General features: G+C 39.8%; 1 protein-coding gene across 1 annotated transcript; it reads left to right on the forward strand.

The window, feature by feature from the left end:
- The first annotated feature begins 4,399 nt into the window (after positions 1-4,399).
- Positions 4,400-29,443, forward strand: midn (midnolin). Its single transcript, XM_015391587.1, has 8 exons — positions 4,400-4,703; positions 6,648-6,876; positions 8,055-8,142; positions 8,273-8,335; positions 17,248-17,799; positions 18,418-18,541; positions 18,642-18,956; positions 25,975-29,443. Exons 1-8 carry the CDS (start codon positions 4,628-4,630, stop codon positions 26,235-26,237), a joined length of 1,710 nt encoding a protein of 569 aa, XP_015247073.1. The 5' UTR covers positions 4,400-4,627; the 3' UTR covers positions 26,238-29,443.
- Positions 29,444-72,089: the final 42,646 nt, after the last annotated feature.

The raw sequence follows: 72,089 nt of genomic DNA on the forward strand, positions 1-72,089 counted from the left end.
TGACTGTGCAAACTTTTTAAAACAGTCATAGTCTCTTGAACGCCTGTTTACTCATAGTAAAACCTGTAAATGCAGCAAATACAAGATCTTCACCTATTGTTTTTTTTTTCTTTTTTTTCTCTCGAAAGGATTAAAGAGTTGGAGTCTTTCCAAATAAACATTCCAAAGCCTGATCGCACATTTTAGGTACGGTAACAAATATTTCAAATGTTTTATTGTAATATGCGAGAGTTAGCAGAAAGGGCTATTTTTCATCTGTTGTTAATGACCAGGTATCATCCTAAAACAGAACACATAAATCAACAACTACACAAAAAAATAAAACATAATTCTGCTCCATCACGAACACAAAATACAGCCATTGCTGCACCATCATACAATAGATAAGAATCTACATTCTGATGAGGTCATTTGTCCGATTAAAAGCAACTTCTGAAAATAACAACCTTTAACCAGGTATTAAACATGATACCACCTTAATGATAGGTTGTAGTTTTTAAAGATGACTATTTTATTAAAATATAATATTCTTTACACAAAAATATGTAAAAACATTTTACTCTATTTGTACAAGGGAAATTGATTTTCATGTTTTCTTTCTCTTTTTAATGAGCAAAATACGCATTTGTTTCTCATTAATTTATCCGTCAGAGACAGACACACCTTGTATGAGCCATTTGAACACTGGGTCTGCATCAACATGCACGATATGCAGGCATCCTCACTATTTGTGTCAGAACCCTGTGGCTCTGTTGTGAGTTAGCGAGGTGCGGCTGTCCCACTCACAACCACTCAGGGTGAATCAGGAGGAAATGGTGGCAGGCATAATAGGACAGCAACGGCCTGAGTAGCACCAGGCTTGGTTCATTTTTCTCCCCGGGCACTGGGCGGCCCATTGCTGACTTTGATGGATAGGAATGCTGCTCACCCACACACACTCACACGCCCACACATGTCCCATACACTCACTCAGCAAGGCTCAGATGCACAAACTTGCAAACAGATACACAATCTCCACACACACACACACACACACGGCACGGGCCGAGTAGATCTGACATTCTGCGTGAAATGTTTACGACCCGCCCACCCAGCCTTCCTCCTCTGTCAATAAACTTCTTCCCAGAAGTATGTGTGATGCATGATCATGTAGATGGCTGCTTGTGGGGGTTGCGCCTGTGTTCTTCATCACGGGCTTGACCATGTGCATCCTGGTGCAACATGCAGCACATGGTCAAACCCATTTAGCTTTAAGGTTTCATGATGACAAATCTGAACATTAACTTTGTTTTTCACCTCACTTTGTCACATTAGCAGCGACAGACCCAGAAAACATAGTGTGCCTGTGATGTATACTGAAATAAATGACACAACGAAAGCAGATGTCTCTTCACAATCCAAGAAACACTGAACCCTTACTTAACTGAAGGCTGAAAAATCGACAAGAAGAGCAAAGATATAGATTACGTGGGTTGAGAGCTGTGCCTTTGTCAGAGGACAAGTGAGGTTTTCACCTCAACTACAAGGTCTAATCATAGCTAAACAGGTCAGAGTGTTCCTTATGACCCGAGCCAAGCCTGCTGAGAAGTAAAGTCAAACACTGTCTCATCTGAAAGGAGAAACTAACTCTCCAGCCCCCGCAGTGACAAACTTCAGAACCAATTAGCTCCCTCTGAACTAGAGTCTTGCAAACCAACATGACCAGCCTTGAGACAAGCTATAATTTGCAGCATTCGACTCAAAGATAGGGGTTAGGTTTCAGGTGGGAGCTTGACCAACTCCTTTCACTTTTCTTTCTCTGAGTCAGCATCTTCCAGGGAGGAGGAAAGAGATTGAGGCAGATAAGAAGCGAGAGGGAGCCGGCTGGGCTACGAGAAGACAGTCACCTTTGTCTGCTTGTGAAGCATCTGTGAGATAACTGCAGTGTTTTCTTTTCAACATGGCCTGCATTTTCTGCCTCTTTCTCTCTCTTATACACACACAGATGCACAAAGGGATGATTCAGTTCTTAGGCAGTGTGATAACATGCCGATGGGGCACAGTGTCCCCTGCAAAGTGGGGAGGAGTGTATCTCCGTGTTATCAGACAGACAGTCTGTGCTGCTCCTGAGCCTGAGGCAGCGAGTAGGGACAGTTCTAGTCAAGTCCTTTTTTTAACTAAAGCACATTGAACAACATGTTTCTTGTGTCTCAGATGTGAACTAAATCATGAGAACTATCACAAGTTTGAAATAATAGGAAGTAATCGCTGCGCAGGAAGCGACTGTTATCTACATTAAATTGCACAGAGGTCAACACTTATTTTTTAAACACATGCATCATCTACAATGTAAAGATGCACATATATAAGCAATATGTGTCATTAATTAAGACCAAAAGTCTGCTTTAACAGCTTTCACATTTAAATTTTCTCAGCTGTCAAGCAGACTTTAAATTCTGTAAGGTAAATTCCATCATCTGCATCAGTCAGCCTAAAGATACTTCCCTTAGACCTCAAATGAAACCAACATATTAAGGAAAATAAGGGTGTCTGGTTTTCAGACATGCATCTGCTCATTTCCCAATTTGCATAATTTATCTTTCTGAAACCACAAGGATTCAGGAAGCATCTAACTTTTCTGATGAATAAATACCAACTTAGTATTTTTTTTATCTGATAAGTTCTTTCCTTCTTCTTCTGCTGAACAGACTAGTGTATCATCACCCCCTATAAGCACTGTAGTGTAAACTTTATATCTCAGAATATTCTGCTGTGGTTGAAAGAAAAAGAAAATTCCTATTAAAAGAGATGCATGGAGATATACCGTATGTTTTTGCAAAATAAAATCCTGTTTTAACTTATGAGTGAGAGCATCACTAAAACTGCTTATCACAGATTAGCTTGATGTAAAATTTAAATATTATCATGCAGCACAGTGCATTTATTCTGTGGAAAAGAACACATTAACGACGCTTCTTATCTCAACTGTAAAAGTTATAACTATGCAAAAGAGAAGAAAACAATAAAACATCCGTATTTTGCTGATGTGGAAATACAAATTCATTTTTTTTTATTATTACACTGAATCAAAAATTAAAGTAGGAATCTCACAAGTGTTGTTCTAATGTTCCAACACATTCACATCGATGTTTGTCGGCTCACTTGATAGCTATAAAACAATTTTATTTAAAATTAGAATAAAAAAAGAGAGGTAAGCATACCTTCTTAAATTGCCTTATGATTATTTTTTAATGCTTAGATGTCCATATTAGGCGCTAGCAGTGGTAGAGTGACGGTTCTGTATAGGAACCCTGATTGTTCTGCTGCAGTTGCAGACCCCACAGGCTTCCCTTCATGCATCAATGACATTTTGCCACCAATGACCTCGCTGCTGGTTCTTAACGTCTCCACCAGCTTTCACAGACAAATGCTTCTGCAGACCAGGATCGCACAGGAGCAGAAGGTTTGGAGGTGTTAAGAACTATGACAACGTCTCCCTTGTTAAACTTGTTTATATTCTCATGCCATGCTTGCTTGTTTAATGTTTGTTTGTCTAATACGTCAGCTGTTTCAGGAAACAGTGTTCATTTTATCTCTTATGTACCCCACTCAAAAGCAGATAGCATCACAATGAGTTAGTCACTGCTACCTGTCAGAGGTCATAACATCCTAGTACCCGAATCATATAAACCATCAACATAAATTTTAAATTTCTATTAACTGTTTTATTCTATAGTGCCAATTCACAACAAATGCCATATCACACTTTACAACAATACATAGATTCAATTAAAATCCAGAAATACATCATTTCAAAACAATCCATTAATCTATAGATTCAAATTAAACTGTTCATATTCCAATTCGATCCTTGTTCATTTATTGTAAAATACCATATTTTACTTGTCTGGGTTTAATGAATCGTTGCGAGCCATATGTTTGTTTTGTTTATGCTCATGAGGTGCTGACAGCGCGTTTATTATTTCCTTAAACAGAGCAGTGAACCCTGCCAGTACATTTTTTTTTTGTTTACCTGTGACCAGGGCTAGTATCCAGGGGGGGAGGTTGTTTACCTGCTCTGTTGCCCAGCGACGCGTTGACGTCGTCAGAGGTTGGCAACGCCCCCTGAAATACGGGCTTCGATTCATTGACGCTCTTTTAAGGTCGTAGGCAATAAAATGAAGAGTTGAATTTCTCTGCAAGTATCTAATTCGGTTAAGGAGCCAAGGCATTTAACGCAGTTGGATATTGAGTATCACCACCTGCTTTTGCTTTGCCTAGAGGCTTCACCCCCACCACTCCGAGGCTGTTGTAGCGTGAGGGTGAAATTCCACCTTAAATGATATGTCGACTGAGCAAGAACGCTACTCTCCTCCCATATCCGTGCGGAGCCACTTTAAAGAGGAGTCTCACCTTCCCGGTTCCGCTGTCATCACCGAGAAACACACCGGCGTACTGAGAAGAGCCGGACACCTTGGGACATATCCGCTGCTATTGGTCAGGACTCTCCGGGCTGCTATTAAAGCACGTGAAGCGGCGCGCGCCGTGCGACACACCGAAGCGCATCTACGGAGAAGCCAAGAGAAACAAGTCTGGTGGATGATACTTTAAATCGCTTGGATTTATCAGAAAGTTTGCTTTACTTTTCATGCCAAAGCTGGGGGAACAGACTGCAAAACAGCCCAATTCCCAGCGAAGCTTTAAAGTTTTCGCCACTATTATTGGTAAGTACGCCTTTACTGAATTTTAGTGAGTTCACTTAGTTTTTGGCTTTTTTTTTTAAGTTTGATATGGGCTTTTGTTCTGTAGGTGGGGGGTCAATTTTGTTCGTAATTCTCAGCTTAAGTCCTAGAAACGCTATTAATGTATTTAGTATTTTACAATTGGAAGCAAACGTCGCTTTTAAGTATATTGATATAAATTCTAATTTCTGCTCGGTTGCATTCTTGAGTCATTATGTTGTAAAAACGACATTATAGTTACTACTAGTGTTTGCTACTCTTCACTTGTATGACTTCTAACAGTCTAACTTTACAATTATATTTGAAAATTTACAAAAATCCTATTATTAGTGGAGAATGAATGGTTGGACTGCAGGTTATTAATGCAGAGGCGTGTTCGTTCTAAGACCACTAGAGGGCGACATAGTATCTTGTTTTAGGCTCTGAGATTTCCCTCTTCTCTCCTTCTCTTTATTAAAATATCCTCAAGTTTTATCTGATTTTCGCTCCTTCTCTTCTCTTTTATTATATTTTTTATTTATTTTAGGCTGTAATACCCCTCAAACAAATCGCAGCACTGCATATTTTTTCTTTCAGGGGCACAGGCCTATTTGAAATAGCAGTCAAATCCTTTTTTTTTTTTTTTGAGCCAGAAAAAGTTGATAAATAAAAAGGAAAAAAAAACTTCCTGGTATTCTTCTTCCTTATGGGAATGTTGAAAGTTTACAATGTTGACATTTGCATAACATTCTCGATCGCTTTAATGAGGTTTGCAACCCTGCATGCTTATGTGCTAGTGATGATGAGGGGAGATCTATGAATGTTATTAAAATACATCTGATCAAAGATTTCCGGGAAAAAATAAAAATCAGATATTTACCGCATCCAGTGGATATTTAAAGTAGATTATGGGCCGAATAACAGAACATTTATAATTTTTCATATTGGAAATGTCCCATCATGATGTATCCTAATAGTAGCCTGTAGTTATTTTAAAGAGTTTTGAGTTTCTTAATCTAAAACAACCCTCTTAGAGATAAATCCTGACATAAATACGAGAGTTTGAAGACGCAAAAATATATTTAAAACATCTTAGTTATCGTTTGTTATGTTGATGATCACTATGAAAAGCTATTATTTCAATCCGCCTTTTGCCATAGTGAATTTAAAGGCTTCTGCGGTGTGGGCACATACTTTGTTCTATGCTGTAATTTATTATGAATGGCCTAAACCCGTCTGCCCTCCACGTGGGTGTGGATCTCACATTCTAATTGGCTGACATCAGCGGCGTCCTGAAAGAGCTCGGTCGTGATTGGTTGATTCTCTCCGAGGGCTGTGGGCGTTTTTTTTTTTCATCGCTGGTGGAAGTGGGATACCTTGTGACAATGTTCATTGTCGGTCCATCCACCGGGGCTGCTGTGGGTCTGAGAGCCGAACAGGGCGCTGCAGCTCCGCTCCTTTGATGCTTGCAGCAACCTCACCTAACATCCATACGGAGCTTGGTTCCATTTTTTTTTTTAATGAGATCTCCCATTTTTAAAGTTTACAGCATTTTTTTTTCTTTTTGCTGACAGTATAATTTCGTTTCTGTCTGGTTTTTGCCTAATGTAGCATTTCGGAAGACTTGCTTGCAACTTGGGGGGGAAAAAAGGCTGCAAAGAGATTTAAAGAAGATCAAACAAAGAGAAAATATATATTTTTTGCAGTATAGTTGATTTCCTGTGGGGATATTCTCATGAAATCGGCCGGACTTGGTTTCATTCTGACTGTAGGAAGGACGCACCAAAGGTTTCGTAGAGAGAAAGCCCTGAATGCTGCCTTCGCAGGGACGGTAGTCGAAGCGACGGATTCCGCTCCCTCCTTCTAACCCGGCTCCTGCTCGCCCTGTCCTCCTCCCTCCCTGCCTCCCTCCTTCCCGTCCCTTCCCCCCGCCGTCTCTGCGCACAGGTTATCGAATGGACCAGCATCCGAGCGCCCGGAGCTGCACCAGTCGCGGGACTTCGTCCTGCGAAGCCGTCCCGGCTGAACCCTCCATGAATCTTTACATCCAGTCCACCACCGGCACACGCTTCGAGCTCTCTCTGCCCCAGGAGGAGACCGTGGAGGGACTGAAGAGAAGGCTCTCACAAAGACTTAAAGTACCCAAAGAGAGACTCGCTCTTCTGCACAAAGAAACGTGAGTAAACCTTACTAAGTAGATAATGTGCATGCACTGACATCACTTGCTTTAACTGGGATCTGCAGTTCAAATGGTTACATCTGTTGCATTAATAGATGATGTCTTTCGGCCCACACTGGGAAAAAAAAGGAAGGCGGTGTTCATGCATAATATTCAAAACCCAAAATGATGCAGTTTGCAGAATTGAATTGACTCAAATGCAGAAGCATGGCTCTATAGATCTGCAGTGTGGATTACACCATAATGCATATGTAAGGAAAGATGATTCACCTTGATGCTACCTTTTTATAATGGTGGTTTCACAGCATATTATTTTGTAGTCAGCTTGCCGGTTTCTCCAGTAATCAGGGCCCACTGCTTTAATAGCATTAATGCATGGCTGCATGGGTTAACTCCTATTGTTATTTAAGGCTCTCAAATGCTCTACCACTCAAACAAGACATTGGTAATGCAGGTGGCGTTATTAAAAGAAAAACCTGAGAAGGGGTGTTTTCTTTACATGCAAACAGTCTGCATTGTTTTTCAATCAGCTTCACCTCCCAGCCTTTGTAATCACCTTATAAATCACATCATCCCTTTAAACCCTGAATACCCCCTTTTTTTTTTTAAGCTCCCCTTGTGTCTCGAAATGCAGACCTATTGCAAAGTCGGCACTGCTGGTCTTTGTTCAGCTGCAAAGGGTGAGATTTGGGTCATGCATGTGCAGGAGGCTGTCCCATGGATACTTTGTCTAACCTTAGGGAAGGAAAAGAGACTGAGAAGAGAAGACAAGAAATCTGTTTCTCTATGTTGGGTTATCTGAAATATAATCTGTTATACCACCAAATTTCAAACAGAGCCATATAGCTATTTGTTTCTTTTTGCAGCTTTTGCTTCTTGTTCGCACAGCCAGTAGAAAGTACTTACCTCCACTTAGGCAAGTGGCAGCAGCGCCAAATATCCACTGCATGCACTTGTCAAGCTGCACTATAGTTGAAATTGAAAAATGACACCCCAATCAATACATCTCTTTCATGGAGCTTTTTACCCACGGCTCTTTTCCAAACTAGTTTTGAAGTCTGCCTAGCTCCCCCTATATCCCCCAAACCCTCCTTGCTGGGGGCTGTTTGTAAGCCTATAGAGGGAGAAGATACTGTCAGCACAGTCTAATTATCTCCTTCTGTGCAACCCTGCAGGCGACTAAGTTCAGGCAAACTCCAGGATCTAGGCATCTCTGATGGGAGCAAGTTAACACTTGTACCAACAGTCGAAGCAGGATTAATGGTAAGGCTTGTCTTGTTATTTTGTTTTGAATCTACGTACAGATAGAGAATGGAGTTTATTTCCACTATACAAAATGCATTTTTTTTAAAATTCAGGATTCCTAAAGTTAATGTCTTGTGTTTATTTGCAGTCTCAAGCATCAAGACCAGAACAGTCAGTAATGCAAGCCTTGGAGAGTCTAACGGAAACTCAGGTAAGGAAGTAGTTTTATTAAAGAAACATAGTGTCCTTATGTTGGATGCATCTGTACGTCAAACAAAACCTGTATGTTTTGTCTCCTTTTGTCAAAAAAAAAATATTTTGAATTGTTTTCAGCTGCTGAACCATGTTAAGCAATAGTTTATTTGTTAGAAGCTGTACATTGCTGCACAAGAATGTTTCAATTGCCTCTTCAACAAGCCAAGCTAGGCATCCTGTGTGTGTTGTCGGGATATAATAAGCAGCAACACCCCCTTGTATCCTAGTAACCTCTGCTGTAGCGTGCGTCTGGGTACGTGCGGGTTAATGTGCACGTATGTCGCTGCAGGGAGCTAAGAAAGAGTAAAATTACATGAGAAAATATCTATTTCTGAGCTCATGAGAGGCCCGGTGCTCACTTTCATGTTTCTATTTCTACGTTTAGCTAAGATCTCTCTCTCTCTTTCTACACCCCTTCTGTATTTCACGCACTAACAGACACACAGATGCACAAACACGCACACACACTGGCTAGTTTCCAGGAAGTGTGCCGATACTGCATGGCAATTAAGTATACTGTAGATCTACTCACTCATAAACAGAATGCTTGATCATCAGATGGTAACCTTCTCACTATGTATTAGCATACGGTTCCTGGAAGCCTTGCATGCATACATGTCCTAAGATGGGCCCACACCCTGCACTTACAGTGAAACAGCTCTTTAGGCCTTACTAAATACAGTATGTATTTGAGTCAGTGTGACATGACTCACTAAAATGATCAATAATGAGAGCGGAGTGAAAAAAAAAAAAAATCTTGTGTTGGCCGCAAAGAGAAACTTAGCGAGAAGAGAGGCAATAAGGCTGAATGCACTTCGACAACACTGTGACGTAGGAAGCTGTGTGCAGCTGACTGACTGACTCACATCCACTTCCCTTTGGTGGTGTTGGGCACCGCTGAGACGTAGGTAACTGCATCAGACTGATGTCAAAGCAGTGCAGGATGGTGAACAGGAGCACTTTAGTGTGTGAGGTTTTGTCCAGCGAGCGTTGCTTTATCAGAGGATGCATGCTGCTTGGAGATAGCAAGCTGTGGTTCTCTATGGTGTCCCTGATCATTTTTTTTGGGTGGAAATCCTGGCCTCGTCCTCCGTGTGTGAACACAGCATGCGCCTCGTAGCGCTGACAGCAGATGACTGCTTGTGTGTAGGTGTGTGGACATGCTGCTCTATGTGTGTGTGTGTTTTTTTTTTTTTTTCAGCGTTAGTGGGCTGAAAGGAAACCTTGCCCATCATGTGGTAAGCCATTGCTGGGCAGCCAAGAGTGACTGCCGTTTATTTTATTTATATATATATATTTTTTTACCCTAGAGGCAGATGATAATTCAACCTCTGACCCAGAATAGCCAATTTCTAACTCTTCCCCTCCCCTTTGTGTTTGTGGTCACAAAACCTTCTTTAAATAAAATTGCATTATTAGTCAGATGCACCTTTTCTCAAAAGTTGCTTACCGTATACATTACTTCCACATCCGTTGATCGTAAACCCGTATGGTGGTACTGTGAGAATAAAAAGCAAAGTATGAATCATAAATTGGGGGAAAGTTAAACAAAAAGGTTTAATGTTTCTTTAGTGTGTGTATCCTGAGGAATTGATTCAATTTATAATTCATGCAGCAAACAGAATGCTATAGATTGTGCGGAGATTAGTGATCTGGGTAAGATTGGAAAATGGGAACACTAAAGCTCTCTCTCATTTCCTTTCTCCCCTCTAACTCGGAGGGGCTATCAAAAATCAATCAATGCACTTAGCTCTTAAAAGTGTTTGAAACGGTAACTGATATGCCCAAACGCCCCAAAATAGCCACCGGCTAATTCCGGGTGGTTTTTGGTAGTCACAGATGAAGTGAGTAGAAGTCCCCGGACCCCATTCTTTCAGCACTTATCTTTCCCAGCGTCTCTCTAAGTTAAGTGAGGTCTTGTTTCAGGATTGAGTTCAGGTTTGAGTGTTTTTCCAGGAAGTAAGCGTTCGTGGAATACGAGGCTGAGTGGATCACCTCGTGTGTTCTCCTTTATCTGGATTAGGTGTCCCTGGCTAGCTGCTATCTATCTAGGAAAGCAGCTTGCTAAAGAACACACCGATTTGGATTGTGAATGGATATACATGTGTGTGTATGTTGTAGGGAAATGTTTTATAAATATCAAAATCTGGAAATTATCTCTAAATCCTCTTTGTTTTTACCAGTATTCCCCCTTTTCTCCTATCTCTCTATTGCTCCTCTTAGCAACACTCCAATGGCACTATAATTTAAATGTGCTGCAGTTTGCAAGTTGTGTTGTAGCTGCCTCTGGTTGGTCATGATGGCTGTCTTCTTTAGCTCCAGTAATGCCTTGTCTGGCCTCCATTAGGGCCTGTTTTTCATGATACCTAAGCTGTGTTAAGCCACTGACTCCTGACAGCCCATCAGGATGTGCATGCATGCACCCCTCCTTCTCCCTGTTAAGAAGACTTTGACTGTAAAGCTTATTTTAACATTCACTCACAGATCTTAAATGAAATGATGTATTTTTGATCTTTTGTAAGTAAACCCAAATCTGCATGACAGACAGTGAAGGAATATGATGGGAATTCAGGTAAAGACATCATTTCCTCTTTCACTGATTGTTGCAGTTGACTAAAACAGATTATTTTGCTTTGCTAGTACACATGAATTATTTGCCCAGTGATGCACGTTATGATAGAATAAAAGCCAACCAGGCGGTTAGCCGTTACCCTCACCATCCCCCTCCAAATGCACTTCCCCCCACTTAGTCATCTCTTTGTTCCTGTCTTAGAGCATCAGCACCAAACTGCCCAGCTCACTACCCATCAATGATTGAGTCAGTCTTAAAACTAAGCTGCAGACCCACAATCTGTGCTTATGTTGCATGCTTGCATTGAGACGAGTAAAGCGAGAGTGGAGCATCCCGATTTCAAAATCAATGCCCTGCCCAGATGGAGCGATGCTCAGCTTGCTGCAAATTGACAAATCTTGCCTTGAATACACATACAGATAGCTGTGGGAGGATGCTGTGTGCTGCCATTCCCTATGTCCCAGTGGAATACACTGTTACATATCTGCTCTACTCTTTTCCCACTGACAGGCACCCTCTAGTCCCCATCCACCCCCCCAAGTTCCTCATCTTTGTCTCACTCTGTGGATGAAGCTCATCTTTCCCATTGTCCCTGCAAACAGATGGATGCAAACTATGAAGACCTAACAATCAGTCTGCAGTCACCTCTGAGTCACCCTTACCTAATTTCCTCTGCTCTTCATCCCTCAGAGAGCAGCAATGCCGACATGACAGGTGGAGGGGGAGAGGTCTGGACGAGTCATTCAGGAATATTGTCCAGCTGTGTTTGCTTATGGTAAATCCTGGTAACTTGGGGATAGTTGATAGCTCAGCTACATATGCCTCTCCGCAACTCAGACCTAAAATACAGAAAGATTTGTGTAACCGTCTGTGTGTCAGTTTGCGACTGTGTGTACAACAGATCAATACACATGGTCAATATGGTTCTCTTTCCAGCTTTCCTACCAGCTCACCCCCTTATCTGCATGCTAGTTAATCAGCTCTATTGACACTACTAGAAATCATTGGAGAGTAATTTTATTGAAGGATTTCTGAGTGCAAAGAATTGAAGAATGACCAATAGGTTGAATGGCCAGTGTGACAACATCCCTTTGTCCTTTTGCCACCTCTTGCGTAACAAAAACAGCAGAGAAAACATTTTTTATGCAAGCAGCTGAAAAGAGGGAGTCTTTGCTCTGTACAATGATGATTTACCTTCTTTGTTCTGTCAATGGAAGCTACAGAAATTAATTTGTTGCTGAATGTCTAAATCAAATTGTGCACGAAAGAAAAGACAATGCTGATCTGAAGGCCCATTCAGTCCCTGCTCATGTAAATCCTGGCCTTGAAAATTGCATTAATAAGCTGATCAGTGTTTTTTGCACCTGTGTAATCCCCTTTGTGTTGCTTAAGCGCACAGTGGAAAGGAGATGCTGGAATGGGCTCAGGGAATCAAGGTGTGTTGTGGCGCAATCAAGAGAGAGGTGGATTTTGCTGCAGATTTCATTGTCCTATTGTGTACATACATCTGGTCGCAATGGGCTTATGTGGGCGTTCACATGTGCCAACATTCATTTTTAATGTCTTTATCGTTGAGTGTTCTCTCCTTGAGCGGCCAGGGAAGTCTTATTCGCTTATATTTGAGTCGTGACCGTCGTTGTTATAAACTCCCCTGTGACACGGCACCTTCATGATTCGAGTATCAGGCATCGTGACTAGTGTGGCTACTGTGTGGGAGGAAGGAGGCCATGGATATAAGATCTTATAGCCACCACTCACACCTAGACCTTCAAGCCGAAACAGACAGGAAGAGGTCAAAAGCTCTCAGGTTACTAGAAAGAGGAGGTTTAAAGGGAGAACGTCAAAATTCCTCACACATGTGTTATGGACGTTCTGGCATCTTTTCTTCAACCTTTATTCGAAGCACATGTTGTCTATAGATTGTGTAGGTCATTTTGGGAAGGGGAGCACTATTTTCACAAACCTTTTTTTTTTTACTTTGCCTTCCAGATTCTGTGTAAACCAGCTGGTCTTTGCTTATACTTTCCATCTTCCATCACTGCCTGTTTCTTATTAGACTGTGTTTATCTCTCTAATGTGGGCTTTAAGGAAGCCCGAAAATAGCCTCCAAGCCCCCCACCTACCTTTAGGATTTAGGGCATAGTGCAATTCATTGATTGATTTATTTTTTTTCCTTTCTTGTCTCTTTGGAGAGGCTGTTATTGCATCTTTAGTCTGCGTGTGTCTACTCAGAGACTATCAATAGTGTCCTGGTGTGATCAAAACATCTAGGTCGATGGGCAGGTTAATAAGCAGCTTTTTGAAGCTTAACGTTCACCTAGCCGTTTGACAGGTGACCAGCTGCATCGGAACCGAAGCATGGCTGAAGAAGCCGGCTTCCTTCTTTCGTAGCTTACCTCCCTACAACCCTACCCCCACCCCCCCTGCCCCGCCTTCCAATCCTCTGTCCTCTTTTCTCTGACACAAAGCTGCTCAGTTGTTCATGAATGTCAGCTCAGAGCTGCCAGCACGCTCCCTCCCCCACCACCCCCCCTCCCTGCCTCTTTTAGACTCTCAGCCTCGCTCTTCCTCCCTCAGTCCTTATCTCTCTCCCCTACTTCGCTTAGTGTGCAAAGGAAAAACGACTGCAAATGAGTTCCTTGAACCACAGGGACCCCAATAACTAAAACTGTCTGGCAGAGATGTCGAAAAGGAAAAAAAAAGGGTGATGGTAGTGTAAGAGGGGGAGTTGGAGGCACACTCTCGCTGAATATTTCATCACCCACTACCACTCTGACACCCTACCCCCATTGCCAGCATCTTCCATCCCCCCTTCACCATCCTGGTTCCCTCTATCCTTCATGCCACCTTTTCCCTCCTCTCCCCCTCCTCCATCTCGTCTCCACGGCTCATCCCCCCACATTGCCCCTTATATTCATCCCCCTCACAGCATGGTAACTGAATCCTCCTGCTAAACAAAATACCACCTTCTGGCGGTGACGTAGACCGAGGGATTGAAGGGACTGGCACTAGAATCAGCCACTTATTTCTTTGCTTATCACCTTGTCACTATTTGAGAACAATGCAAACGGGTAGAGGTCAAGATCTGAGGAAAGGTAGCGGACAGTCGGAGACTGAAAGCCAGGGCACAACTCTGTTTTGTTTGCCTGTAATTTCTAGAATGCTTTATCTAGTAGATTTAATGTAGGTCCTCATGTCAACAGCGGCCAGCTAGATTAGCTGTCTTGGCTGGGCTCTCGAGAGCAGACAGGCATGTTTGGACTGGAGCTGAGCTGCTAGCCGAGACCACTGGGAATCATTTACTAGCCAAATCTCCAGCGCCAGAGAGCCCAACTCCCTCCCATCTACCATCTCTCTCTCACACACACAGACATATAGACATACTCTGCAACACATTTCCTCCTCTTGTTTCTCTCTTAGTCTCTGTCCGTCTGGAAAAGGCTTGTTGTTACACGATCGCTTGCCAATCTAGCCTCTGGCAGGCAGGCTGCACTGTAACATCCTCCGCCTCCTCCCTTCCCTTAAGAGATAAGAACTATTTCAGGTGTTCTACTCCACAGCTCAGAGCTACACAGACCATTTGCATGTCTCGTCTTCTGTTTTTCTTTTCTGGCGGTTTGAGAATTGTTGGGAAAACTGCATGTTTTGAGGGAAGGAATTTCACACCTGTAGGTTTCTATGCAGCTCTTTGTTTGTCTGCCAAGGGGATGTGAAAAATGACCGCAGAGATATGAGAGCTGCCACGCAGATAGTCGTCGACGTTCCCTGTCTTTCTCCCTTCTAATGAGACGTGGATGTTTATGTGGGTTTGTGGCCTTTTAGTTGCCTGCCTGAAGCCGGGGTTGTGGTGGGTTGCATGTGTGTCTAGAGACCCCAAATGAGTCACATGCAGTGTTGCACACATTTTTAGCTCTTATGTATGTGAGATCTAACACGAGCTGTGCACAGAACTTCTAAATTGACTTCATGACTCAATGGCTGAGACTTGTGAGTGTCAAAAATCGAACGGAGGAGTAAAAAGAAGGAGAAGAAGGAAAAAACTAACGAGGTGTGAGGAAGAAAGCTTGCCTCTCTTGGAGCCTAATTTGAAGCCTGCCATGTGGTGTTGTGAGCTCAGTGGGAGTACATGATTTTCATCTTGGTGGTTTTGAATAATCCACACTAGTTATTATAAGGGTAATCAAGCCTCCTCTTTGTTTCTCCTGCTGTCACTCACTGTCATGTCTTTTTTGTCACTTTCATTTTCTTGCCTTTGCTTCCTCACACTAGCACAGAAAAACAAAGTGGTAAAGCAAATACCACTTGGCACCTCACAGTTTTCCTAAACAGCATGGAAAAGTCTGGAATTTTAATTCGGATAGAAATTCCCGATCTGGGGTGAGTTTAGGAAAATATTTCCTTCCTAAATTACTTTCCAGATTACTTCACTATCCCATTATATAAGTGTTGCATCCATACACTTATTCATCCACCTCTGCATTAGAAGCTTGAGCATGTTCGCTTATATTCAAGTTTTGTATGACTATGTTGTTTTTGTAATTGCTGACGGTAATGTTGTGGCTTAACTTTAGGATCAGTATAAATACTAAATTTCAACTATGAGAGATGTCATAGTCGGCAAAAGCCAATGCTTAGTAAAAAGTCCTTCTCCCAACCCCCCACATGCTTTCAAAATACACAATTTGTGGTCTCTCTTGGGGTCTTTGACTTGCCGTCGGTTGACTGTCTACTCATTCTCCTGACAGCTGTCACTCACTGACTCAGTTGTGCCTTTTCTCTTTTATTTCTCCAACCCCCCCTCGACCTTTGGATTCTCCCTCCCCCCTTAAGTCTCATACATATACACACCTTCTTTCTATCAGGCAACCTTTTGTAGATGGAGTTTCCTCATGCAATACCCTGCCCTGACCTCCTCCTCACTTCACACCACACCTTACGCCTGCTGGGTTTATTGTCTTACCACGCTGCAGTAATCATGGCGGGTGTGGACTGTATCAACAATGTATCAGCGGCTGACTTTACATTGAGAAAAAGAGGAGAGCTCAGTTCTATTCATCCTCGGACCTCCTGTATGCAAATTTATTTGCACTTTATTTGAGCCTTTATGTTGTTAACTTCTACAATCGGATCATCCCAACCCGCTTAGACCTTTTACCTGACTGTTTTCTTGTTTTTAGTCAGCTTTTTTTGTTCACCATGTCAATACCATTGTCTAAAGGTCATCCTGGCAATACAGGAGCAGCAGTCAGTAGATAAATGAATAGGCACAAGAAAATGGGGAGTTATTTTTAAGAACAGCATGGTGTTTTGGGGATAACTGTTGACCAAGATCTTAGGAGCATAGCTGAGAAATGTACATAGTTTGAAGGGAGAGCTAGAAAGAAGGACTCTTCCTTCTCTTCATCTCCTGCAAAAATGTATGCTCTTGTCTCCCCTTAGATTCTTGTTTCCTCTTGGAACCTAAAGTACACATGGAGCATGAGTTGCTGAAAGATTTCTGAACAAAGGTGTCACTTTGTATTTACCAGTGGGGGTGGTTTCTGTTTGCTTCACTTTGGAAGCAGCTTTAGATACAATCATGACTGAGTTTTCAAGGGCCGACAGATATTTTTGACACGTTTAAAGGACACAGATTTTAAAAGACATTCACAAGGTTTGGTATTTAGTTTGAAGCATCCAAGCCAAGTCCTGCAGCTCGGCTACCCTTGGGTTGCGTGCTTCCATCCGGGCCATGACTGGGTCAGTGAAGACCTCGACACTTGGCCCTTGTTAATCGTTGCCAGAGCTCCAAAAATGGGCAGCACTTCCACATCCGCTGCAGATCTGTAGACAATTGACTATTCTGTGCTTGAGAGGCGGGCGGGGTGTATTTCCTGAACGTGGGACAGATTTTTCAGGCGAAGAGCCAGACAGAAGGGTGGTCTTTGTCTCCGAGCGGAATGACACTGCTGACTAAGAGTGGACCCAGAGGCAGATGGAGGACAGCAAAGAGTGGAGTCTGTGTGTTTGTGTGTTTTCTAATAGGTCTCCTTATCCAGAAGTAAATAGTCCACTGTTATGGTTCTGTGAATGATTGGATGGTGGTCTAAGTGTGGTATGTCTGCGTCTCCATGAGAAGAGGGGCTCAAAGCACTGTTTTGTTTAACTCAAATGGTATCCATGGCAAAATAAGAAATATATATTTAACTCGTTTATGAGGCTCTATTCTCTTGGCACTGAAGAAAAAAGGCTTTTATTAGGTATAATAAAGTAGAACCCTTTAAACTAACTATTTTTTGCTGTTTTTCTACATACAGGTCAGTGACTTCTTGTCCGGCCGCTCGCCTCTCACCCTGGCACTGCGTGTAGGGGACCACATGATGTTCGTTCAACTGCAGTTGGCAGCGCAGCAGTCCGGGGGTCCCCAGCTCCAGCATCGACACCTCATCACCCGGGGAAACACAGAGGCCGCAACAGGACAGCCTACAGGGCAACAGCCCCGAGTTCCCCACATTCACCCGCTTTCCCCCCACCACCAACCTCACAATCACCCCAGCCCCCACTTGTCACAGCCCCATCCCTCCCCTCCCTCCTCCTCTTCTTCAGGCTCACATTCCTTTCCATTGCCTACCACACACCACCAGCCACTTCCCCCAATGTACCACCAGTCGCCCTCCTCCACTCACTGTAGCCCTCCTACCCCACCTCCCCACTCCCCTCGCCAAATCCCTGGGGGACTTTTTCGAACTCCATCCCATCATCATCATCACCATCATCACCACCACAACCACTACCATCAGGCCTCCTCCAGTACACCCAGCCACGACATTGGCCAGGTCAGCCCTGTAGCCCCGGTTCTGTGTCCTGAGGTAAGACCACCCACAAACAAAGTATTATTTCTGTTAATATTTTTGTCACTTTGTTTTTAAGCTATGGAATAGCGCTTTATATCTAAACTAAATGAAATGGAGCACCATCTTAGGTATTTAGTAGCCTTATAAAGGAATGATGGAGAGGGATCTGTGGTTTAGTCAAGCCAGTAGAGGGTCAAAGGTAGACTGGGTGATTTAGCAAAGCTTTTTTTGTTGTTGTCATAAGTCAACCATAGTAAACTTTTATTATCTTTTATTTAACTTGGGAAAACTTTAACAGCCAAATTTGCTTTTTGTAATTTCTTGACCTCCTGGAGGTCTTGGCTGTGAAAAGACAAAGGAAAGCTAATGTCTGTTAACTCCAGCATGAACAATCATTAAATCTACAAAGAATTTTTCTTTCTTTCGCTAATTAATCTCATTGGGAATCTTATAAAGTGCAAGATTAGATCAGAGTTTAAAGTAAGCTAATATAAACTTGGTTTCATTAATATAAGATTGAAATATTGAAAAGTGTAAGAAATATGTTATGTTTTTACAAATGAGCTTTTGTTTGTACGAAATGTACTTCGTAGTGATTTACGCTTCCTTCTTCTTGTTGTGTTTTTGATCCAGGCTAACTGCAGCCCCAACAGCTCTAGCAGTGGATCTAGTCCTTCAGGGCGCTCACGTAAACCTGGCGCAATCATTGAGAGCTTTGTCAACCATGCTCCTGGAGTCTTCTCAGGTACCTTTTCAGGTAAGTGGAGGCTGAGCTTAATGCTGGAAAAATTTAAATCCTGTAAAAAATTACAAAACATTTTGTACCACTTTTTTTTATACCCTGCTTCTCTTTTCAGGCACTTTGCACCCTAACTGCCAAGACAGCAACGGCCGTCCAAGACGTGATATCGGTACCATCTTGCAGATCCTCAACGACCTCCTGAGCGCCACTCGGCACTACCAGGGCATGCCCCCCTCCCTCACCCAGCTCCGCTACCAGACTCAGTGTGGCTCGCCCACCTCCCCATCCCCCTCACCGCCTCCTTCACCAGCAGTTGCTGGGATAACGGGCCTCTCTCCCAAAGCTACCTCTGTGCCTGCTGGCAGCCCTCCTCCATCTCTTCACCCACTGGTGCAGTGCCAGAGCCAGATCCGCATGTGCAAACCCCCTGGTGAGTTGGCCTTCTCCTCACACCTTTTACGTCTAAGCATGTCGAGAACAGAAGAACTAACCCACGCCCCACCCAACACACAGTCACACTCTTACACTGAGTCTTTGTTAGTCTCTTGGTGCCCTAATGGCCTCATGAAGCAGGTGTTCTTGCATTTGGCACTGCTTTGAAGGAGTGTGTGTGTGTGTGTACCCATATGCCTGTGTGTATACTTGTGTTAAATGACAATAGAGCCACTCATTTTTGCAAAGCTCTGTTATTGTTTCGCAAACCAATGAAAGATCCATTGTCTCCTTTGTCTTTTTGTTTCTATTCTCATAACACATCATGGTTAGCTCAGTTCTGTTGGGATGATTTTACATCACTTCATCTTCAAGTTCTTATTTTCATCTTTAAAATACTGACAATGCTTTAACAGGAAAATTCAGACTAAAGAACAAAAAACTGAAGCGTATAAGTCTCCTGGGTTTTTAGGGAGATGAAAAGAAGAAGTGAATCAAGGAGACGGGGGTCTCCTCAGCAATGCAACAAAAGCTTCTCTAGGCCTGTTCAGTCAGGTTTCACTCATCAGTCAATGGAGTCGGCTTTGTTTTTCTGCACAAGGGGATAGGTTTACCTCTTCAAGCCTGGGCTAGGCTATGTTTAGATTAGATTAGGCTTTGAGTTACTTAACCATTTTCCTAAAGAAGAGCTGGAGATGGGACATGCATGGGCCAGAAAAACCATGACAGGTTCCATTTCTAGATGGCTTGGCCAGGGAAGTTTTTTTTTTTTCTAAACATCCTTTCTGAGCAGCCTCTCAGGATGTCGAGTGTCTGACAGATGTCCAAAACCGATAACATTCAGGCGAGGTTAGAGCAACTGTGTTTAGAAAAACTGCATTGTCCCCTGATGCTGCCTTATCTTCTGCTTAGGAAACCAAACCACTCTCTGGTGAGACACTGGTAAAGTTGGTGTGCAATTAATAAACACTGTACAATGTCTTTTTTGAGTGGGTATTTAATCAATATGCTTAGTGTTTGATGTTTTTCTTCGACCAAGAAAGAAAAACACACACCTTAGTGACTGAATTTTGTCTGTGTCCCATGTTGTTTGTTCCCTGGTTTAAAGCAACATGAAGACATTCACAGTCATTTTGGCCTCATTGGTATTGTCTACTATTCCACCCTGAGCCCCTCACGTTTTCACTGCATTGTTGGAACAAAACAGCCTTATTTTACACAATTGCATTTACCAAACCAATCCTGTACTGGTGCTAGAGGCTTGCCCCACACCCATTCTTGCCATTTCTTCATCTGCTCTTTCTATCCAAAAACAGCCCCATCTTTAGTTTCCATCTCTGTCCGTCTTCTATTCGCCCCCGTCTCTTTCCATGTCTGCGTTCTGCATCAATACATTGTCTGTGTTCGTTTTGGTCTTTAAAAATAGATTTATTCCAGAATGTTGCCCCAAAAAGCCTTTGCTTTGTGGACCTAGCAGTAGGGAGAGGGGGAGGAGGCCAGTGAAGATGGGGCTATTTGCAGCCGCAACACTGAGCCTTCATTCATTCTTTGGGTGTTTTGATCCTGCCTTTAACTATACCAAAAGGTCAAAAAACAACTTTAATCAAAGGCAAATGTTGAAGGAGGGCCCTTTTTTTTTGTCTAAATCAGACTTTTTAGACTTGCTTAATTTTACAAACCTTAGTCGGACAATGATGGAGGCCTTTCTTTGTTTTATATTCTACATCGTGTCAAAAGTAACATTTTAATCATTTTTGTATCCAGTAAAAAAAAAGAGCATCTCTGAGAAATTTCTGACAAATTTTACCTAGCTGGCTGTCTCTTCACTTCCCGTAATATCTACTACAAGTTAAGGAGTAGAAAAAATAAAAACAGAAAACATCCACTCATTCACGTGTTTTTTTTTTTTTTTTTCACTCTCGATGTGTAAAACTGCTGAGTTGTGAAGATTTGTCAACATGGGAGTCATGTTGAGTTTGATCTGGGAGGAATTACCATGGTCTAGCAGACTGATTGTTGGCTTAATTCCTTTGCTATGTTGGGTGAGCATCCATCCTGCAGCCTCTGGTGAACCTAAGCCCCTGCCTGGGCTGTCCTATTGTGAGAGTGTTGGGGGTAAAGAGCACAATGCCAGACCATTGTGGGTCAGAGGAGTGGAGGCCTATGGGATTATATGACTGCCTTTTAGCCCCACAGTTGCCTTAGTTCAGAACAAGCACACAAAACCCTGAAGAAAAACAGAAACTGAGTTGGTTCCAAAAGCCTCTCCAACCCCACTGCCCTTCCCCCATTGTGTGTCTTCCACATCCTTTAACTTGCCCTTGTCTCCTTTTGATTTGTCAGGTCATGTTTGCTTCGTGTAGGCTAAGGCAGGGTTAGGCAAGGAAAATGGGAGGGAGGCTGTGAACGAGCCAGAGAAAGTGAGAGATCTTCTACCCTTAACCTTATTGAGTCCTGTACTTAAACCCTGACCCGTAAGGTACTCATTCTGCCAGCAGACTTAACTGCTCTCTCATTGCCAGCCAATATTTGCTGGGACATGCGCTACTTAAACTCGCTGAATGCCCCCAGTGACTCTATGTGGCCATCGAGGTATCCAGGAAAGCCAGCCAAGCACATCAGGTGCCCTTTCATAGTCAGCAAGGAGAGGAGAGGAAGAAGGGAATGCAAATGAAGTCTAAAAGTCATTGAAGAGCTTGTGTCCCTGCAGGGTCATCAGTGCCCTTTTACTTGCTGTCAGGATACTCATTTTAGCTCAGCTTCTATTGGTTACTTCAGTACATACGTGTCTGTGTAAGTCGAGGCATCTTTTAGAGTCGACCCGGAAATTCTTCATCTCTATATATGATTGTTTTTTTATGTTCTGTGCAAGTTGGGGCCAAAATGTGCAAGCAAGATGTTAAACCATTAGAGCTTTATCGGCTGTAATAGATACAGACATTAGAGATATGTACAGGTGAAGCAGTCAGAATTGTGCCGCATGTTTTTGATTTCTGCTTTTGTTTAGGAAAGCAGTTGCTTTAAATAGGGATTTTCAGGGAAACTTATTTCAGATTAATCTTTCATGTTTAGAATGGCTACCATAACAAAAATAGCAAAATAGGTTTTTATACCTGATAGCGCTTGGATAATACATAACATTTTTTATTCTAATAGACCTAGTCACCAGTTGGAGCTGATCAATCTGAACACAGGACAACTTTGATACATGTTTGTCTGTTTTAAGCCAGTTCTACAATATCTTAACAATAATAGCATATAAGACAGATAAATTCTTAAATGACTGATGTTCAGTATTAGTGTTGCACCGATTTCATTATCAGGCGGGGCCCCGATCCAGCACTAAAATGGTGGTATTGGTATCGGCGAGTAACAACAAATAAGGCACCGATACCATTTTGAGAGCCAAAAGTTTATTCAACTATTGTCACCCATTCCAGGTAGGCAATAAAAAGTTCTACTGGGTTCACTTTTATTGTCTTTTTCCTGCTTCACAAAGGTAGGCAGCGCTTTGGCAAAGCCACGATGGCAATTATTTTACATCCAAATGGTATGCAGTTCTTCATATATACACACACACAACAATTTCAAAGAGATGGTATCGTTATCGGCCAATACTGCACGGTATCGGTATCAGGGCCAAAAAAATGGCATTGGCGCAACACTATTCAATATAACACTATTTCATATATGATTTTAAATAAACAAAACTTATTTGATTTCCACGTCCAATAGAGCTTTCATTGACTACATTGCAACCTAAGTGGATATTGGTGCAGCGTTAGTCAACCCATCTCTTCCTCCCTCCCGCCTGTTTTTTTTCTGGATGCTGAACAAACACAATGTTCTCTATGTAAGATCACAAGACTTATAAAGACAAACAACAAATAAAAGCAATAAGGTAACTGCAAATGGAGGACAATCTTTCTTCAGTCAATAGAAAGAGAAGCTCTGTGTCCTGCAGATCTGCTTTTTTTTATTCTCTCTGTATCCATCCCCTGCTTGCTTACTCCTCCATCCACCCACTCCTCTCATCCCCCACCCGCTCATTTAAAACCCCACCACCCCTTCCAAGTGCTCCCCTCCTCAGTCCTCGCTGTGTTGCTGGGCTTGGCTCAAAGGCGAGGGAAACTGACTGACGCATCGATTATTAATAGATCACCTCTTCGCTCTCTGACTGTTTTTCTCTTGTCCTTTTCTGCAATGTCGGGCAGTAAGAGAAGTGCTTTGAATCTTCATCTGGGAGGAATATTATTGTTTTATTTATTTTTGGCGTGGGTAGATGGGGAGGGGAATGGCTTCTTGGTGTGTAGATGAAGGAAAGGGACTGGTATTTTCTTCCTTCCTGTACCCCTGAGCTGTGTTCTGTTTGATAGTGACTGTGCATTTCTATAAAAAGAGCCATTGTTGCTTTCTTGTTTTTCTTTCCTGTGTCAAACAAGGTTGTGTTTGGGTTCCCTAAATCTCCTCTTTGGATTTATTCCCTATGTTGGCTCTGTGTGGCTCCTATTGTGCTTGCGTCAAGCCCCAGCCTATTTAGTCAGGCTGAGCCAAGCTCTGTGCGTGTGTGTGTGTGTGTGTGTGTGTGTGTGTGTGCCTGTGCTACTTTAAATTGTCTGTTCTTTTTTATACTACCCTAATAATAGCCCCACTGTCATAAACATAGTCTGGAGATCCCTGCGGCCAGCTGTGTCCGGCCCAGCCGCCCAGGGCTCCGGTAGTGACGCTCATGAATGGTGGCTCTTGCACTCGCACACATAAACACGCTCACACAAGTTTGGTGGAGTTCCAAGCACATTCCCAGAACTCTTGCCAAGCCAAAGGCCAGGACCTCCTGCTGCACCACCAAACTGCCCTCTGTGTATGTGCGCTTCCTTTTGCAGCGCTAAGTTAAAAGCAGATGCACCGCTTCAGAAAAAAAGAGCATGGCTAAGGGACTACCTTGTTGAGGTAAAGGAATACAAATGGGTGCAGATCAATGGATTTTAGATCATAAGATACACCGACTTCCCTGTGTTTCTTTTACCACGGCCAAATTTCTACTAAACCAGAAGGTGGCATCTCTTTTGACCTATCTGTGCAGAGAATGAGGGAAATGGAAGCAAGGAGGGGGGTGGGCAAAGGCTTGCAGCAACGTATGTGGATGTCACATGGTGCAGAGGAACAATGGATGCAATGCAGGCAACCCCCCCTACCCAGTGGATTGGCCTTGTTCCCTAGGGGTAACACATTGCCCGCACTAAAGTGCATGAAGCATCTGGATGCACATGTATGTTTTTTTCCAGTGCTGAATATATTAGAAGGAAATGGGAAAACTTCCTCTGTCCGTCTGTATGATTAATGCAACATACAGATGTCTCTTTTCCATTTGTTACCTCACTTTTTCCAAAAGCTTCACAGCCCTTAAGTGTATACGCTACCCTGCCATGGCGAATAGTCCAAGAACTGAATAATACTTTGCAGTCCCTGACCTAAGAAACAAACTCGGGGGAAAAGCGGTAAATAAAGCCCACACCGACTCCGGAATTCATTCCTTTAGAAGGGGGGAAAAGCAAAGGAGGCCATAATCGATTCTGCAAGCTGACACCTATGGCTGCTCCCTCCACCTTTTTCCCTCCACTCTTTATTCCACCCCCCCCGCCCCGTGCCTCAAGGGGTAGAAATTCCTTAACCCACACCATCGTCCCCTCCTCAGTGGGCCCCCTCTTTTCTCTTCTCTGAACAGCCCTACCTAGCTGTCTCTGGGGAGACGTGGGGAAGGAGCCTGGCGAGGGAGGAGTGAGCTGGGGTACAAAAAAAGGGTGCAATGTGCTCAATGAGCTTAGATTTTGAAGCCATAATGGAGAAAAAAGAAATTGGAGAAAAGCACCCAATTTTAGCCAGCCACCCTCCCCCCCTCTACCCCCCACTCACCGCTTACAATTTCCATTTGCTTGCATTTTCTATTGAAAGCCAATAGCGTTGTCCGGGCCTCGAGATGGATGGCTGCACTAGAGCTAAGGTTTAATCAATAGGTCTTTTTAATTTGCCATCGATCCACGTTAAAAGCTGCTGCGCCTGTTGGTGCTGCATTGGTTTGTGTGTGCGTGCACCGATCTTTGAGAGAGTGCTTGTGTGCATCCATAGCGGTGTAGGGGTGTACACGTGTGTGTGTGTTTGTGTGCTGCGGATTCCACTGTGTCTCAGCCTATGTTCATGTGTGCTGCAGAGGCAGAGATGGCTGCTGTGCTTCGGTTTATTGACATCCTAGCCCAATATTTAATTATTTAATTCCAAGACAGATACTAATGGAGCTAGCTAATAGATTGCGGTTACCTTCCCTTCCTTCTGAGCTCTCTGAATATACGTATAAATGGAATTAGGCTCAACTATGCCAGTGTTGGGAGAGCATTCACAGTCCAATGTAAGGCCTCTCCCTGGAGACTGAAGTCTCCTATAGCCACATCAACAGCTAGAAATGCACTTAGGAGCACACACAGCCACTGAAGCATGTCATACCTAATTGTGTTTGCAAATATCACAGGCGGCCAAAAGCATGTGTTGGCTCTTTTATGTGTTTTTACCTTTATTGACCCTGTTGATGGCTCTCAAGGAGATTCTGGTCCTCCATTCAGAGTGAGGAGGCTGATGGAGCTCAGTGGGAGAAGGTTAACCAAAAGATTGAACAGCCAATATGTGTGTGTGTGCGCTCTTATGTTTGGGGTGCCAAACCAATGGTTGAAATATGTCCAAAAAAGTATTAGTGCACTTATTTTCCTGTATTACCAGCAGCTCAGACCTAAAAGATAATGATTTTGATATTATACGCTAAGTATAGCCCATCAGAATATCTCCAAATGTGTGCTTTATATTTATTAACCAATAATGGTGGAAGTTCGTTATGATTCATTTATGGCATATGGAAAAAAATTAGTTGTAGATTACCTCTTACAACCTCATCTGATTGCTTCATCTCTATATATGATAGGCCCCATAACAGATGTACTAATTATCCTTTTTTTCTTTTTTTTGTGCAGGTGACCGCATGCGTCAGACCGAAAACCGTGCAACCCGCTGCAAGGTGGAGCGTCTGCAGCTGTTGATGCAGCAGAAGCGTCTGCGCAGGAAGGCCAGGAGGGACCAACGGGCTCCGTATCAGTGGCTTCCCAATCGTAAGGCCGGGCGTAGCAACAGCAACAGCAGCATGTCCAGCGAGGGCTCCCTGGATCTGGACTTTGACGACTCTGTGTGGAAGCCCGACGTAAAGGCCGACTTGAAGTCTGAGTTCGTGATGGCCTGAACCTTACCCCTCCACTCCACCTCTTCATGAAGATCCATCGATTTTGTGAAGCAATTCTCGGGATGAACGGGGGAGAATATGTTGAAGGGAGAAAATTGGCAGGAGGTGACGGAAACAAAAGGTTGTCCTTGTGACTGTTGACTGCCAGTCTCCCTGCAGACGTTGATCCCATTCTGTCCTTCACAGCTGACATAGTGAAAGCAGCAACAATAGCAAAGGAACTTCAATGTGATGCCTGGACTTTACAGGCAAAAAAACTGGACATTACAGTGTACAAGACTTTTTTTTTTTTTGTTCCAAGGTGTGATATCACAGAATATACCCCCACTTGAGCTTAGCAGAAGTTGGTGATTGGTGGTATTTTCAGATTTTTTTTCTACATTTTTTCTAAGTGCACTCTGTGCAGACATGAAGAGATCCACACTGGACTTATGAACAGAACCGGAGCTCCAGAGACTGTGGAAATATTCCAGTGGAAATTCTTATTGTTCTCAAACCAATCAATCGGAGTCCATTTTTTTCTTTCCTCTGTTACGGAGTGGTTAAACCTTTTTCTTTTTTTTTTTCCACTTTTAAGCATATTATATTTTATAAACAACAACAATATGTAGCATTGTTCACAAAGCATTCAGGTTTTCATATAACAGTTTAAAGTAGTTGTTTATTTGCACACAATGTTGATTTATAACAGCTGGTCAATATGTGCAAGGAGGAGGAGGTGGGGCCTGAAATAGAATAATAATAGAAAAGAAAATGACTATTGAAGTATTGATGTCGACCTCAGTGACAAAGGGTATCGATAGGAACGATTAATAAATGAACAAAAGAACATAATATTACAAAGTGCTTTAGAGGATTTTAAAATCTTTAAAAAAATATATAAAAGAAAACTCTATTTTTGCTTCTCTTCCTATCTGCTGTTTTCTAAAAACAGCAGCCCTCTGTGGCTTTTAGTCAAGTTGTTGACTGTCAGCAAATCCGTGAATTCATTCAACCTTTCGTTTGCCCATCCGATCGTCTCGTCTCGCCACGGCGAACGATACAGAAAGATCGCCATCGTCCAGCCCAGGGCTGATGTCTTGCAGACCTGAATTGACTTGTCGAGGGAGTTTGTGTACATAAATGTGACAAATTAGCAAATGTTTATCAGGGTGTGTGTTTATGTTTGGCTTTATTTTACTTTTTTCTTTTAGAATATTCCATTGTTTTGTTGTCTTCTAAAAAAAAAACAAAAAACCCACAACTTTTTAAATGTTATTTAGATCAGCTGTATTGAAAGCATAGGTTGAAGTGGCTAGTAAAAAAAAAAATTTTAGGCCCTTTATTACAAGTTTTGCAAAATGAGGGAGGAGCAGTGGCATCATTAACCAGTGCCTGGACCAGTACACCCATTGACATATCAAGTTAGGCCTTTCAAAGTTTTGCTGCTACAAATGGGAGCTAAAAACAAACAAAGAAAAATAAAAAAAATCAAAGTTAAAGGGGAAAAGGTGACTTTTCTTTGCATGCAGAGGTGTGAAATTACAAAAATCCTTTTTTATATGTTGACGGAGGAGAAAATATAAAGTGGTGCTTTGGTAATGAAGGTTAACAACATGCATGAATTTGTTTTTTTTTTTAAAATTGAGAAACAATGCTGCTTTTGTTGGTTAGGTTTTTACAACCTAACATTTAAAAAATTGCTGGAAAAAAGAACAACAGTATCCTGGTAAAGAGTGACGATGTAAAACCAAAACAGATGAAGATAAACGTGGAACTCATGTCGTGGCTCGGCACCGAACATTCCTGTTGTGTGACGATTAAGATGAGCAAAGAGCAAATGACTCTCTTCCTCTCTCAGCGCCCCGAGCACTGTTATTTTTTTTTTTGTTACCCAGACAGCTGTCAAAGACTGTTCAGCCAGGCCTCCTCCTCCCAGCCTGAATGCCAACAGAGGCACGCATGTCCACAGGGAACCAGCAGATCGGTGGATTTAAAAGAACTATCCGTCAGAATCCACCTGAGAGAAGCATCTTTTATCAGCCTGTCTGACTGACCACCCTACGCCACAATTGCACTCCCAGAGCTTGCAGTGAGAGATTACCTTTTTATGGGTAAACCTCATAGTTTTTGTTTGTTTTTGTTGTTTTTTTTTTAAGTGGCCTTACCTTTCACTAAAAAAAAAAAGAGACTTGGGACAATGGGGAAGGGAATTTTTTTTTTCTTGTTTTTTTTTTTCCACTTTCTGTGCATATCGTTTTTCGGAATTGCCATCAAGGCACCATTTTAATGTCACTGAGGACACTGGGCATCTGTTGTTTAGTGCTTTTAGCTGGTGGAGTCTCTATTATGTCAAGGCTTCTGTGCCTTAAAAATTGCCCTTGCAGTGTCGGCGTCAATTGAAGCTCGTTTTTCATTGGTTCATTTCTGACTGTAGCTTTTGCAGCCGTGACAGTCAGAGTTTCGGGGTGTATTTTGTTTGAGCGAAGTCAATACTATTCAGTAGTAGATTGTTGTTCCTCAAACAAAGTCTTTGTCCCATTTCTTTGTTGTGTTGCCATGTTTGTTGCTGTTATTTGAACCTCATGTTCCTCCGAGCAGTACTTAGATGGAAAGAAACAGTCCTGACTCAGTATGAGAAAGGTCCTGTGAGGACTCCAGACTACATGCACTTCCTGTTTTCATGGATACGACAATTATTAAAGGACAAATGAACCCCAAGCCCCTCCCAAATTTTATTTATTCAGTTTTTTTTTTCGTATATGTATGAAATATACTCTGTGTGTGCCTCACTTCTGTGTGAAACTCAAAAAGAAGAAACAAAACAAAAAAAAAAGATGACAAAAAGCATTACAGAGAGGATAAATAACAGACAGTACATTGGTGGAAATCCTGATCATTTAAGTTGCCTGTTCTTTCTTGTAGCCAACTATTGAAAATAACAGGTTTCAAGAATACAATTTACAATGTTCTAGCTCTAGACCGGTGTAGCACATATGTGACTGTATTAATTTATGAAACCAAAATGGTAACTGTGAATTATGTATTTCTTTGTGCATTTTTAAGAAAAACAAACAAACAAAAAAAATCGGTGAGGGAGAAGGTTGTTGAGACACGGACAGCAGCTCACGTGTCTGAAAACAAACTTTTCTTTTTGTTTCTTTTGGTGGAAAATGACAGAAACTAAGACTCGTTTCTGCAAAAAAAAAGGAAAAAAAAAAGGTAAACGAAATATATGAATATATTTTTTTTCTTAAGCAATACATTTCAGTGTGACTTGTGATAGAACATTTTTCTTTTTTAGGAAATAAACAAATAAAAAGCGAAATAAGAACATCAGCTTGTCTGCTTGTCTATTTATTCCACAAATTAAGACTGAATAGTAATGTAGTGACGGTTCTGGAAAGTAGAATGACTTTTCAAGTATTTTCATGTAGTAATGGACCTTCAGCTTATTTTTACTTTTCATCCACAGCAGCTGAAACTAAAATGTGGTAAATCAGGAAAAAAATTGTTGCTATGAAATCCTAAGATAATAGAAGGTACTATGTCATAACAGAGATATGATGGCATTTACATGCCATATGAGCCATGAAAAGCTGCAAGATGTTATGGGTTGATGGAGTTGCCATCTAAGAAAATTTTTTTTAACTCATTGAGCCTTGATTAAAAACATTTTATTTTACAATTTCTTGCTCCTCAACATGGGAGAAAAAAAATGTCAGACGGCCAACATTCTTGTTTGTGACTTCCTTATGATAGCAGCCAGTAATTTTATATCTCCTTTGGCTTTTCCTTCTACCTGGCTCTCTTTTTGTTCCTTATCTGTACCAGTTCATGGCCTGTTGCAAGGTGTGGCTCTTTGGGACAAATGAGTATCAGTGATAGCTCATGGAAGTACTACATGGGGGAAACCCCTACATTTACTGCCAGGAATATTGGCATTATAAATCTGAGACGGATCTAAACCTGTTAACGTATTACTGGGATACATGCAGTCTCTAAATTGCCCAAACCGCTTTTAAAAATAGGAAAACAAAGACTATAATATTTCACAAGGCTGGAGAAAACAGGGAGGAGGATCTTTGCACGGTCATTCTAGATGATACTCTTTTGTCTTTGAATCCTCCCACAAATTTTTTAACAGAATTTATATCCGGGAAATTAAATCACCAATGAAAATGTATGATTATATATCTGAACAACATTTTCTGAGTTGATTTAGTCAAAAAGTTTGAATCATCATCCCACTGAGGGACCAAATGTCCCATTTCTAGTTTGAAAGCATAAGCCCAATTTTTATTTGAGACTTTCTGGTATATACAGTAAATGTTGTCCTCCACTCTAAAAAGATCTAAAGCTACTTTTTCCAGATCATCACATATTTAGCTTTAGTGCATTTGTCCTCTTTGTTTCATGCTACATCTACCTGGAGATTGATATTTTAGTGTTGGATTATGCTTATAAAGTTAATGGGGAATTTATTTTAGGTTATTATGTAGCTCTGTGTAATAACTTCATTTTGTTATGACAAGCTGAAACCTGTCATAACAAACTGTCATTCATTCACTCTTAGATTTTTATGAGCAATACCTTTTATTTACCTTGTCAGCAGAAAGTATGGGGCAGTTGCATGTCATAGAAAGTCATACATAAGTATTAGCTGCTTTTTAACACCTGCTTTGACCTGTGCCTGTTCTAACATTAGGAGAAAGGGGAATGTAATGTGATTTCAATGTATCTCATGCAGGTTTTAAAACAGAAGTATCCTTCTCAGCAGCCAAAATGAATTGTGGTATTCCTCATGAATCCATGTCATGAGTACATGGTTTGTACATGGTTTTATTATTGTTATACCCTCTGTAAATAAGTAATATAAAATCTAGACCGATGTAATTGAGAAAATCCTCAGATTGATAAATACTGTATTATGATATAATTCACCACCTGTGCTAAACTGCATTAAAAGGGTTGAATGCTACAAAGATAGTAACTGTTGTAAAGTTTTTCATATAACGGTTGTTTTTGGTACTTTTAACACAATTATAAACCTTGAACCCTAGTTTGAACTCAGTACAGTATAGCATGGTATAATATAGAAAAGTATAAAACATCTAGATGTAATATTTGTCCAAAATACTGCCTATATTGCCCTAATCTATAACTTTCATTTGATTGTTTTATATCAGAAGTTTGTTTATTTTGACATCAGCTGTTCTTTACTGTCTCCCCTGCATCAGTTTCAAAATGCTGCCCCCAGACTAGTAACCAATACCAGGAAAAAGCTTGTATCACTCCTCTGTAAGAGTCTCTTCACTAGCTCACTGATAAATAGTCACTGGGTCAAAGAGTCTATTATCTGGCTTAATGTTTGAATTTAGAGTGGATTTATAGTTCTCCTCCTTGTTCATAATCAATTGTCTTGTCTGGTTCCAGAAACAGATCAGAACCTCTGCCCTTATTATGGTGGTTTCTTTTTTATATGTGCTTAATAAATATAGTTTTTTAAGGAGCTTAGAGACCTTTAAGTCAAAACTGATGGATTAAGTTTTTTTTTAGAAGTTGTTGATGTCTTGATAAGAAAGGTCAGAGGATGAAAGCCCTGCTTGTGAAAAGGCTCCAGACTTGAGACTGGAATGTTTATCTGTTATAAAATAGGTTAATGGCTGTGCAAGCTTATGAAGAGCTTGGTGATATTAAATTACATTCATGAACAAAACTAAATAAAAAAAAATAAAGGAGCAAGATATATCAAACCAAACTTGTTGTAAACAATTTATTTGAAACCTTGCTTAAACTCAAAAACTGAAAACCTTGCTGAAACACATTTAGTCTGGAACACACATCCATATATCTAAACATCTCTTGCCATAATTTAATGGGATTTAGATAACACAAACTGCCAAAAGATGGAAGCCAATCTCTTGGATAAAGTAATTTCTCTGACAGGTATGATGAACCATGGCAATACGCTGCATAACCACAGCACTCTCCTCACTAACCTTAAAAAAGCCCAAAGCTTCCACTAAATGGAGCCTCCTCCTCTGTGCCGCATAGAACGTTCGACAATCATACCTGTAAAACTAAAAGCCATCAAGACCATCCATGGCCAGTCTGTTCCTCATTAGTAGATAAACTTTCTTCCACCTGTTTAAATGTGTTAAAGTATTAAATTAAAAGTTTAATGAGTGTTAACTATGTCCAACCTTGGCAACAAAGCTACTTTGCAAAAGTGCTCACTTGCTTAATAAAAATTGCCAGGTTGAAAGACAGAACATCTTGTTATTGGACGACTAGCCAAACAGAGTATGAGTTACGCTTGGATCCTACGTAAAACCTACGTTTTTTTTTTTTTAAAGACCCACCCTCTCCACCTAAAAGAAATGCACATGCACAACCCTGTGCCCGCTCATGAGGGAACGTCTGTTAAATGCATGAAAGAGCATGCACAAGCCCATTTCTCCTTGTTCACGATCTGTTTAAAAGTAGCTGTTCTCATAGCTCATACAAGCTTACTGTGTCCGAACGTCCGCCCTAACATCTAAATCCCTCAATTACTATATAGAGCGGGGACTGTATACTGGACTTTATAGCAAATTCAGTTAACTTACACCATACTTACGCCGGTGCCATATTTTCTATGAGCCATCGCTGTCGGGTAGGGCGACAGCGGACCCCTGTGACAGCAAATCTCATAATGCTTTGTGAGAGCTCTCCGCACAAAGCATTCTGGGATATGTCTGCCTCTTCTGAGGCCTTTCTTCTCTTCTCATCCACTTCGTAGACACTTTTACTCTTACGACCATTTTCAAAGAACCATGGCGAGAAAGAGAGCTTCAATGACTTCAATGAAACTGTAGCTCACCACAGATATATGTAAGCATGTGCAGAAAAGGATGGCTAATGGGGCGACCACATAGGAGGGCCTTACGTACACATATCACCACAATGATTGACAATTAGGAGGACCACTTATTTAGATGATCCATGTGAAAATAAAAGATTGTCCTCTATACCTTTAAGGGGTCATGGAAAATGTAAAAGAAAATGAAAGAGAAGCCAAACTTTGACTTTTTAATGCAATATTCTTAAACTTGTAACGTATTTTTGCTATCAATCACTAATGGGACCAACTCAGTTTTGGATTATTCTGAGTAATGTGCAAACTTCAAAATGAGACAAAGCTGAAAATAGAAAGAACCAAATTTATCACAACATTGTAATGCTCCGAGGAGCGGTTTACCCTTCTTTCTGTCAGTTAGGTGAGACTCAAACACAACAAACCACAAGTGTGTATGTTGACACACATTTACAGTTAGCATTACAGGTGCAGCCAACAGACTCCCTTGTGCTGAATCTCCACTTTCTGTCTGATCATTGTTTACTGTTTTTACATTTTACTGGATACAACATGAGCAAAAAGTTGCAGCACTGCATCAATAACTTCTTCTGAGGACTTCCAGTCATACTGCAACTACCAAGAGCCTTTTCTGAGAAGTCACTGCCTCTTTCTGACTGCTTCTTAACTCTCAGCCTCCGCAGCTCAGCGAACTTCGCCGTCGGTGGATGTAACTGCCTTTAGAGACAGAAAAGAAGTCAGCTGCCACCGCAAACTGAAACCCTGTGGCTCTGGGATTGAGAGGAGTTCCACAGTACTGGGGTTTCACACATAGTCGTGTGATCTGAGAAAAGATACAGCTTCTGCTGTATCCTGCCTTAAACTTAAGACAGACACGCAAGGAAACACAAGAATGAGAGAAAAAAATCCACAAAGTCGCGATGCAAGAAAGCAGATGTAAACCCTGAAACTTCAAAGTTCATGTATAACAGTTTTCCTCTGCTTTTGTTTCTGCATGCATGATGAGTGAGGAGATGATCTACCAGTGAAGTATTTAAAGAAGCACTGTTTTGTGTTTTATTAGAATGTGTACAAAAAAAAATTAAAAAGGCTACTCAGTTACTTTGTGCAAAAGTTGAAGTAAAAAGTGTTTATACCTTACAAGAAAAGCTGCTCCCAATCGATCTCAACCGCAGTCCAGTAATTTTTTCAATTGCTTTTATATCATCATCTGCATGCCTTTTATGCAAATGCAGATTTAAAGGAAGAGCATATGCACTAACTTTATTTTGGTATTCTAAACTAAATGAAGCAAGCAGACAGCTGCTAACTGAATATCTTACCATAAATGGTTAAAGCTCACCACTTTGCATCCCTCAGTTTCTGTCATTAAGGCGTTCTAAAATGAGTGGAGTTTACATTTTTGAAAACTTGAAATAGACTAATGCTGTTTTTTTGTTTTTTTAATACAAGTGAGAATTTAATCCTGATGTCATCTAACTGCTCCATTTATGGTAAATGAAAGATTTATTGTTTTTTAGACGATAGATTTAGATGATTCATTCAGAAATGAACACTTAATTTAATGGTTATAACAATATACATACATGTGTGCCTGCAGGCTGCACACACGAAGCTCAGCTGTTTATGTACACATGGCATGCTTTTGCAGCTTTTGTTAAAATTCTCTTTTGCAGTCTAGCTGTTACTGGCCTCTGCTTCACTTTATAAGTATACACTTGAAAATGCAATTCTATATATGCAGGAAAGATGAGAAAATGAGACGCAGTAATTATTTCCTTGGATCTAACAGGTAAATATGTGAAATAACTGAACAAACATCTTTTATTTGGAAAGCCTCTGATCTAAGTTATATAAAAACCATTTTGATTTATATCTAAAATTAGATTAAAATTTATTTTCTGTTTACAAGAAGGCAGAAATTATTAAATGCAAGAAATTGTCAAGGAATTTATTTAAACCTTAACATATGAAACAAATAAAACAGATGCTTGACAAAAATATAATAACTTTTGGAATTTCCTAATACTGAATTTGGATATTTTAAATGTTATTTGAAAAAAATGATGATAAATAAACAATAATTAGTTCACGTCGGACATGTGAACTTTTTTCTGAATGTTAACTTGGGGAATTATAAATATAAATTAACAAATTTAAACTCCCTAAAAAGATTTAGAACAATTTCTTAAGGATGTTTTGAAAGACAGTGACATAAGAACATTTTATAGGGTGGAACCAATGTCGACAGAGAGAAATGGCCAAAAGACGATAGGCGCCAGACTGGATAAAGATGAGCCAGATATGGAAGTAAATCTGTGTTGCTGGGATTTATATTAAAAATGCCACTGAAATTTAAATGTTTTTGGTTTGTACTTACTGTTTCAGTGTTAAAATATATTCAGAACACATTTTTGACCTAAAAAAAAATCATTGTCATTATTTCTACACAGTTGAAATTTCATTTGTTATTTTCTCTTCAAGCTAAAAATTCACATTACTATTTCAAAGTGATTACATTTTCAATACTTATTTTTCAGTTTAATATTTGAGTGTTAAAAAAATCTGCATATAATAAAATTCAACCTTTTAAAATTCAAACTTAATATTTTCAGCCTCCTGAGATTTAACTGGCTCTATTTCACTGTCTTAAATTCAGTGTAAAAAGGGAAGGGTTACTTCAGGTCACAGACATTAGCAATGGATTGTGGCGTCCAACACCCAACCAATCCCGTTACGTTTTCTTAGTCACGTGACGTGACGAGTGTGGCGCTCATACTGAAGGAAAAGCTGCATCACGGAGCCGGTCATGCAAGCTAACTCAATTACCGAAAAATGAAAGTAATAAACTCACAGTTGAGTTGAAACGTAAGTAAGTACAAACATACAACATTAAAATTTCAGTGGCATTTTTAATTCAAATCCCAGCGACACAGATTTGCTTCCATAGCCAGATCATTAATTTCATAATTATCATCTTCAATTTTATCAGAATAATTGGAGTGATTGACTACTGTATTTTTGTTGGTAGTTTATTGTTACTTTGCAAACAATTAAAATCTAAAATTCAAACTTTCCACCTGAGAGTAACAACCACTGTTAAGAGAGGAACCACTTGTGAATTATATCTACTTGGGATGAGTTGGGAGGAGTGGCTGATGTCTGGCTGAGGGTGGCTATGGCCAACCCTAGCCCCCCATCTAGCTCCGCTCCTGAGAGACAACCCTTATATTTGTTGTGTTTTTTAACATTAAGTGCAGTTCAGACACTAAACAGCAACCTCACTGAAAATGTAAAATAATGTGAAACAGGTACAGAAATAGCTACATTCTGCTTCAGCCCTTAATTTCTGAAAGGAGGTCAGCATGGTGGGGTTAAACAAAAGACCAGTAGTGCATAATGGCCCCAAGACCGGGCAGAGTGATTTCACATTGGCATTCATTTAATATACCACAAAGTTTTAGAGGGAACAATAAAAAGAGCTTTTATAATAAATATTAATGCGCTCTCCATGTTAGGAAAGGGATAATCTATACTCATTTGACCATTTTCAGATAATTATGGAGGCCTATAGCCTATAGAGGGCTTTAGATTGGAAGATTTAAATGAAATGTGTGCAAATTATATCCTAAATCACCACTGGGCCAGATTTGACCATTGCTGCTCTTAGATAACTTCAGGTCCCCTCATATCCTTCACTGTGTCAGGCATTTTGCTTTCTCTCTTTAAGTGCTCACTTTCATCATTTCAAGTAAGAAAAACAAACAGCCTCTTTGCTCTGATGAAAGCCCCATCTACACTTGAAAGTAATGGAGCGAACACACAAACACACACTTTCAAGATGCATTTTCTTCCGGTCAGGGCATAGACATCAGAGCTCGTCCTCGCATCTCCTCATCTCTAAGACCTGCGGCCGTTCGCTTGGTCAGCGGGGACCTTGTTGTCTTTTGTCTGTTTGTGTTTGTTCCCTGCGCAGTTGAAAGAGAAGAATGATTTCTGTTTGAGACATTACCTGATGGATATTTATGCAGCTGCGAGGCTGTGAAGGGACCCTTTGATATCTTTTTGCGGCTCAAACATGCACAAGCATGAGCTGAAACAATACACACAAGCACAAATTATTCTCAATAGTGTACAGCTGTCTATCCTCATCAGCGAGGAGTTGACCTCAGAATCCGACTTCGTGACCTGGGGTTTGGGTGGGGGACTCTGTGGGATGTAGAGGTCATGGTTAAAATAAATCCTAGACACTGGGTAAACAGGATGCATGCACCCGCCCAGGAACAGGACACTGACCCATCAAACAACGCTGCTCTCAGAGAAAACAGAGATTTAAAAAAGAGGAGTCAGCATGCATTAGTACAAATGTTCTGTTCTGCAATATAATAGTCTGGGCTGCTTAGCAACAAAACCAGGTCCTGTCGTTTACTGAAGATTTTTTCCCATCAAATGTACTGTGATTTATTTGAAGACCATGGGTGTACTTGTGAGAATGAATAGAAATGTCAAGGTATTACTTAGTGGGGTAGGGTTTCTGGCAGCCAATGGCAGAGAACCGTGGTGCTGTGATGATGAAGGTGCCTATTAGTCATATGTCTCCTAATACCTCCTCCGCTCTCATTAGAGTGACTAGCATTTCATTCTTTTTCAATATTATTTTTATAAACATGGTATGAAATTTAATCGGTTGTGATTTCTATAAACATGGTCCGATGCTATCCTGTCCTTCCATCACATCTTTAATGCAGGGAATGGTCACTTAAGTTACTAGCTGCGAAGAACACCCATCTGTTCTAGACAAATCAGATGATCATGAATCTCTGGATGAATCAGAAACATGTGGGCAACCATTCAGCAACTGGAAAAAAAACAGGCTGTGTTTAAAGAAAGATGCGTTTGTTGTTTCAGGCTAATAAATTGGATCGCTTTGCAAATGTTCCAAACAAAAATAAAGCCTCAGGGACAGAACCTTATTAGGTTGGCCTTTTTTTTTTAAGTAAAAATATTTTTTTAATGAGTTGTTGTTTATTAAATCAATTAGTTTAATTTTTCTGAAATACTTGCAAACGTCATTCATTTCTATTTGGAATAATAATTTAAAATACCAACCCAAAGTAGAACATAGCATTCTGCAGCTCCTCTAGTGCTTCTCTAGAGCTGCAGACTACTTAAGGGGAAAAGAAAGAGGTCATTCTTGCTGTTCTTTAGAAGCCATGTAGGCGAACAATCCTTTCCTTTAAATCAGAATGATCTAGTTTGCAATAACAATGTATAAAACGTTTAGTCTCATGATATGTTAAGCTACACTTTTACTTTTTTTTTTTCAAACATTAAATCTTGTATCAGTCTTCACACACAAAACACATTAAAGTATATTGCTGTAACAAGGCAAAATTACAGTGATCTTTTAAATATTAGTGGTCCATTGTATAATAAATAGAGAGAAAATGATGGTTGCAAAAAGGTGTACATATTTGTGCACATTTAGCAACGCTGGTACATATTTATCTCTCAGGTGGTTTCTCATAGCTGCCATATATCAAATGCTTTTGAAGTTGGTGTCTTCCACCTTTCATTCCTCTTAGAAGATCAGGCACCTTTCAGCAGTTGCTCCGGTGACCTTTTGCATCTGTGGGGGTTAAATTGCCTCCAGAAGGCAGTTTTTCCTGCTATTTTTTTACGTATCTATCATTATGTGTTGCAGAAATCTATAACACTAAATTACGGAGGTACCACATTAGTAATTTGTATGAAAGGAACTGACCTAGACCCTGTGCGGGAATAGCACGGCCTCTTACCTTTACCTGAAAGTACATGACAGCAGTTAATTGCACATTTTTCCACATGCAGTAAAATCACTGGAATTAATCTTTCCTCTGGTTATTAATGTGTCTGAAAAGCTTAAATCCTGGCTGAGAATGTGTAAAATGTTGGTCCAGTGTAATCCTGCTAACTAAACTCTGTAAAGTGACTCACTAAGATCTCCTAAACCTCGCATTCAGGGGATTATCAGTCATTTTGCCTAATTAGGCCTGGTGTCAGAGTTAATTGTGGAGAAAAGTGGATGCCTCGCTGCTCCACACTGACCGCTCATCATGCTTACACAATGTGACTTCTTACACTAAGCGTGTGATCTAAAAAGGGCAGGGCAGCAGTTTGGATGCCCTCCAACAGGTATTCATCACTGCTGCAACTGAAAGGCCATATTAGTTACCCCCTCTCTGCCAGTCCTCGTCATCTGGCTCACCTCTGCCATCCTGCCCTGTCTTGACTTGGATGCCCTTCCATCTATCCACCCCTTCCCCCATTAGGAACATGACCCCGTGAGTTATGGAATGGCCTGACGGTGTGTCGAAACAGCTGAGGTCACAGATACAGACAAAGGGTGTGAAGCCTTGTGTGTTGAATGTCGATGAGATGGTCCCTCCTCCAGCCGGGAGCTAAGCAGAGATAAGCATGTCCCATCCTCGGAGACACCAGGAAGGGCAAAGATCCTGTTAATCAACCGAGAGTATTGCTGTATGTGTGATAGATAGCATTAAAGACTGAGTAAAACGGCAGAAATCCCTCCCAGGGAGATAGTCTCACCCTTCTTGAGCAAACTGTTTCTGACAACTAACCCCATTCTTGTGTTTTTCCTTTTCTGTTCTCTTGCTGCCTTGCAGAGCACTTAGTGAGGAAACACCAGTTGTATGCGTGGGTGTAACATAGTTTCCACTAAGAAAAAAAAACAGTGAATCTAAAGCCCCCTTAAATGAGAGGTTTGCAACACATAAGATTTAAAGAGCATAATGATTTGGCTGCTTTATAAGCTGCAAGGATACAAATGATTCTGCATAATACTCATTGAAATTGAATGAGAAACCCAAACCTCACCCATGCGCCTGCAGCATTTGTCCCCATCCCTAGAAACCCATAATAAGCCTGGTATGCATTTACATTCCATTTAACTACAAATGAAGATAATTGTGTGCAAACGGGTGTAGTCCACAATGACTGATAAGGACCAAATGCATACTGCTGTCAGCAGGCTTGTGTGTAAGTGTAATTGCATGGACCTGAGCATGCACATGTGTGTGGTTACCATTAATGGTGTTTATTTAACTTTTTGGGGGAAGCCCTGTGCCCATTGTTCATAAAAGCCCATATATGGTAATGTAAACAGAGCGCTTCGTAACTCCTCTGGAGCGTACACACAAAGCTGAATGAACACAGGAAGGCTCACTCTGACAGGAAGTGGCTGCTGCTGCCATGGCAACAAACTGAAACCTGAAGCAGCGAGGGAGACTTGGCTTTCTCACCGTCTTGACGTCATTTCTAGTACACACTACGACCGAGAGACAAACAGCCCCAGGGCGCACGCAGAGCAAACAAAGGTGCAGGGAACTTTTTTTTCTAAATCTCGCATTGTAACCCTGAAAGGGCAGTTCTCTTTAAAAAATCACGAGTCTGTGTTGAGCTGTGCAAAAAGCCTAAAAAAATTTTTTTAAGAGGACTATGCTGGAAACCCCCATATGTTCAGCACTCTCACCAACAAAAAATTTAAAGAAGCATGAGAAAAGCACATAACGAAAAGTGTGACTGATGAGTATTAAAGTGCCAAATTTACAGTATGGTTGCAGCATTTATTCAAACAGTGATGCTTTTACAGGTTTGTGCTGTGTTAACCAAGTGTAGCTTTTTTGTTCACACAACCAGAATCCATTCTTCAGGCATCACCAAACAAAATAAGCTGTAACTTCTGTGGGGTCTGCATTCCCATTGTTGAAAACACGGTGTGTATGAAGGCATAAGAAGAGGGTTTTCTATTTCTTCCCCGCCACTTTCTTGTCTTCTGTTTTAAGTGAAAAGATGGGTATATACAAGCACCTGCAAAAGTATTCATACCCCTAAAGTTTTATAATTTAATTAGGCTTGATTTTGCATATTTTGTAGTTATTCACAAAGACAAGATACAATTGCAAAGGGGGCATTAGTTTTCAGCCCTATTAACTCTGATACGCTTCAGTAGAACCCGGCGCAGCCAATCTCTTTCAGTTATTAGAGCTCAGTGGTGATTAAATCTCATAGTTAATACAGTTGTTTCATAAAAGGAAGAGAGAATTCTTAGAAAAAGTAAAGTACGGTAAATAAAAGGTTTCATTAGGACATAAAATCCATCAAACATGCTGCGGTTAAAATCTTTTATAAAATTGCTGCAACTCTGGAGGAGCTGCACAGATGTGCTGCTCAAGGAAACTCAACTGACAGACTAGTTTTATTAACTGTGTTCATCCAAGATGTGACCTCTAGAAAAGCATTGAAAGACCGAACCCATAATTGAAAGAAATCAACAGAGGGTCCTATTTGGATTTAGTCAAAAGCCTTGCAGGAGGCACAGCAGACATGTCAGAAAATGGTGCATTGAAATTGGAGCCTATGCCAAATATTACATCATCACTATAGAACAGGTTGGTTGCAGCATTATGCTGTGGGGTTGCTTTTCTTCAGCACTGACAGTGGGAGCCATTCTGAGTCTGTGGGATTAAGAGGAGAAGTTAGAAATCTTCCTGGTGACTGTGAGTTGAAACTGGTAACGAGGTTCACTATGAATCTCTCCAGACCTGGAACAGTTTAAATCAAACCGTTTATAGCAATGACCTAGTTAAAAGTCCTGAACTCAGTACAGCTGAGGATTTTGAACAATACCCTACTAATTTGACTGAGCTGTTTATGAAAAAAACATTTTGGGAGAAAGATTTCAGCCCTCTAACATCAAAACAAGTAGAAAATTACTGCTTAAGTTTAACAGCAGTAAAACGTATTGGGGGTTGATTTAAAGATGCAGACCACATTAATCAAATGTTATCTATAAAAATAAAGCTGTCTATCCATGTCACTGAAGTTTGTACTCGATACATAAAACATAATGAAAAAACAAAACAAAGACAAGAGTAAGGCTAGATTTTTAATGGGTTAATAGCTATTACAAAAAGAAAATATTCACTATCTGCAACATGCTAATGAGTTACAAGTGAACCTGTGATTATGTGGAAAGGCTCTGTTGATCAGAAACTTTCCCACAATTACGATAACAGTTTCTCTTTATGCCAGTAAGAATGCGTTTGCACAGTCATGCATTTACGTTCCTAAATATGAAGTTGAGTATCATCATATGTGTGTGTTTTCATGACATGTTTTTTTTTTTTTTTTTGCCCTTTATCTGCTTCCTGAAGTACAATTTGTCTTTCACAGACTGTGTACAAATTGATCTGTTACTAAAAGCAAGTAGGAACTAGGTTGCAGTAAATCTGTTTAAACTTTCATGTAACTTAACTGTATTTAATATAATTTAAATAAGATTAAGGGAAAAAAACTACTTGTTATTTATTTTAAAAATGTTTGTTTTAATGAATATTTTTTAGGTTATTTGTTTTTGATAATGTCTTAAATTAATAAACAGGTTACTGCAGTTGTCCAGTCTAGCTTATTCCATCTAAAATGAAATCCTATCTATCCCATACTGTCCTTGAAAGGATGATTCATTCTTTTGTTATTTCTAGGCTGGACCACACTCTTTATCGTCATCTGCAGCTGGTCCATAAACTGTTGGCTGGTAAAAGAAGATGTAGGTACATCACTGCCAAATTGTTCGTCCTCAGCTGGCTCTCTGTTCATTTTAGGATTGTTTCTAAGATTGTACTTTGATTTGATTTCATATTAAAATAGTTAAGCATAATAAGCTTACTTATTGAAGCTCTTACAAAGCATCTTCCTACCATAACTGAGAAGACAGCTTTCTTTCCTGCAATTGTCTTCCACTTACTGTATAGTTGGCCAACACACTAGATGTTTAGGAATCTCTATATCTTTAATTTCTTGATTTAAAACTCCAATTTAGCAGAAGCATCTGGCTGGTTCTATAAATATACAGATTTTTATCTAAACTTATATTGTTAATTAAGCTTAAGCAAAAACTCTTATCAGCTTCACCTGAACGACCTGCGATGTCCCTTGTTCAGCTCCAGCCAATCAACTCGGGGGCCACAACTTCTCTGAAGCAAATTATCTTGCCAGATCCACTTACTTTAGCTTCTGGACTAGGTTCTCTCTCCTGCATGCAAACAAACTTTCATCCACATCCATCCCATCTCCTTCCTCATTCTCAGTCCCACTCATCCTCTGGTTTATTCCACCCCCAGTGTCCGAGACTACTCTAATCCTTTTCCAAGTGAATGTTGATTAACAGCATCAAAGTCTTCTGCCGGGGCTCGAGCGGCAAAGAACTTATTTCATTTATGTCTTTATATGCTTCCATATCTTCTAACCCCAGTCGGCCTCGGTAGATGGTCGCTGACACTGAGCCTGGTTCTGCTGGAGGTTTCTTCCTGTTAAAAGAGGTTTTCCTCTCCACTGTCGCTACAAGCATGCTCAATGCGAGGGATTGCAGAGAATCAATGAGTCCACGCAATCAGCTGGTTCTTAGATAGAAATATGTTGAAGAATATGATGGTGTCACCTGTATAAATTAAATTAATAATAATAATTAACTTAAATTAACTTAATAATAATTTCTCTGTATGAGTCTCTCCAGGTTGAATTGTTTTAACTTCTGTTATTCAATTTGTTGTGTCGCAGATTTATCTTTTTGCTCATTTTATGCTTTTTTCTCTTTTAGTCTATGTGCCTATATATCTATTTGGTTATTTTGGGTGTATAAAGCTCTTTATTAATAGAATTTTATTGATTTTAGTTGCAAGTCTTCCCCAGAGGAGTCGCTACACTTAGTTAAAAAAAATGAGATTGAGCGTTTGAGATTTTACCAAACTAGAAAAGCAAATACGAAGCCCTGAGATAATTTTGTGAAACAGAGTAAGCAGGGAATATAAATCACCACTAAAACTCAGCAAAATGTTGAGTTGAAGGGAACCTAATGACATACAGAAATATTCCATGGGTGCGGGTAGACCATTCACAAGTAAAGAAAGATAATTAAAGATTAATTTGGAGCACAACGCTTAATCAGCTGATGAGGAAAATTGCATCATTTTATTCTTGGTCGACACTTACTGTTTAAAGTTTAAAAGGGTTACCAATCATCCAATCTGTTATTGAAGAAAGAATAGATAAAAAAAAAACTTAGATTTTGATCACAGTGATACATTATAAACAAGATCAGATAACTTCGTCAGGCGTAGAGACCTAATTTAAAGGAAATAATCTTTCCATAACAAATGAAGATATGTCTGCAGATCATTCAGGGTCAAAGAGAGAGCAAAACTTTTTTCAACAGATAACAAGAGGGGTCAAGATTAAACACCAACGTTGCTGTTTATCATTTAAGTCATCAACCTCTGTTAGTTACTAATTAGGCAGATTCTTTTATAGTTGGCATATCTAAGAAATCTCAACTATAAGATCTACATTTCACATGAAATACATTCAGTATAGAGACTTTTGTGTTTTACTGATAGCTGGCTGACTAAAAAAAATTTTAGTGTAAGATGTTAAAGCTAATATGTATAATACATATTTACTTTTTCCATGTTTTGATAGAATAGAAAGACCTTGCTCTTTAAATTGTGGTATGAATTTGCCTTGGCTCCTTACAGAAACAGTTAATTTCTGTTCTCTGCAGAAAAATCCAAACAATCACTTTTAACACTTCATTATCTTCGAAAAGAAAAATCCCAATCACCATAAACATGCGTTAAAAGGTCGAAGCTTCACAGAGCATAGATCAGACATCAACACCATCTACATCTTCACTCAAATGCACACTAGTGTTCTGATGAGTTAATTTCTACCTCACCAAAATATTAACTTAACCACAGCAAGTGTTATGAAAAGGTGCTATAAAACATTTAAAGAATAAACTCAACATAGCAATTGCTTATTTGTCCAACTTTAATAGATAAAATTAAAAAAAGATACATAGTAAAATAACTTATTTAAGTTATTTAATTTTGAATCTGCTTTCACACCTTGGCTGCAGGTGTTGTCCCAATACTTCTGAACACATCTGCTGTCCATTGCACCAAAGGTTTGAAGAAAAGGTGGGAATCTGATTTCATTTGACCCTCAATGCTTAATCCCTAGACGTCAAACCTCTTTTAAATGGGGGGAAGGGAGCGGTTTATATTAGCGTGTCTGTGCATGTTGTTGGGGGGGAGGCTGTAGACAATGAGACACGTGCAATAAGATAGGGAGGCTTAAGAGCAGGCGTGAGGAAATGTAAATAGGGGTAAACCCCAAACCCACCACCACATGTACTATGAGGCTATAGAGATGTATGAGGGGTGGGGGGTCCTGCTCCAGTTTCAAATCTATATATTTTCACTGAAACGCACAGATACCTTGCAATGAACACCTGCCTTCTGCACCAATAGTGACTCCTTGTCTCTCCTCCCTTTACCCAACCCTTTCTTATATTTCTATAAAAGCCCAGAGACAGGTGCTGGAAGACCATACAAATTACTAGTCCATTTGCAGACCCTTTAAATACCCCCCCAACCCCCTGCCAATTGCTTAAAGGTCTAAACAACTCATCATTGACAGAACACAAAATATTTTATATTAGAAAACAAAAAAACTCCTGCAGCTGCTATTAGGCAAGATAATATTTTTTCCCCACTGTCATTAAATGCACCGAAAAAAGAAAACTTCATATCTGCATCCGCTAATAACATGCTTTTTAAAGAGTTCATTAAAACATTTAAAGATGTCTTGCAGTTGCTTCATTTTCAGTTACAATGTTAACAAGTAAATCTGCTTTAAAACACTGCAGCACATTATTTCCTTTTTATGTTATGGTTCATATAAAAAATATCGTAGTCAGGCAAAATTACGAATTAGCATGTTGTAATTCTAAGAACACCAAAGTCAATTTTGGCTCTACCCTTATTTAAAGGTTTTAAATGTGCACGAATGAAAGTTATGTTTTCACAGTGATTGTGGTGTATTTCAGGGTAACAAAAGAACCACGGGTGAGATGCATGACAAGCTATCCAGCAGATACAACTGATTGTGATCCAATTGTGTGTGCTGGGATCAGTAGATCATCCCAGACCCTCTCGCCGTGCTGCCCTCATCTTCCAAAACTGTGGGGGGCCTCTGGTGCACAGGGGGGCCATGATCAATAGGGATTTAGTGTGTTTGACTCTGAGCGTATGTGTCTGCAGTGGTTGGTTTCTGTTACCCGGTCTGCATTTGTGTTTCCATCTGGGTGTGCATTTAAGTGATACGGGGAGGGGTTGCTGTGTCTTTTAGTTTAGTGCTATAGTTGTGACTGATAGGGTGGCGGGGGCCTCGGCTTGTGGGGGCCCAGGGGAACGGCTCTGTATTGGCAGACTCTGTAGAGAGGCTTTCTGTTCCCCCATCGATCTCAACATGTCAATTAGACAGACTGAAATAAATGTGCAGTGAACCTCAGTAAGCTGGCTGTATGCGGAGCCTCCCATGTAAACGACACCCACACATCAACCCCCGTGTCACTGGAGCCTTGGCCGTACCAAAAGGTTGTGTGGGTTAGAATTGACCAAGAGCTTTTCCGTTCCTCAGATTGTTTTTCACTTTGACCTCGGGTTTAGCCTGAGAAAATTCCGACCATGTTTCTGACGCTGTGGACATCATGTCAGCGAATTATCTTTTGTGATTCTAACTTTGCTTCTCTCTCTCTCTAAACCATCTGTTGTCTAATATTGTCAGCAGTTTTTCCTTTAAGACATCTAAGAATTGTTTATATTGTTTATTTGTGCTGTAATCTACAACTTAAATAACAGCCTCTCAAGGAATGATAAAAGAATCATTTCTTACCATAAAAAAGTGTATAAATGTGAAATAAGAATTTAAAAAAAGAAGATTATGCGTTTGATTTCTGTTAAAAATTTCCCATGAGATAGTTATGGTTTTGCATCACAAGAAATACTCATTTCATTTATAACATAGTGATAAAACCCTGGAATCACACAAAAAAAAATGATTTCCTGTGCAAGAAGCAGGATAAATTTCCTGAATAATAATAATACGTTGATCATTTTATTGCCTTTAAGATCCTTCATTATATTGTCAAGCTTTTAGTCACAGCAGATGTCTAGAAAGCATAAAATGTATTTTATTGCAAATCATGATTAGTATATTATTGCTATCAGCAGCATACAGTGTTATATAATATAAAGTATTGCCTAAAATTTTTGTTTAGTGTTTGTATCTATATTTTGTTTATTTTAACCTTCAGCAATATTTGTACAGGCCATTTGCTTCAACAATCTTCAATTGGTAAGAACTATATTGTCGCCTGCAAAAAAGAAGACACCGCAGTCTAAGATGGTAAGAATAAATTTTTCTAGCTGTTGGTTGCCAGCTTTTAATTTAAAAATTACTGGCTTAGTGCTACAGTAGCAAGTTCTATCCATTCTAAAAACTTAACTTAAGATTAAGTATCTACGGTATCAGCTCACCCAGACGTTCTGTCATATGATGTTTAAGAACAACCCAAATTTGTGGGTCAAAAACGGAAAGATGCTGGAGCACCAGTGTGAACGTTCACAGTGAAGGAGGGTTAAATTCAGCATGACCTGAGAGGGTCCATACATGAAGAAACCATCTGCTTCAAAATCAGCTATATCGAGATAGACATACATTTTCAGCTGTTGCAACGTTTATTAGAAAAAGATCTGATTGTCAGACAAGTGAAGAATTCAACTTCAAAAAACACAAATAACAGCTCTCAAACCTAACATCAGCTGTACAGCTGTCATCATGCAGAGCATCAGTTTCTCTGCCATGGGTCTTCTGGTTTCTGAATGTAAAAAAAAAAGATGGAGGATTTCCTCATTTCTCAACAATTTTACTTTGCATTAACAGCTAGTGGTTGAAACTTTGACACATTCTGGTATTTCATTGACGAATTTTAGATTCACTTTATCCTCTTTGCACATGTTGTCTTCATTACACACAGTACTAGTGTAATATATTATCAGTCCACCTTAAAAAAAGGTTCAACGAAACATAAAAGTATTAAAGCAATAAAGGCTACACCCTGTGATGAGACTGCATAAACCTCTGGATACACTTCAGAAATTCAGACTTCAAACAAACAAACACTTTAAAGTTGATTAAAACCAACTCAGACACAAACAGTATTTGAAGAACACAGGATTAGAGCCTAAAATTGACTGTGCCCAAACAAGATGACTGTTATAGAGATGGATTGGTGGTGGAGCCTCTTAAAGGTAATGCCTGGCAGAAGTGGGCGAACCCCTGACTGGAGGTAATAAACCGGCACTACCTTTGTCTCTTCCCCCTCACTACACCACCTCTCCTTGCCCATATCCACTGTCCTCCATCACCAGAATTCTTCACGCCTCTTTCCCCCCGAACAAGCACCCATCCCAGAAGATGCCCCTCCCTCCTCCCAATCCCACCTCTTCCTGTCTGCCTTTTCTATACTGATCAGAAGGATTTACCGCACACTCGGCCACAGGTCTCAGCCGGTCACACACACCCTCTGGGTCGATCCAGGTCAAATTCAATTTGTAAGATATTATGTATTGATCCCTGTGCTCCATCCTGTGGCCCTCCCAACCCTTCGGGAAGCTCTGGCAGTGATGCATATTGACCCAGATGCATGATTCCTTGGATCATCATTATCATCTCAGAAGTGTGGCTGTCTGAACCAGTCTAAGGGTTGGTGGCCTTAGGCTTTTACCTGTGACCCCTTTCTTCATCTGCAGCACAAGATTTTAAATAAGATTTGCACAACTCAATTTGTGTATTTTATTTCTATGTGAAATATCATTTAGTGAAAAAAAATCATCATTTTTGTTTCCTTTTGCTAATTCCTTCACCGTCTATTTCTACTAAGATAAAATAAGCGTATCCACTATCTGTTTTAGTCTGCCATTCAGCTAAAAATCGGGATCTAAATCTCTAAAGTCAATAGCTGCTCCTGAGTCCTTCAATCCACAACTAAATAATTCAAGAGAAACAGTTAAATCCTTTGGAAAATAAATTGCAGGGGGTGAAAAAAGCCCTCAGTGTAATTTGGATGTTAGATTTATGAGCATAACATATAATGCTGGGAGCTGTGGAGAGAGGGGAAGTTAGTAGCCATTCATAAATTTACAGGTTAAATCAATGGCTTCTCCATCTGGATAAATTAAGATCTGCTGAGCTTTTATGACTTTCCCTATTACATTTACATCAAATATTCAGGAGCCTCAATCACCTTGCTGTTAGGTCGATCATGAAACAACAATGTTGTCAAAACAAAACAGGACTGCCTTGCAAAAGCATTGAAAGTTTTTTCTACATTTTGTAACCTTTAAAAATTAAAAGTCATTGCAAATATTATGTTGTGCCCCTTTTTGCACTTAAAATTCATAATTAAAATCCAGTTTTTTTTTTTTAGAAATCACATAATATTTATCTTATTTATCTCATCTCTGACCAACTTCCCTTTCCTAACAAATGAGCAGCATCTCCACAGCATAATGCTCCCAGCAACACATTTTACTCTCAGACTGGTGCATGCAGATATGACAATTAATGTTAGTGTTTATCCAAGTTTAAAACGGTGCTCTCACTTTGTCAGAGCACATTCTTCCATATGTTTTTAACATAGTTTTTGAGAAATTGGAAAAATTAATTTCTGTCTCCTTCCTTAAGAATTTCTCTACATGAGCTGTGAATCTCTGAAGCTCCTCCAGAGTTAGCAAAGGGCCTTCTCAGCTTTGTTTTGTTCTTTCAAAGAAAGTTGTTTCATTTCAGGGTTGTCCAACCAGGAGCTATACATGACCAACAACCTTTTATGTCCTGTTTTTTTTTTTTTTTTTATCCTTTTCATGAAAGTAAGAAGTGCATTTTATTCTTGAAAATACAAATACAAGAAATCACAGATCTTTGGTTTGAAAAATACAACAAAACACAACTCATAACACAAAATTGGAGAAAAACGGCTCTACAGATTTTAAAGGATGCTGGCCCTTTGGTTTAGGTGGATGCCTGGCATTACATATTAGCATATTAATAACATATTAACATATTTAACCGAGATGCATTTCCCTTTTTATTGATTTGACATTACCCTCACGATTGATTTAAATGTGCTTACTGAAATTTTGTTTGGAATGGTCGTCTCTTAACTACCCGTTTTTCCTAATCTACATGATGCTGTTTGTTTACTAATGCCCTCTGACATCATTACTGAATTTTTACCCAGACAAAATTACACCGAGGACCATAAGCTTCTTGGCCCATTTTTGGGCTAATAAATGAGAAACACATTGCTTGGTTATGTGCCTCGAACAGCAGAGAGATGCCTTAATTTATCAATTTCTTCATTATATATATGCATGTATATATATTTATATATGTGCATATGTGTGTGCAGTTGGCTTGTGCACACTGACCCCAAAAGTTTGCAACCCTTTTCCGATTTTTGTGCATAAAAGCAACATTAAACCTTACAACTACCTTGTACTGCCTATTATCAGTGTCATGTAAAATCAGAATGAAAACTATCTGGTTTTAAACTTGACAAAGTATCAGATATTTTGCTGTGGAGTTCAGTTCTCAAGCAAACACATAGCAGTACAGAAGAAAAGAGCCTCAAACCCAGATCCATTCTAATGTATTAAGGAGCACCACAAACAGCTAACACATAAGTAGATGAGCAGAAGTCTTGCATGGCTGCCGCTGATAAGAAAAATAAGGTCATGCGCTAACGTGGGAGAAAGCGCAACGCCAAGGTGAGCAATGGCCATGACATTTTCGCAAACCAGGCTAATTCCCCAGAAAATTTTGAAAGGGCACATTGCACATTATTGCATCACAACGGTTATCATGTTCAAAGCATATCACTCTGTTTTCCGCTGAAGCTCATTTACTCCTGACACGAGTAATGTTCTTTGTCAAAGAGGCACCAGCTGTCCAAAGAAACACACTTTTCAAATTACCATGCTTCATGGTTGGGTGTTTAAAAACAAAGCTTTAAAAGTAGAAATTTACTGAAGTTACAGGGTAGAACTAAGCAATAATCTTTAAAAAGCAAATGAAATTTTACTTCTAACTCCAATAGCACTCAAAGTTTTGGTCCTAGGCTGATATGAGAGGATATGAGTAAGACAAGTGCATACCTTTATTATGTGTCACGTGTGTGTTAGTGAGAGAACTGCAAACAGGGAAAAAAGACAGGAGTAATCATGAGAGTTGCTGCTGAGTAAAGGGAGACACTATGGAGTTTCCTCATCACATTGTGGGATTCCCTTTCCTATCCACAACAGGGAAGCATGAAACTCTTTGTGACTCTCCTGGGAGGAAACAGGAGCCTAGTCTGCTTTGTGACTCACCATGACCTCCAGCCGAACCCCTTATCTCATGCTTGTTTTAGAAATACAGAGGAGGAAATGGAAAGTGCTAGGGCTACAAATGCATTTTTCTATACATGTATTTCCATTTGCATCCAATGCATATTTCTTTGCTTTACCTCATTCCTTATCACTAAATGTTCCTAATCATTAGGTCAGTTAGTCATTTTCTTCAAGTAAAGCATGAATCATTACATGTCCCATAGACAGTATTAGAACCTTAAGTCAAAATGCACTTGTTGAAAGATATTCATGCGGTTCCCTGGTATTTGCTGTAAGCTTCTTCGCTTTGGCTACATCCTACAAAACACAGTAAAAAAAACAGGTGAAGGAAAGAGATTTAGGGATGTGAATATAAAGGCTGGTGTGTAACTACTGCAAGTAGAGGCATTTTGAGAAAAACAAATGGGCATCCGGATGCACACAGTAAATTAGTCATAATACTAGAACACATGGTTGTTTTTTTAAAATAAGTTTAAGCCTTATTTGAGGTTTTTGAGCATGAATAGCCTTTCCTAGGTCTTAACATATTATAGGCAAAACTTTACATATTGAAATTGACATATTTGTATTTGGTGGTCGTTTTTGATTCATTTACTGGTGCATTTTCCTGCAACACAAACCAAGTGACTCCGACAGTGGCATTGAGGCCTCATATCATCCTACTATTACCGCCATGTTTGGCTGCTGGTGTGATGTTACTCATTCTAAAATGATTGGCTTGTTTTACATTAGATGTGATGGAATGCACAAAAAAAAGTTATTTTTTTGTCTCACTGTTCCACAGAATATTTTCTTAATAAAGTCTTAAAGGTCATCATGGTTTTTGTTAGATGGGCCTTTTGGACCTCTCCCATGGAGGCCATTTTTACCCAGTATCTTTTTAACTGTTAAATCATGAACACTGACCTCTTATGACAACCAAGGGCTGGAATGCTTCAGATGTTCTTAAGTTGGATTATGATAAAAAAAACAACAACAACAAAAAAACAAAACAATAAAAAAACTGCTAAGTTTGTTTTAAAATCTAGGAAACGTTTTGTTTATAGATATTTTTCTAGAAAAAAGGAAAAAAATAATAATTTGAGAACTACATGTTGTAGTTACTTAGGTTATTATTTTTTTTTATTATTTTTTTCTTGTTTTCACAAACTAAAATATTTAAGTGTGACTAAGATGAGTGGCTGCATAGTTGTTGGGGGATAGGGCTTGGAATCCTGGTTGTGAGTTCGAAACCCACTCCAACCAACTGCCACTCTGACTCTCTGAGCAAGACCCTTAGCCCCCCATTGCACTTTGGGTGTTGCACAGTGGCAGCCCACTGCTCCCCAATATACACTCACCGGCCACTTTATTAGGTACACCTGTCCAACTGCTCGTTAACACTTAATTTCTAAGCAGCCAATCAAATGGCGGCAACTCAGTGCATTTAGGCATGTAGACAAGGTCAAGACAATCTCCTGCAGTTCAAACCGAGCATCAGTATGGGGAAGAAAGGTGATTTGAGTGACTTTGAACGTGGCATGATTGTTGGTGCCAGAAGGGCTGGTCTGAGTATTTCAGAAACTGCTGATCTACTGGGATTTTCACGTACAACCATCTCTAGGGTTTACAGAGAATGGTCCGAAAAAGAAAAAAAACATCGAGTGAGCGGCAGTTCTGTGGGCGGAAATGCCTTGTTGATTCCAGAGGTCAGAGGAGAATGGCCAGACTGGTTCAAGCTGATAGAAGGGCAACAGTCACTCAAATAACCACCCATTACAACCAAGGTGGGCAGAAGAGCATCTCTGAACGCACAGTACGTCGAACTTTGAGCCAGATGGGCTACAGCAGCATAAGACCACACCGGGTGCCACTCCTTTCAGCTAAGAACAGGAAACTGAGGCTACAATTTGCACAAGCTCATCGAAAATGGACAAGAGAAGATTGGAAAAACGTTGCCTGGTCTGATGAGTCTCGATTTCTGCTGCGACATTCGGATGGTAGGGTCAGAATTTGGCGTCTACAACATGAAAGCATGGATCCATCCTGCCTTGTATCAAAGGTTCAGGCTGGTGGTGGTGGTGTCATGGTGTGGGGAATATTTTCTTGGCACTCTTTGGGCCCCTTGGTACCAATTGAGCATCGTTGCAACGCCACAGCCTACCTGAGTATTGTTGCTGACCATGTCCATCCCTTTATGACCACAATGTACCCAACTTCTGATGGCTACTTTCAGCAGGATAATGCACCATGACATAAAGCTGGAATCATCTCAGACTGGTTTCTTGAACATGACAATGAGTTCATTGTACTCAAATGGCCTCCACAGTCACCAGATCTCAATCCAATAGAGCATCTTTGGGATGTGGTGGAACGGGAGATTCGCATCATGGATGTGCGGCCGACAAATCTGCGGCAACTGTGTCATGCCATAATGTTAATATGGACCAAACTCCCTGAGGAATGCTTCCAGCACCTTGTTGAATCTATGCCACCGAGAATTGAGGCAGTTCTGAAGGCAAAAGGGGGTCCAACCCGTTACTAGCATGGGGTACCTAATAAAGTGGCCGGTGAGTGTATACTTATTGTATAATATAAATTTATCTTTAGATGTTAGAAAAAAGAAAGAAATCCTAAAGAATTTTAAAAAGGGGACTTTAGATGAGTAAAAAATATATATTATTTAAAGTTCAACACCCTAAACCCTAGAGGACTCTTAATATAGCTAGCAAAATAAAAGTTACAAATATTTACACTTAGACTTAGACAGATTTTATTTGTCAATTTGTTTACACAAGTGTAAAACAAAAAGGACTTTCATTTGGAACAGCTCTCTGGACAGTTTCTTCTTTTTAAAAGTGGGGAAGAAACTGTTGTGGAAATATTGGGATTTCAGAGAAAGCATAAGATAAGAGGGGACTTACTTTTAAAGTTTAGTGCTTCATGGAATTTAGACATATAAGGCTAATTAATGACGTAATGAATAACTTTACTCGTTACATTTAATATCAGCATATGTGCTGGCATGCATAAAAACATAATTTCTGTCTAATTTCTTGTATCATTAGACCTTGAGGGGATTAATTTGTTACACACCTAATAATATTATTTTTCCATAATTCTCCTTAATCATGACAGTTCAAAGCTTATTTAGCCATCTATGAAACTAAATGGCTTTCTCTGCTATCTGTATAAGGCTGGAATTCAGAAATGGTGTATGTAAAACTTACCTTTTTTGACTATTGTCAGAACAGCCTTACTAGTTATTTCATGATTTCTGGGGATCCAACAATTTCATCCTGTATGGTCTTCTATAGTCTAAAGGCTGATTTATACTCAGAAACCAGGTGGTCGGCGCGTGTGTCACAGTGAATGCAAATGTGCCTCCGCCCCTTCCACAGACACTCTGGTGCACCTCTCCAAAATTGTAGGTGGCTTGAGACAGTGCCACAGACAAGAGGCCTCTGATTGGTCAATTCTACATCCGTTCTACTCTATGCGTATTTTCTGTCTGGTACTTTACCGGCTCATGAAGATAGGCCAGCCAGAACAGCGAGGTGTGCAACAACGCCTGGGACCCCCTTTCCACCTGGACCCCTGCTCTTGTCTGCCCTCATTTCCCTCCGTTTTCACACAAACATGCATTTTTCCACTTCCTGGCCGCCTCGCCCATATCTAAACCCACAGCAAGTTTGTGATTGTCCCTTTTGCGTTGTGGCGTGGAATAACATAGCGCAGACCACGCTTCAAAATTTGGCATAAATTAAAAATACCTGCGACACGCTCACTGCAACACACTGCTGCGGGAGTATAACCAGCCCTTTAGCCTTCACTATCTCCTTTCTAAAGGACATACAATATCTCTTCATCTACCTCTCCTAAGGGTTACAGTTGGGCCAGTGCCTATTTTCGGCAGTCTATGGGCAAGAGGCGAGATACACCCTCGACAGATCCCTCACTCTGTCCCAGGGCAACACAGAGGGGTGTACAATGCACACACTCACAACTAAGGAAGGCAATACGGCAAAACAGTCATGTTTTTGGACGGTGGGAAGAAGCCAGCATGCTGAGAGAGAACCCACACATGCACATTCAAACTTCATGCAAAAAGACCCCAGGCCAGGAATTGAACCCAGAACCTTTTTGCTGCAAGGCAACAGCCCTACAGAATGAATCCCTGTGCAGACAGATAATAATTTTCCCAATGTAATGTTTTTCATTTGACAACGGGATACATCTTAAAGAGTGAGCAGAAGAAACAAAAATGATTGATTGAAAACTTAAGAGTAAAGAGTTTATGTTCCAGTTTTGTGAGGATGCTTTATTTGTAGACCTTAATGTTAAACTTAACTTACTCATTAATCTCATTAACTTTACGCAAAACTTTTTAGGATAAAGTCAAATGCTTAGACTATACAAATCTGATAAACTGAAGACCTCAGTCATGGTTGGTGAAAAAGATTTTTTTTTAATTTATGGACAATAACTCCTTGACCCATGTGACAGTGTAGTACTGACATAGTGAAGATTCACTGCTGTTTTTCTTTCTTTTGGAAGTTTGCTTCCTTCCTCCCTTCCTTCCCCTCTTCCTCTCCTTCAGCCTTGAGCTCTGTCTGAGTTTGGTGTCATGGCCCGACAGTCAGAAACGAGCCGGCGGTGAGCCTGGACTACATCAAACACACACCAGACGCTGCAGCCGGAAGACAGGCAGGAACCGTGAAACTCTGCTCAACCCGGTCACTGTTTATCATCAAAAAAAGCAGCCCTAGAAAGAGCGGGTGTCAGGCAGGTGGGGTGGGGATGTAAGCTTATACACAGACCTGTTTTTTTTAAAGGATGTTGCTTTGCTCAGACTTGTCTGAAGACAAGAGTTAGTTATAGGAGGGAGAATGAAAAGATCAGACTCGGAGTCATGTGGTTGCAGAGTTCTCATTCATCAGCAAACCTTTTTTATTTTCTGCATGGCAATTACAAAAAAAAAAAAAAAAATAAAACAGCACATGCCAATTTTCCAAGAGAAAAGGTTATTTCAGTGGATGAAGATAGACTTTCCACCTTAACCTGTGTATAATCAAAGAGAAAAACAATGAAACCGAGTTCTCATTGTGGCTTTCCTGTGCAGCTTTTTGACATTTTGCAGAGCTGTTTTTCACTAAATGTGTTTTGATTAAAGAGAACTAAGTGGTTAGATAAGCAGTTTTATATAATCCCTACACCTGTATATTATTTTGTCACAGATTTATTTGTTTCCAACAGAGATCACATGTATTAAATGCAATAGTTTTGGGAGAATGACTTTATATAAACTTGAAATAAGATTGACAGCTATTTTGTATTTTTTTTTTATGTTGACTGATAAATTTCAGATTAAAGTCATTCAGAAATGTAAATTTAAACATGCTTAGCATAAACAAAACCAGACAGGATTTAAACCATAAACCAACGTGAAATGAGTCGAGGTCAGAGCTGTCAGATGTCTGTCAGTCAGACCAGATCTTCTCAACAAGGCTAGAAAATATTGATCTTCTTGATTGATTAGAGACTCTGTCCATCTGCTTAATCCCAATGTCACTATGTTCCAAGAAAAGCAGAGTTGCGGAGCAAGGAAAATAATAACCAAGATAACAACATATGAATGCAGATGGGTTGGTGCTTCAGGAGCTGCAGGAGGGGACAGAGAGTCCAGCCTGTCGAGCTCGAACAGCTGGTGTTGATAGCTAATCTGTTCCTTGCTGGCACTTTTTGTAAAACATGAAACCCAGCAACCTGATAGCATGAATTAATAAATGAACAATTTCTCCTACATCAGGGCCCCCTGTTCCATCTGGGTTTCTTTACACAGACACAATAGACACTTAGAAGGGGCCCGCAGGGGTTTTCATTCCCTCAAGTACAAACTGCGCAGGCCGCTGGATGACTGAGAACCACTTGATCACATAATGACACCAAAAGATGGTATCCTGGCTCATGCTGCAACTGAAGTAACACACAGTGTGGGAACCGTGAATAGGGTTTTTGGAGGGAAGTGGCTGCTGCTTCTCTCCTTCTCTTTTTTGGGATATTTAAAGCAGGCCTAATAAGCAGTGTGGGCGGGGAATGAGGAACCATTAGCTCAATAACCCCAGCGTTCTCTAGATTCTTTGCTTTTCAAACCCAAGCAATGGGAACACCTGCATCAAGAGACATGCGAGGAAAGGAGGGGGTGTGAGGGTAGCTTGGAGCTGGAAATGTGAACTAAGCATTTGAAACACAGAAATGCACTTCGTCTCTACAAGTTTATATGAGAAGATTCCTCTTTTTTGACATCATGTACATTTTGCAAAAAGTCAAGGTAGCTCATCTGTTAGCGAATTTTGCAACACCAACTACCATTTTTAGATATAAGGTTTTAAAGCAGTAAAAAAAATAAGGAGGAACTGTCGCCTTGCCCGATCACTTCCAATGAAGAGTACTTAAAATGCACATGTGAAAAAGGATTATTACTGTGATTATTGGATTATTTTTCAGCTGGTACCAACAAGCAAGAAATTATGCCAAAAGTGGCACCTGAATTTGAAGGGAACTGTAAAATTTGAGAGCTTTGCCTTTTAGCTAAGCTCTCTTCACTACATCAGACCAGTGCAGCGTCCACATCATGGTTGCAGCAGCACCAACCTGTCTATTTATTTCCTGCTCAATTTTCACCTCACTTAGGTGCAAGACCCCAAAAAACTTAAACTCCATCAGTTGAGGCAGGAACGTCCCTTTGACCTAAAGGGGGCAAGCACCCTCTTTCTAGTCAAGAACCATGTCTGCAGACTTGAAGGAACTGATCCTCATCCTGGCAGCAGCCAATCAACTGTGAACTGTCTCATTGAATCCTGTAGATTTGGGCAGGAGTGATCCTGCAGAACCAGGTTATCTGCAAAGAGCAGGGATGAAATCCACCAGTCCCCAATCCAGGCCCCCTTCAACCCTTAGCTGCACCTTGAAATCCTGTCCATCAAGGTTATGAACACGACTAGTGACAGAAGGCAGTGCTGCCTAAGTCCAGCATGCACTGGAAACAGGTCGAACTTAATGCTTGAAATGCAGACCAAACTCCTATTCCCCTTGCACAGTGGCTGCAGGGCCCCCAACTCCGCACCCCTGGAGTTCCCCCCACAGGGTAACATGATCGATTCATTCAAAGGCCTTCTCCAAGTCCACAAAAAAGATGTGGACAGGTTTGGGCATTTCCAATGAACCTGTAGAGCTAGTAGTGTTCCAAACCAGGATGAAAACAACACTGCTTCTCCTAAGTTAATTAAGTTATGGTTTCTAACCAGATGGTTATTTTCATACATATTACTATGGAGCGCTGAATGACATCACAGTTTTTAAACAAAAACTATGACGAAATTCTACCGGTAGGTCTTTTTATATCAATTAAATATGTTTGGCTTCAAAAGAAAGAGGACATGTGCAGTTAAAATAATATCCATCAACTTGTTCACACTTGCTAAGAAGGAAACACTTATCCCACATGTGTGCTTTGCCATTGACAGCTGCAATTGATGAAAATGATGACAAAAGGAGAAAAGAATGAAACAGAGGCATTGTGGGTGCTGAGTGAGCCTGTCAGGCAGCTGATGTATGGCGGGACAGATGCAGCAGGGTGGGAGGCTGAGGTAAGCTGGCAGGCAGGGCACTGAGGATAAAGAACACAGAAGAGGAGCAGGCATGCAAGCTATGTGATGATTATCAGAAAACACAGAGGCCGTCTGTTCTCCACCCAGCCCGGCTGGGAGGCACAAGGCTGGTCCCAAAGCAGGTGTGCTGGGTTGAGAAACAGGGTAAAGGGGGAGGGTCAGAGAGGCAGACAAAAAGGAAAATTGAGACTAAGGCAGGGATAAAAAAGAGCGAACAATAACAAAATACAGTAAGACAGAAGTAATTATTGATAAAAGACTGAAAGACAGAAATACACGTCTGAGATAAGAAGACGGGTCGCAGCAGGTGAAGGAGAACAGACCAGAAATCTTACTGGAAGCTATGTTCATCATTAGTCTCTCACATGGTTCAATAAAGAGTTCAGACATGCATGCCTTCCTGCCTTCCAGCATCTGTCTGCATGTTTAGATGTCAATATAGAGTGCCATGTATCAAAGGAATCAGAGAGATCAATGGCGAGCAAAGACAAGCGTAAGTGGATCAGGGTGCCCCTCAGCTGACCCTTTATCATCCCCGTACATAAAGCATGTCTTTTAGCCCCCGTGCACACACAAAGATTAACCTGATGTTCAGCCAGATACAGATAAACGCAGGCAAAACTCAGTTGTGAACACAAATACTAAAACAGCAAGTAAGATGACAGCAACCAAGTGCATAAAGGCATCTAGACTGAGGATGACTTGCTGAAGAAACTGAGAATCAAAAAGGGGAAGAAAGAGGAGTTAATTGGCTTTGAGAATGTCATGACTGTTGGTGCCAGTCAGTCTGCACAAGGAATTTTAGCAATATTTGAGCTACTGCAAATGTTATTCACTGCCATCTTTTACAGAGAATGGTCCTAGAGCTCCAACAACAACTTGTTATAACCGAGGTATGAGGAATGGTATTCCATAACACATTAAACCTTGAAGCAGTTAGGTTACAGCAGCAAGAAACCACGATGGGAGCCTCTCCGGTCAGCAAGGAACAGGGAACCGAGATTGCAATTTGCACAGGCTGACTACAACTGGACATTAACAGAAGGGGAAAAAAACTGTCTAGCCGGATGAATCTTGATTTTGCTTGTGACATTCAGATTTAAAGGTCAGAATTTGGCTTAAACCACATGAAAGCATGGTTCCACCTTGCCTTTTATCAACAGGCTGCTGGAGGAAGTGCAATGATGAGGTGGATATTATCTTTGTGCCCCCTAGTGCCAGCAGGAATTACCTGATCCTACCTGATTATTGTTGTTAGTTTGGACATAAAAATTCCCCAAAGGAATGGTTTTGACACCTGGTTGTATCTAACCTGGTTACATTTTAAAGTAGCAAGGCACCTCGGAATGCAGAAGGTATTTATAATTGGAGCTATATCAAATCTTACCTAAAAGGAATGGCTGGTGGGTGTAGTTTAGCACTTAAATGCATTTCACTTTAAATCAGTCATACTTGCAAGATCCTAATATGACTAAAACTGTACATTTGTGGTTTTGTGAAGGTCAAATTTACCCTGTGCAGTGGCCTTTGAAGATGAACAAGTTTCTTTCTCAAACAGTTTTAAAGCTGTTAAGGTGTTTACAGGGCAAATAACTGACATGTGATTCCACATTGCAACACAATTACACACAGATAAATCAGCATACACAAGTGTAAACCTTTAGTGTGAAAACACACACACACACACACACACACACACAATGATACACAGCCACGGATGCCTTGTCAGCTGCTGCTGCTTCTGGTAAAGAGCACAGGCTGTGGGAGTGCAGGGACATTTCTCGCTAAGGGAAGTGCTTGGGTTTTGTGGTCTCGTTTTAGCCCTAGTGTTGAGAAATGGCCGAATGCTGCTTTCATTTCTACTTGAGAGACTTGCAATTACGCTCTGCACGGTCACATGGACAAGATGCATGGCTTTTTACTGCACCTTCGAGGCCATCCAGGGCTGATATGCCGAGGAATGAAAAATATTGAGGCAGCTCCTCCCTCCCTTTACTTCCTTCACCACCCTGGCTCTCCAATCTGTACACATGCATGTACACATATGTGCTTCAGTTACTGTCCTGTGTTCGGAATTAGCCGGTCTCAAAGCATCAAGCATATCCTAAAATGGAATGAATAGATTCACCAAAAACACTTTGGATGTTCTCTGGCAATTATGGCTATTATGCCAGTAATGCTTATATTGTTTTCTCCTCCAGTTACTCGGATAAAATATAGATCGATATCCTGAAACAATGAATGAGTAGCAGCATCAGATATAAACACAAAATCCTGATTTAAATAGCAAAGAGTTGCCATTAATCTACTGCTTGTGTGTGTTTCTTCTGCATTGTGATGCACTTTCCTTTGTCTGTGCATCCTCTTACTTGGTTTCAAAGTTGTTTTTTTTCTACCTATTCCATCGACAGGCAGAGCATTTTTTTCCAGCCAAGGAAGACATTGATAAATTACCACAAGCTGAGCAGGAGAGTCACAATTAAGATCCCATCAGGATAAAGGTAAAGGTAAATTATTTACATTAACAAGACGGCTTAGATCACCACATATTCCTGTGCAAAATAAAGCAGAAAATAAAGCGTCTTCCTCTCAAAGCTGAAAGAGCTGACCTTTGTAAATTGTTAGTGCTGTTAATTAATGAGCCAGGCAGATGTTTGCCTTTGTGTGTCTCTGTGTGTATTTCCTTGTTTAATGGCTACATGTGTCTTAAGGTAGGGTGAAAGAACAGCAGTACAGAGGCATGATGTTGTGGGTGGTCGAGGAAGAGGCTGGCCTGTTAAAATGGCAGTTCAGGAGCAGCCTTTTATATAACTAGACTTTTCACTTTACCTTTAATTGCAAGGCTTTTGCCCTTTAGAACATAGATACATGGTGTTTGTTTTTATATATTTCAAAAAGTGTAATTAATTCCGGTAATAGCTACTTTATAATATAATCTTGATTATACACCGGCTAACAATTGATCGATTTTTACAATAATACTGCCAGAAAGCCTATTTTTGTTTGCATCAGCAAGGTCCTGACCAGTGTTTTGGTCATAAATGTAAAAGTTATTTTAAAATAGGTGTTTTCTAGATCATAGTTTATGCACTTTTAACTGAGTTTAAGACGGGACAATATCAGATGTTTTATGTTAATCTGTTTTATCATTCCAGAATCATTTTTTTTAGACTTTTGTTGAAGACAGTTGTTTGGAAAGCGCATTAGTGTTAAAATTAAATCTACATTACTACTGATTTAATATAAAGGTGAATAATGTCAAAATAGTCCTTATCATATGTTAGTTTAGCTCATATCTGCAATGCACCAGCCAACCAACCCCTCAGCATGGCACTACCATCACCTTCTCTGAAAATTAGCACAGTATTTTTAGCTTTGAAAGCATTTACCGTTACCCCTTTCAATCTTCTTTTTGTCACATTGGTCAAAAAACTTTGTCTTTGTCTAATCTTTTCATATTTCATTTCCAACAGCAGGCTTTTTGATTATTTCTTAGTTCGCAATTCTTAAGCTGGGCTTACACTGTTTGATTTTTTGCCCTTTTCAGGGCGACTTACCAGTTATGTGAGAATTTTCCGATTGGGCCGACTTTCAGCCTGATCGTGCTTCGTTTTGTGTACAGGGAGTAACGAGGGGCGATCGGCCTCTCATGACCACCTCCCGATCAAGAATCATGAGGTCGGGAGAAAATCAAACATGTTTGATTTTCAGTCGACCGTTGTGGGCAAATCGCTCAGTGGGCATGCGCAAACAAGGATTCTTATTCTTATTCTCAGATGAAAACACAGAAGCATGGCAGGGGTGTTAGTGAAATGGAGTTTGTTCTGTAAAATTGACAGACCGTAGTAGCCATGTTTGCTCAGCCATGTCTTTGTCCAAATATGTTGTTGCCTTTTCTTTTTAGAGCTTTCAGCACAAAATTGCACAGATAGCCAAGGCAGAACATTTCACTCTAGTGAGCTTCAGATTCCTCTTGAAGTAATTTGGCTTTCGGATAGAAGATTCAGATTAGCTCAATCTCATTGTGAAGCTCTGGGCGATGTGGTTTTTAGGCATACTACTGTGCGAGCAGGTAGATCGCATCAGAGCATCGTGCTGCACATACATCGTGGCCTGTAGACTCACATTGTGTGAGCTGTAGCTGCGTGTAACGATTGAAAAAATCCCACCGTGTACGCCCGGCTTTATGTGGATGTAAGCATGCTTTACAGAGGCAGATCTGAGCCATGATGTCTCTGAATTATTCTTGATCACACCCAAACTTTTTATTTGAGCTAAGGGTGAAATTTCGGGCCCGCTATGAGCGCAATCAAACAATTTCTTTATTGCCAAATACAATTTGCATTGTTATCGAGATTTCAGTTTCATTTTCTTTTTTTTCTTTTTTTTTACAGTGTCCTGTCTGGCGATGTGGCAATAGGAATAATTGTCTTGATGCCAAATAGAGAGCCCAACAGATTTTGCTTTCACAAGTGGAGCAGTACGGCTATTGTCATAGTGCTTCGCTTGATTTATGCATATAAATAGCTTTATTATAAATCATGCAGGGAGTATTACAGTTTATCTGAACACTGCAATATAAGTAAAACAGGAAAGGAAGAACAGAAAAAAAGGAGAACAGATCAAAGAAGAGGAGATGAAAGGGAGACAATGATAAAACATCTTCAGTCTGCTTCATCACCTGCAAAGAGATGTAAAAAGAACAGTACAACCAATTGATATAGTATGAGAGATAGAGTAAAGTAACACCTTGATACTATCGCTGAAGTATAAGTAGTATTATTTAATCTGACATGTATACTGTGGTAGCTGAAGATAAGAACATGTTTTTTTTTTTTTTTAGATTTCAGTTTCAGTTTTAGTACAAACCGTTCATCACATACATCACACACATTGGGGTGGGGGTAGTTATGATCTGAAAAAAATCCAGACTCTCTGGAATGGACTCCTAAAAATGCCACAATAAGCCCCATTCCCTACATATGAAGTGCAAATAAAAAAAAAGAAGTAAATAAAGAAAAAAATTTTTTAGGAAAAATTAGCTATCCTTACAAGGGGTTAAGTTTCTTAGAATTTACCATATTTGAGGAATACAACTATTCTGCCCAGAAGAATGTTTAAATATTTTGGAAGATTACCTTTTCATTAACTACCTTTAACCCTCACTTCTTTAAAAAAAAAAAAAGAAAACGAACGTGTTTGATACATAGACTCAGCTTTATTTATCCCTTGGGATTACTCCTTCAGGGAATTTCTGGTTCTAGTAGCTTATATGGGGTACAAAGAGTTAAAGCAAGATCTCATTAAATATATAAATACAACAAAGTAAAAAGAGTGTAAACATCAGCTATACCACTTAAACAAATGTAGGTTAATTTTAATGAAGGGAGAATACACAATTTGTTTTGCTGCTTTTGCTGAACCCAACAAAATATGAAAAACACTTCAGATTTATTATAAATAAACCATATTGCCAAACACATTTGCTCACCCATCCAAATTATTGCAATCAGCTGTTCCAATCACTTCCATGGCCACAGGTGTATAAAATCAAGCCTCTAGGCATGCAGACTACTTTTACAAACATCTGTGAAAAAATGGGTTGCGCTCAGGAGCTCAGGGAAATCCAGCATGGAAGTGTGATAGAATGCCACCTGCGCAGTAAACCCAGCAGTAAAATGTCCTCACTGCTAAATAGTGACTGTGAGCAGTATCATAAGACAGTGGAAGTTTTTGTGAACGTCGGCAAGACAGCAACAAGGTGGAAGGCCACGTAAAACGATGGAGTAAGGTCACCAATCACTACACACCTCCAAACTTTATGTGGCCTTCAGATTAGCTCAAGAACAGTGAGCAGAGAGCTTCATGGATGGGTTTCCAGCATCCAGCGGCTGCATCAGGGCCATACATCACCAAGTACAAAACGACGGATGCGGTGGTGTAAAGCACGCCGCCACTGCACTCTAGAGCAGTGGACACACACTCTCTGGAGTGACAAATTCTCCACCTGGAAATCTGATGGATGTGTTTGGGTTTGGTTGCCAGGACAACAGTATAATGTCTGGCTGAAAGTTTGGTGGAGGAGGGATTATGGTGTGAGATTGTTTTTCTGGAGTGGAGTTTGGCCCCTAGGTTCTAGTGAAATTAACTCTGAATGCTTCAGCATACCAAGACATTTTGGACAATCCCATGGTCCCAACTTTATAGGAGCAGTTTGTAGCGCATATACATTTAGCAATGTAGTGTATGAACAAAAAGTAAAGAACTGATCTGGAAGGAATCAGAAAGATAAATACATCTTAGCAGAACAAATAAACACAGTGGAAATGTATGAAGGATTGATTTTGGCCTCTCTTTTTCTGTAATGAATCCAGGACAAGTTTTTTGTCCTGGATTCATTACAGAAAAAGACGTTTTTCCACCTAGGAAATGTAGATACCATTTCCAACCGGAGAACCCATACTATGCTTTAATAATGTTGAAATGCCTGCATGTCCTTCCACAAATTAACAGTGAAGGGAAAGAGTAGTTTGTTTGCAATACAGAATACCTAAAGTGTTTTGGGCAATATCATGACTCACAAACACATTTCCTAAAGCTTACAGAAACCAGACTGCTGATTTAGTGGTCAGATTTGACAAAATAAAAATCACATATCCTTTACCGCCTATATGAATCAATCAATGCCAGTCACTCTGTAAAAATGTTGTCTATACTTTTCTTATCACAAGCAGACTGATTTTCAAATTGACTTGTATTGTATTTCTTTCATTGTGTCAATCTGGTTCATTTTGCATTTATCAGACAGGTATTATCTATTTTACTAACCTAATTTACTCAGATAGTACAGCACTGTTTTTTGGAATACTGTAGGGGAACAGCCTAAAAAAAATAAAAAAATGTTTCTTACCGTCTGTAAGCGGATTTTATCCAGCTGTATTGCTGTTTTCAACCATCTGAGTTGTACAAGCTGTCGGGACACAGTGTGTCTCACACATTTTGTCAGAAATCAAAAAACTGTCTCCTGTTAAATAAAAGCAAAAATGAAACCTTCATTATTTACAATAATGATAACATTCCTATGATCTTGTTACTTTAACTCCTAGAGTGAAGTATTGTTTGGAACCTGACTGTCATCTTAGACAGAACCTTATCCAAAAACTATAAAACACTTTTTTGAAACTGCTTCTATAATTCAAAAAACATTTTTAAATTTAAAGCATTCATGTCACACACTGAACTACAGATAATTGTTCATGCTTCTATTGATTCCTTCTAAAGAGCATTAAATAAATCTTTTTAACTGTTTAAATAACTAACTAAAACTAACTAAAATATATATATATATATATATATATATATATAAGCTCAGAGCAACCAGTGTGACTGGCTGTATATATATATATATATATATATATATATATATATATATAAGCTCAGAGCAACCAGTGTGACTGGCTGTTATCTAGGCATTCAGAGATCCAGTTACAAAGTAACTTTCATTGCACTGAGATTTTTTTTTTAAATTGAAAACCCCCAGTGGACGAAAACTTGTGATGCTGCTTGTGCGTCAGATTTACATACGTACAAGAAACAGCGAATACAAAGGTTTCCAGACGTTAGTGGTGTAAAAAATAATTCAAACGGGTTCAAATCTGTATAATTAATCAATCAAAACTAACATGTTAAAGCGCCTTCCTTTTAACTTACTTTTGGAAAAGAGTTTGAAAAGAGATATTTTTGTGTTTTGTAAAGCATAAGAAGTTATTAAGCCGGGCATACACCATACAATTTTTCGCCCTTTTCGGGTCGACTTTCCAGTCGTGCAAGAATTTTTTAATCAGGCCGACTTTCAGCCTATCGTGGGTCGTGTAGTGCACAGGAGGTTATGAGGGGCGATCAGCCTCACACGACCACCTTCCGATCAGGAATAGTGAGGTCGGGAGAAAATCAAACATGTAAAATTCATCCGACGCCGTGGGGAAATCGCTGAGTGGGCAAACAAGGACTCTTCTTCTTCGCAGATGAAAACACAGAAGCATGGTGGGGGTGCCAGTGAAACGGAGATCTTTCTGTAAAATTGACAGACCGTACTATTCACGTTTCCTTAGCCATGTCTTTATCCAAATATGTAAACGCCTTATTTTCTTTAGGTTTTCAGAACACAAAATTGCACCATTTGCCAAGGCAGCGCATTTCACTCTAGTGAGCTTCATATTACGCTTCTACTTGTTTGGCTTCCGGATAGACGAGTCAGACTGGCGCCATCTCACTGCAGAACTTAGTCCGACGTGGTTTTTAGACGTACAGTGTGAGCAGGTAGATCAACATCGGAGCGTTGGGTCGCACAGTGTGAGAACATGTATCGTGAGCTGTGAACTGTAGCTGCGTCCAAAGATGGAAAAAAATTGCACAGTGTATGCACGGATTAGAGATGTCCCAGTCAATATCTTTTTCTCTGATAACAGTCTGATTTGTCAAAGAACTGGCATTTAGAGGCTCAGAGTCACGGTTTGGTATAATCAGCAGCATGTTTATGCTTGAACACACATTATTCTTCAATGCAACACAGTGAAGCTCTGCATTTCCTCTTTTTCTTACATCAAGGTCTACATAAGAATTGTGATTGATTCTCAGTTTTCCTCCACAGAAACAGATCCTTAGACCAGCCAGGACTTTCATTTGATCAGTATGTGTATGTCATTTAAACAAAGGGCTAACTGGGTTAAAAATGTTTTTTATAACGTTTTACTGTAGCCAGATGTCACTTTTATCATTCGTTTTTAATTAACTTGTGATTTGTTTGCTGATATGCTAGACTAATGCTAACATGTTTCTGATCAGCTTGACGATTAGTCAACTGATAACACTCCCAATACGCTGTAAATGTACTGAAAGTCTGAATACTTTAAAAGTAAAGTTGAAACCCTATTTGATTAGAAATTCCTTTGCCTATTAAAACCAACCCATTGGTATCATTAGTTTGTAATCCAGCTGTTTTGTACTTGCTTTATTACCTGCTTTTATCATGTTTTTATCTTTACTTGCTTTTATTCAGATTTATTTTTTCTTCTATTGTATTGTATCTTTTATGTAAAGAACTTTAAATGGTCTTTGTTCTAAATCGTGCAGTGCAAATAAACTTGCCTTGATTTTCATTTTCACCATCCAATTTCAGTTAATATACCATATAAGTCGTTAAGAAAAAAAACCTTTAAAAGTTTACTTGCTTTAATTGTCTTAAACCACAAAGATTAATGTTTTTACCAATGCACTAGTGGATGAGCATACCTCAGAAAAAAACAAAAACAAAAAACTGTCATATTATCCAGAAGGTCTAGGAGCTGCAGCAGGTAACACAGTCTCTCTTACAATGTGAATAAAATTGTAAACTTTGAGAAACACTAAGATTGTCACCAGCCCAACAGAGTAATGTGCAGTATGGCGTTATACATGTACAGTATGCTCACTAAAAAACAGGCCATGAAATTTAAAAACTTGGAGTGCTGCTAGTTGCATATACAGTGGTCCGAGCTTTGCAAACACCCTGAAAATGACATGTTCCAGATATCTAGGGGAAGAGGATTACCAACTATGGAACACGGCCCTAGTAAGGCCCTAGTAGTATATTTTTTCTTTAAATATCTCTAGAGTGCATTTGTTTACAGTATGTTTCTGTCAACAATTTGGTCTATATACATTAACTTATTAAAATGTTTTGGTCATATATGTGTTGATTATCATCTCTGGCCAGTGGTCTGGAGCAATTCTTTTATAATGAGCAAGTTTGGAGCTTTTCTTAACATGCACGTTTATTATTTGCAGGGCGTTTGCACCCCTTGTTCTTCGTATTTTGTTAATGATTTGAGTTACGCCAGGAACTCAGACACTAATTTCTGGATTGAAGCATCCTTTGGTTTAGTTATTAAGCTGTATGGCAAAAAATAAACAAATAAAAAAAAACAATGCTGATGCCTATCAGGGATCAACTACTTAAATTTGGCTGACTGTGTTCACCATTGCATTACCAGCTGGACAGATTTTTACTCTTATTTTCTGCAGCTTCAACCCATGTGAAGGTTAAAATTCCTCTCTTCACTGTATCATGTAATTTGTTGCAGGCATGTCACATTTACTCTGCCAGGCAGAGATACCCATGAGTTTCCTTGATATAATTAAAATGCATGCCTCCAAGTTTTAGGTCCTGTATTTCTGTGTGTAGCAGTGCGTTTCTGACTACACTTTTGCATATTTGCACAGCTGTGTGTGTTCCTATCCACCAATGCATGTGTGTGCCCACGCGTGAAAGTGTGTGTATCTATGTGTCTGTATAAGAGACAGAGAGAGAGAGGCAGGAAGAGAGTGGGTGGGATAAGTTTTGACAAAGTTCCCCATTTTTTAGAAATAATCACTTGTTCCCGTCATAGAGTTGTGTGACTACAGCTAATGCTGAGAAGGGAAGCCCAGAAAAAGACCTCTCTGGTTCTCTGTCGTCTCCTGCTTGTCTCTTTGTTCCCTCCATCTTTCCGATGAATGTCCCTGTAGCTCCTAACGAGGGGGTGTGGTTGTCACTGGAGGCATTGGAGCTGAATTACCATATTAATTAGCTCATCTTTTGACCGACAAACACTGAGCTGAAATGTCACCACACTTGCATCGGCCAAAGGAAACACAATTAGTGGAAGTCATTATTGCTTTAGTGATGCTTTTCTTTTAGTTTGCCTTTTTTTTATTTTTTACATTTTTCCATTCTTCTTGTTTCTTTAACTGATCTGCATTGTATTATTTTCTTAATATTATACTTATGCAACAATATCTGAAATAATTTAAACATAAGGTGGGATTTGTCTTATCAGTTGAATTTGTTGATGTAACCAGTAAAAACTATGACTGCACAGTTTTTTTTTCCTTTTCTATGGTTTTCATGGAATTATTGCTAGTCTTAAAAAGAAATCTCAAAGCACAGCATACCAAAGAAATTCAAACCCATTAACCCTCTCTCAGACTAAATTTTGTTAAAGTCAAAACACCCAATCTAAAGCTGAGCATCGTTTTTTTTTTTACAGTTTAGTGAAGTGAGGATTGCTCTGACTCCTACATCGGAGAAACTAAACATCAATTTCCCAAATGCATGTCACAGCACATCCAAATTTGCATGCTGTAGTAGTGCATGTTTGACTTTCAGTCTCTTCAGCCTCAAAATTACTTTGAAATCACATTTCTAATTGTTCATCATTTCAAAACATTGAAATGATGTTGCTCTCTTATTAAGCTGTGTCTGTAAACCTTTGCAAACTAAATGCAGAGTGCTGGGTGAACCTTTAAATGAGTTCAATTTTAATCATTATTTTGTCTGTCTGCTTCTTTCAAGTTATCATAGACATTCCTACAAAAATTACAGCTTAAGTTTTATAATGTTGCCTTGATGTAGGTTGGGTTCCAACATGTAATCATCTTTCTAAGGTCTTGGAGTTCCTTCTCTAAAATGACTACTCTTTCGCAGCCACGAAATATTAAAAGGTGTGTTGACGAAGACATGATGTTTAATTTTTGGATAATTTTTGTTTATTCCCTCTATTTCAATGCAGGAATTTGACAGATAAACCACCAGCTTCTGGAACTGTGTGCGTTATTATAGGATGAATACTAAAAAGACTAAAACTGACCTTTAAGGAAGCAGAGCAAGCTGTAAGTCTTTTTTTATAGTATACTAAAGGATTATTGCCTCCTCAACCTTTTTTATTCATCTTCCATCCACAAGCTGCAATAAATTTCTGCAGGTTCTTACATAACAGACCAAAAGTCACAAATATTTAATGCATTGTCAAGTGAAAGGATATATTTTGAGCATTTTTTTGCAAAAACCGTACGGAAAGTTTCTTTAGCATTCATCCCTGTCGTTTCAAAACCCCCCAAAAAATATATTACACCAATTTCCTGATGTCCCATTACTTGTATATAATCTCCTGTATCTAATTTCCTGTATCTGATCTCTATGTAAACACATATATTTGAGGATGGCATCATGGGTCTTGGATAAAAATGATTAAATAGACATCTTTGTATGGATAAGAGACACTGCAGACAGTAACTCAGGAGGAGCTGCTAAGAGCTATAGCAAAGGTGGCAAACCTGTGTTAAGCCATACAGTAAGGGTTGATTGGGTAATCCACAAATATAACTTTTACAGAATAGAGGCAGCTGACGAAATGTAATAACAATTCCTGTTTCATATGATGTGAAATAGTGTTCTTTAGGCAAGGTTTTTGTTCTTATCAGATTAGATCAAAGTTTATTCTTGTGTTAGAATGAAATAGTCAAAGTTAAGGCCAAAAAAAGAATAGGAAAATTTCAGCTTGACCTGTCAGAGAGGAAAGCTGGAGTAGAAGCCCACCAACACCAGCAGTGTGTCTGGTTAAGTTCTGACACAGGAAATATTTTTTACAATAATAATTTGTGTTACACAATGCACCTTTTGGTTTTAACTTCATAAAACTTCATAAAAAAGAAAGAAGCTCAACTGAACTCCTATTATATATGCTAACTTTATCCCTTATATTTCTGTTAAATAATTAACAGAAATTATTTGTGTTTAAATAAACAAATATATTTTTACTGAAAAGAATATGCATTCTGATAAGGCCTGTATTTCAGATTAAAATAATAACCATAATCATATATCTAATATTTTTCGTTAATAAGCCCATATTTGTGGATTCAGAGGTGTTTTTTTTTTTTTGTTTTTTTTTTTTGTTGAAAACCATCATGATCATACAAAAACCATTAAAATGTCAGTCTGTATATATTTAGCTACATAATAAAGTGGGATTTTCTATTAACAGGGTTTGTAAATTCAAATGAACAGATAAGTGCATGTTTTATCTATGAAAGGACAACATACATAAACATTCTGTGCAGGGAAAAAGCACTGGAAAATAAAAAACATACAAGATTGGTCTTCCTGTGTGTATAAGCAAAGCATGAGATACACTATGTCAAAGCCATATGTTTTGAA

This window comes from Cyprinodon variegatus, unplaced genomic scaffold (assembly GCF_000732505.1).
Source record: "Cyprinodon variegatus isolate N-32 unplaced genomic scaffold, C_variegatus-1.0 Scaffold550, whole genome shotgun sequence".
NCBI lineage: Eukaryota > Metazoa > Chordata > Actinopteri > Cyprinodontiformes > Cyprinodontidae > Cyprinodon > Cyprinodon variegatus.

Bases quoted from the DNA above. Each gene is read 5' to 3' on its own strand.
- midn (XM_015391587.1), top strand. From the start codon at position 4,628: ATGCCAAAGCTGGGGGAACAGACTGCAAAACAGCCCAATTCCCAGCGA. The intron at 4,704-6,647 runs GTAAGTACGCCT...CTCTGCGCACAG, and splicing joins AGTTTTCGCCACTATTATTG to GTTATCGAATGGACCAGCAT. The intron at 8,143-8,272 runs GTAAGGCTTGTC...GTTTATTTGCAG, and splicing joins CAGTCGAAGCAGGATTAATG to TCTCAAGCATCAAGACCAGA.